This window comes from Eucalyptus grandis, chromosome 5 (genome assembly GCF_016545825.1).
Source record: "Eucalyptus grandis isolate ANBG69807.140 chromosome 5, ASM1654582v1, whole genome shotgun sequence".
NCBI lineage: Eukaryota > Viridiplantae > Streptophyta > Magnoliopsida > Myrtales > Myrtaceae > Eucalyptus > Eucalyptus grandis.
This window is the reverse complement of record NC_052616.1, coordinates 44,178,230-44,250,318: the sequence shown is the minus strand read 5'-3', so window position 1 is coordinate 44,250,318 and position 72,089 is coordinate 44,178,230. Positions and strand designations below refer to the sequence as shown.

Below are 72,089 nucleotides of genomic sequence, written 5' to 3'. Positions count from 1 at the left end.
TAAAAATTGATTTACTGAGTTAAAAATTTAGACTATTAAAGTCGTGAATTGGTGGACTTGGGAGAGTCCTAGGGCATAATTAATTTCAGCCGAGCCATTAGCCTCCTTAGGCGCTCGTACCCGATCGCGGGTGCCGAAAAAAAGAGGTCGCGACAATCATTGCAGTCATCCACTTTTCCTTGTGATCACTTTTCAAAGCTTCATGGTAGGAGCTTGGATCGCCAGGGCTTACGGTAAGAGCATAAGCCACCATATCCTCAAAATCGTACCTCTCCAGTGCTTTGGGGGTGCCCCTTCCTCGACCGGTTGCAATGGTACAAGGAATTTTTACCGTTTCTTTGATTTCCGAATCCTCATCGAATGACTCACCATTCTTTGCAGATTCTCTGGTTTCAAGCTCCACCTTAACGATAGATTTATCACTTTCCTCTTCAGCAGCCGCGTGTGGTATGCAACTTGACTTCAACATTGCAGATTCATCAAATATAACATCCTTGCTCATCAGAACTTTCTTCTCATTTGGATCCCATAATTTGTAGCCTTTCACTTATTTCTCATAACCAAGAAATATGTATTGTTTTGATTTTGGATCCAACTTCGAGCGCTTCAAGCTCTACACATGTACGAAAGCAAGACAATTGAATATTCTTAAATTAGAATAATCGACAATTTTACCAATCCATACCTCTTCGGGAATTTTGCATTTAATTGCAGTTGATGGAGACCGATTCACAAGATAACATGCCATGCAGACAGCTTCTACCCAAAACTCCTTGCTCAGTCCCGCATGTAGCCTCATGCTTCGAGCTCTCTTTAATAAGGTTTGGTTCATCCTTTCCGCAACGCCATTCTATTGGGGCATATCCAGAATTGTGAAGTGACGTTTAATCCCTTCATTCTTGCAAAGCTCCATGAATAGTGTCAATTTGTACTCTCCTCCAGTGTCCGATCTCAAAGCACTTAACCTTCTTCCCCGTTGAAGTCTCAACTTCAACTTTCCATTCTTTGAACTTTTCAAAGACTTTACTTTTGTGTCGCATGAAGTAGACCCAAACTTTGCGAGAGAAATCATCAATAAATGTCATGAAGTATTCCCTCCCTCCTTTTGACTTTACCGGTGAAGGACCCCATACATTCGTGTGTACATACTCGAGCACGCCCTTGCTTGTATGAGTTGCAGCTTTGAACCGAACTCTGCCTTGTTTTCCAAACACACAAAATTTGCAGATATCTAATTTGCATGTTTTTATACCTTGGAGTGCATTCCTCTTGTGAAGCTCCATCAATCCTCTTTCTCCCATATGCCCGAGACGCATATGCCATAGATAGGTGTTATCTATCTCTGTGCTAGCATCCGTGAACACAGATGCTCCACCTTGCACTATGGTTCCTATAAGTTGATATAGGTTCCCGTGCCTCTGTCCCTTAAGAACAACCAGAGCTCCCTTAATCATGTTCAAGACTCCACCTTGAGCTGTGTACTTGCATCCATTGGATTCAAGTGCTCCCAATGAGATCAAATTCTTCTTTAGACCTGGAACATGACACACGTCTGCCAAGGTTCTAATCATGCCATCAAACATCTTGATTCTCACGGTTCCAACACCCACAGTCTTGCGCGAAGTATCATTCCCCATGAGAACTGAATCACCATCATATGCCTTGTACTCATTTGAGGCTTCTCAATGAAGACATATGTGAAAAGTGCATCCAGAGTCCATGATCCACGAATCTTCAAAGATGTCCTTCCTTGATGATATGGACAAGACGTCCCCATCATTGGTCTCAACGCCGTTAGCTATACTTGCCTCATCCGAGCTCTTCTTCTTTTTCTCGTTCTTATTTGGACAGAATATCTTGGTATGCCCTTCCTGATTGCACCCGTAGCATATTCCTTTGAACTTTCCCTTGGATTTTGATCGACCCCTACTGCTCGATCCTCGATCCGTTGATTTTCCTCTTCCTTGATTGCTTTTCTCATTTTCAAAGAGTCCATCTCCCGAAGATTTTGAACTACTTGCCCTTTTTCGAGTGTCGTTTGAAATTAAGGCAACAGTCACCTCTTCGATCTCTAGGGTTTCCTTGCTATAAAGGAGCGTACTCACCAAGTGGTCAAACGAATCCGACAACGATGCCAGTAGTAGAAGCGCTATGTCTTCATCCTCAAACCTTACCTCCAAGCTTGTAAGTTCACTAATCATCTGATTGAACACGTTGAGGTGTTCCAATAGATTTCCTCCTTCACTCATCTGAAGTGAATACAATCTCTTCTTCAAGAAAAACTTGTTCGTAAGAGAATTTGTCATGTAAATGCTTTCGAGTTTTAGCCATACCTCCGGAGCAAATTTGATTTCTACTACATATTGAAGGGCCTCATCCGATAGGTTCAATTGGATTGCACTGCATGCCCTCTCCTCCATGTCAGCCTAATCATCATCAGTGATGGTGTTCGGCTTATTCGATCTTCCTAGAAGAACCTTTGATAAACCTTGTTGAATCAATAGATCCTTCATCATTCTCCGCCATAGTGTAAAACTATTCTTCCCAGTGAATCGTTCAATATCAAATTGAACGGTTGAACCTTTTCTAGCCATCTAGTTAGAAGTTGCAATACAGGAACGGAGAACCTGGATTGCTCTAATACCAATTGTTGTTCGGAAGAACACCTTAACTAAATGAGAAAAGTAAACAAGAATAATCAAGAACACGGAGATTTACATGGTTCGGCGAAAGATCCGCCTACGTCCACGGGAGAGAGAGACGATTTCTTTTGAGCGTATGTCATGAGTACAAGGTACAATACTGGAATAAATAGATCTTTAGATCCCCACTTTCCTAAACCTAGTAGGAAAGGAATTCCATCATAAAGATATTATCAAATTTGAAACCCAAATCTAGGAAATATATTAGGAAACAAATAGCCTGCAATCTTCAAGCCTTCCTAGATCAGCATATAATCCCTTCACAAGATATACATACTCAATAATGTGTTAATATAAGTTTAGTTGTAATGAATAATAAACATGTCAGGTATGATTTGACCTTTTTTACCAGTTTATATTGCACTCGGACTCGTTTAATTAATCAATTTAAATTGTTCATTGTGTCTACACAACATGCTTATTTACATTCACAAATACCTAAAACATGTAAACACAAGTAACAATTTCTAAATATAAGAAGTCACTCAAATGTTTTGTGTTGTGTAACCATTTAATTAGCGTGTCAAATTTGGGTTTTAATGTTGTAACATAATTGATAAACTTTTTGTGTTGAGATTAAATCTAAATTTCACATTACGCAATCGCAAGAGAATATAAAAAAACAGTTTATTGACCAAATTGAAAAATAAACAAAGTATGGGGACCAAACGAACAAAAATAATGACAAATCATACTTAACAGAATATCCACATCAGCATGTTCTGTACAAGGTCATTTTAGGATCGTGTCAACTTAAATGGAAACACAACGCAAAACATTAGCGATTTTGTAGAAGGTCATTTTAGGATCGTGACAACTCGCTACATACTTGATAAACGGTTGGCGTTTTCAATCAAATCTAAATATTAGAGATTGACCACTGCAATTGTTACGATAACATTACAAGATTAAATTTTAATATACACGTGTATAACAAGATAGCAATGTAAGCAGGTTTATATGGAAATGCCATCTCTTTGAAATCAGCTGTTAAGCTATTTCGTTCTCTCTCTTTTTTGGCAATTTGTGATTTATGCACAGTAAGCAGGTTCAATCCCTATAGTTAGCCAAATGTTGAAGCGGGAGAGATCTATTATCTACGGATTGAGTGGTTCCAAACTGAGAGAGAATTATCATGAAAGTTATAAACTTATTATAATTGTGTCAATTTAGTTTTAAACATTTTTTGTCAATTTAGTCCTAAATATTTTGTATTTGTGTTAGTTCAGTCTTGTCCAAACCAATTTAAAAAGTAAGAATATAAACATGAATATTTTCATGATCCCCCGTGAAAGGAATACATATCAATGTGAAGTTGAGTTAAGTCCAGAACAAGTATCTCAATTAACCATTTCAAATGGAGCTCAAACATAGAAACATATAGCTGATCAAGCAAGAGAAGGGTTGAGCTAGCGAGAGTCCAATTGAGCTCAAACCTGATAATTTCTTGATTTGGTTTGTCTTGATTACATCACTCAATTACTCGCATTTTTTTTAAAAAAAAGGAGTAACTTAAGTGAACTTTTTTAAGAGTCATGACACTTAAGTGAGCATTTGAAAAGTTATACTACTAAAATGAGTGCAATACGAATTATTACAATATTAGTATAATTTTTACAAAGATTTCTTTAACAAGAAGATGTGGTCTTCCTTACTCGAGATAGAAAATCTTTTTGACTGCCTCATGTAAATCCGCTCCTCCAACTCACTATAGAGAAATATTGTTTCCACATTTTGGTGCTCCAAATTGAGATCATTTGTCATAACTAAGACTAATAATACTCTAATGGAAGTATATCTTACCATTAAAAGAATACCTCATTATATTCAATGCCCTCTTGCTATCACGGCCTTAATATTAGGAATGTCCTCCTTTCATTTGTAGACCAATTTACACCAGAAAATCATCTAGCTCTTCTTGTGCCTAATGTTTGTATAAAATTTACATCTCTTAACTCATTGCCTCTAACCATTAAACACTAGATAAGCTTGCACTGCTAGTTGTGTCTATATTGTTGAAGTATAGTAGTCTCATGGGAAAAGTGTCAAAAAAGTCCTAAAACTTTTTGTATTTGTGCCAATTTAGTTATAAATCTTTTATTGATGCAAATTTAGTCCTAAACATTTTTATTTGATGACAATTTAGTCCTAAACATTTTCACTTGGTTCCAATTCAGTCCTTTTCGGTTAATTTCGGTCGGAGTTTATTGATTAGGCGCCGATCGGCTGAGGTGGCACGATCATGCTAACATGGACAACTTCTTATAATATTGTATTTTTATTTTTTTTTTTTTTCAAATTATATTTTATTTTATTTTATTATTTTTCATTTTACTTTTATTTTCTTCTCCTCTCCTTCCTCCAGTTGGTCGTTGGACCTCGAGCAACTGGCCAAAGGCCTTGAGCCCTTGCCATGGGTCAGGCCTCGTCGATCATGGGCGAGACTAGTCCAAGGCCACCCAGGCCACCTGGGTGGCCTTGTGCTAGGCGGGTGAGGCTCACCCTCATCGGCCATGGGTGAAGCCCAACCTCGCCAAATCCAAAGAGGTTGAGCCTTGCCCGGCCATTTGCGAGGGCTTGAGCCCTCGTAAGCGCAACCTCACGACCTCTTACGAGGGCTCAAGCTATGCCAGTGGCCGATGAGGCTCGCTAGAGACTAGCGAGGTCGACCTCAACCTAGCTAGCCCTTGGCCGACAATTTTTCTAGGTCGAACTATTGGAAGCAAATGGAAAAGGAACATCGGGTAGGATCAAAGAAAGTAGTGGACTAATCACTAAATAGATACAAATAGGTGTAAATTTTAACATCATCTTAGCCCACTTGCTTCTCTTGCTCCTTGCCAACCTAGTAATAGCATAGTGAAAGTAGGGTTGCTTTAGCCTTTTACATATCCATTCCAAATCGAATGTAGCCTTCCAAGGCGAGGCCACCCTATATCTATTTAGGTGTGAAGTGAAAGAGGAGAGAGGGGATGAGGCCTCCTTTCGCATTTTTCACAGGTTTACAAGTAGTGATTGAGATTGCATTGGATCGAACAACTTTTAGTTATTATTCTACCTACAAGCTCTCGACATATGTGAACTCCTTCGATTCTTTACGGTTTATTGTGAAAAGAATAGGTTGTTCTTAGGTGTAAAGGAAGAGCTACTAGTAAGAAGTGAAAGAACAAGCAAGGGATCGAGCGCGAAAAAGTGTTCTTGCTCGTTTACTTCTTTCTTGGGGTAAGTATACTATCAGTGCCAAAAGTTATGTACAATGCTCACTTTAGTGCCAAAAATTTATTTTGGAATCACTTAAGTGCCAACAAATTTGAAAAATGATCATTTCAATGCCAACGCCGATCAATTTGGCCGGAAATCCGACGTGGTACTTTTTTATTAATTTTTGAAATTGACATGGCTCGTCAGAGAGTTGAGTTAGCATCCAAACAACAAAACGATGCCGTTTGGTGTCTTTCTCCCAACTTAGAACCTTAAATCCTCAAATTGAGAGAGAGAGAGAGAGAGAGAGAGAGAGAGAGAGAGAGAGAGAGAGAGAGAGAGAGAGAGAGAGAGCATGTCGTTTTCTTCCTCGAAGAACAACACCAACAACGAACGGCACCAGCAGCGCACCAGTAGTGGCACCAGCAACGACGCCAGCAGCAGCAGTAGCAGCGCACCAACAATGACACCTTCGACCCCTCTTCTTCCTCCTCCACCTCCTATTATTCCCTGCCACTTTTTGCTTGAGCAACAATCTCAATCTCTTCTTGCTCACTTGGTCAAGCAACTACGATGGTGGCTGAGCAATGGCGGGCGAACGACGGTGGCCAAGCGGCGAAGACAAAGAAACCCTAACTTCAATCCACATATGAGCTATATGGCGTTGTTTTTGCGAGGATGTCCACATATGATGGCAAAATGACGTCGTTTCTTGAGGAGGATGGAAAACGACGTCATTTAAAAGCCATCGCAATTTTTTTTTTTTAAAAATATAAAAGCCACGTAATTAATCTAGTCGGAATCTCTCGCCGGTGGCACCAAAGTAATCGTTTTTTCTCCGATTTGGCACTTAAGTGATCCAATGGAAACTTTTGGCACCAAAGTGAGTGCCGTACACAACTTTTGGCACTGATAGTGTACTTACCCCATGTGACATCCCAAATTTCATTAACCGTCATTAGCATAATTAGATCATTAGGAACTTAGATTAATTAGATTGGGCCAGAAAGTGAACCCGATGGATCGTGAGAAATGTGTGGGCTTGAGAAATGAGTGGGCCACACGAATTGGACTTAAGAAACCTAATGAGTGATTATGGGCTTGGACTTGGCTTGAAGCGGGCCAAGGTTCGGAATTATTAGATTTATAGATTTAGTTTAGTGGGCCGGATTGTTGTAGATTGAGCCTGTTGGGCCGGGAATGAATATTTAGGTCCGAATGATTTTATGATAACTTGATTAATGTTTATAATGCTAATATCAATTTCTAACTTTAGCATTTTGTGATGAATTCTTTATAGATTAACATTGACTAGTCGACATGTTACGTCATTCGATATGATATGTTATGATTTTGTATGATTATAATAGAATTGAAATCTAATGGAATCGAAAGGGGATTAAGTGAAAAACATTAATAGCTAATGAACTAACTAATGATATCGATAAACTGTTAATTAGCGACAATCGACAGATGGAGAAAATCTTCATGCATGAAAGCCACGACATCATTCTCTCTCGTTTCTCCATGCACTTGACACCCACGGTTTTGATTCCCATGAACCGAGACATGTAAACTTCAAGGAACATAATCATTACAATATCTCATCATTACACTAGCCTAGGGATTAGTTTGTAGACCTATTTCCCCCTTAAACTTCGTACACTCTCTCTCTCTCTCTCTCCATATAAAACCGAACAACCCATCTTCTTCTTCTTCATCTTTTCTCTCGGCTGAGCAGCGAAAAACCAGAAGCAAACCAGCAACCTTCTTCTTCTTGCATGCTGATTTTGAGTGTTGATCTTGAAGCATCTCTGTGTTGTTTAGTAGCTGAAGCAAGGTAAGGAAAGATCTAACTCTAAATTGAAAGTTATCCATTGTTTCATCAAGGGAGCTTGAGGATCTAACCAAACAGTGATGGATATAGTTTGTAGTTGCTGTTTTGTGATTGATTTAAGCTGAGTAAGTGTTAGATTAGAGTTAGAAGTCATTGCATGTTGTTTTTTAGGATTGCATGTTTCGAAATCCTTGTGTGAGTATGCTGTTTTGTTGAGCGAAGTGATGAAATGGATGCCGAGTGGATGGATATGGTGTATGCTGTGATGAGTGAACTCACGGATGCGTTTATACTTCAAGCCGAGCTGTGGAACTGATCATTTGTTAGAGAAAGATATGCTGAAGTTGCTTTGAGTTGCTTTGAGTAAGCATTGGAGTATTTTAGAAGAGATTTGTGGATAGACAAGTTGTTTAGTCGAGTTAGAAGTGAGAAAACTTGTGTATCTATTCTGTTCTAAGTGAAAACAGTTATGGAGTCTTCTGTTCTGTGTTATTTTCTTTATGTATGTTAATAGAGATAAGAAAGAAACCTTTTACATTATAGAACATCTATAAGATCAAGTTATACACGTAGCTATAACCATATGACTATAAAAACATAGAGACAAAAGTGTACTTAGTAAAACCAGTAAACTGTTCTTGTAAGAAACGGTTTGACCTTTACTGATTATACGAATTTTCTGTATTTACCTAGTTAGATTTGGACTTCGAATCCCTAATGAAAATTTTAGAACACATCTTAAGGAATGACGTGTCAAAATTTGATATTAAATTGATAATATTTGGTTCGTGAAACAATTTTCTTTGTACATACGAAATCTGGACGTCGGTACAGGGTACTAGTAAAGATTATGGCAACTGTTACTCTTAATACAATGAGAATAAGACTTAAGTTTCTTCACAGTAATTGTTAGTCTATGTCTTAAATATAACATACTAAAATTTGGTAATATCTCGACAAGAATTAATATACCTTCTGTGTTTGAAACCGAAACTGTACATTTAGCTAGTATACTGTTTGTACCCGAGAACACATATTAGATGTAGTGTCTTGTATCTTAGACTTGTATGATGAACATAGAGTCTAATAAACCTTATACTAGATGTTAGTTGTGTATGAGTAAGTCTCATATATCATTTGAGATATAAGTGCATATAGCATCATGTGTGTGCAATGAGTGCGGTGCATAGTGCTTGATTATGGGATAAATATCTGTTCGCCATGGAATGGGACATGACGTAATGGGTTTTATCTTATAATCCGGACACGCACGTGTGCTAGGTTCATGAGAGTTAGATAGATACTTTAGAGTCTTTTTCTTTTGCATACGATAATTGCATTAATCAAAGGTGTGGTGGTGTGAACGTGTGCTTAAGATGAATGAACCCATCGGTACTGAGATAACGGTGATGCCCCCGGAAGTTTGGGATGCCCTTGTGTGTGATCAAGGATGCCTCGGTTGTGTGATACTGAGATGCCTCGAAGTGAGATGCCCCTTGCTGAGTGGTCTTGGGGGGGACCTCGGTTGTGTGATGCCGGTATGCCTCGGAGTGAGATGCCCACAATTAGAGGTATTGTGGAAGTCCGGATAACGTACTTTCCGGAAGTGACTCGATCAGGCCGTTAGAGTCCCGGTTGTGACTGATTTGAGGGTGGATTTTATGCACACTAAATATAATTATTTGGCGAGTGAGTTCATCTATTATTGTTGCATTATATTTTGATGTGAGATTGAGTTTGTGAAGGGTAAGTATAGAAATGGATACATATAAGGTGATTTCTTACATGATGCATTAGTATTGTTTATGCTTGTGTTATACTCTCTTAGTATCCTGAATTGTTTGATGATTCACTTGTAACTTTGATGGCTATGGATTGTTTAAGTTAGAGTTTTATCATTCTTTACTGGGCAAGGTTGTTTGCTCATACCTTACATTTTCAGATTGATAGCATGGATGTACCGCTGGTAGCTCGATATGGGGCGGTAGTGAGTCTTGATGTTTCTCTTCATGACGTGTATGATCCCGACATTGACATGGTTTTCTCCAAGTATGAGGCGACTTTATGGATGGATGACGGTAGAGCTGAGTTATTACCGATGACGTTCGTTGCATGGTTTGTCAACCATGAAGGAGAGATGTTCGGACCTTTACCCTTTGGAGCAGGAGGACCTGGAGTGGGGATGGACGGCGCCTAGACGCCTTGGATCGTGTAGAGGCTAACTAACTTTTGTTTTTTGTTAGACGTGGGCTTGTGTGGGAACTCGTGGAGTAGATAACCTCACCCATATCCCTGGCTTGTGTCACGCCTTACTTTTGTTTTGTATATGATGTAAATATATAGGCGAAGAACATGGAATGAGTCCAGGTCAATAATTTTGTATGCCCCGATGATGATAAAATGAAAGGAAGCCTTTTATGATCTTGTCTATGTGCATTGCAGGATAACCTTATAATATAAACTCGAGATTTTAAATAATCCATGTTATACATGCTAACCTTCAATGGTAAACACTATAGGTTATCTAAAGGAGATTACAAGCTAGACAAGAAGATAATAATAATTATAATTCCGCTTGCGCTTAGTATGTGACGCTCTGGGACGTCATAGCTCGTTACACCCCATTCTTTCTCTTAGCCTTCCTTGAAGCATTTGAATGATTGGCTAGAGGAAGGGGGAGGAGAAAGAAAGAAAAATGAAAAATGAAGGACAAATAAAATAAAATAAAAATTTGAAAAATTATTAAAATATTATTAATAGTTGTCCACGTCAGCACTAGCCGTGCCATGTCAGTCAACTAGCACCTAGTTAGCAAAATCTAGCCAAAATTAGCCGAAATGACAAAATTGACAACAAATCAAAATGTTTAGAACTAAATTAACACAAATACAAAAGATTTATGACTTTTCTGACATTCTTCCATAGTCTCATGGATGATCATGTCTTTTCCGATGTGCATAACTAGAGTAGTTCTCCATCATTGACTCAAGTTTACCATTAATTGGAGGTACGGACACCTGGAGTGTCAAAACTTGGCACGTAGAAACACTTAAGTGCTAAAAGTTTGGAAAATAACACTTAAGCGCCAAAATTGAAGCAAAATGGATCACTTAAATGCCACTTTAGCCAAAATATGGCCAAAATGTTGATGTGACGATTTTCCCGCGAAAGAAGTGCAAAACGATACCGTTTTGCATACTGATATGGCTAAACAATACAAAAATGACGTCGCTTTAGTACGATGTCATAAAAAAATTAATATAAAAATTAATTAAATTTAAATTTAAAACTAAAATTATTTAAAAAAATTTAAAATAAAATAAAAATATTTAAAAATCATTTTTAAAAAATAAAAATTTAAAAATAAAATAAAAAAATTTTAAAATAAAAATATTTTTTTTGAAAAAAAAAAAATTTAAAAAAAAAAACTTATTTAAAACATTTAAAAATAAAATAAAATATTTAAAAAAAAAACTAAAAATTAAAAAATATATATTAAAAAATACTAAAAATTTAAAAAATTTAAAAATAAACTTATTTAAAACATTTAAAAATAAAATAAAATATTTAAAAACTAATTTTAAAAAATTTTAAAAAAAAAAGGGTGGGGGGTCGAGCCTTTCTAGCAACGGCGAGGAGACTAGCATGGCGAGGGCTCAGCCCTCGGCCGCTTGCCCCTTTTTTAAAAAAATTTTAGTTTTTAATATTTTTATTTTTTTTTAAATGTTTTAAATAAATTTTTAAATGTTTTAAATTTTTAGTTTTTTAATATTTTTTTTTAAATTTTTTATTAATTTTTAGTTTTTAATTTTTTTTTAAATTTTTTATTAATTTTTAGTTTTTTTAATATTTTTTTTAAAATTTTTATTAATTTTTAGTTTTTTTAATATTTTTATTTTTATTTTTATTTTTAAATAAATTTAGTTTAAATTAAACTTACTTAATTTTTATATTAATTTTTTAACACGTCAACACCAAAATGACATTGTTTTGGTGTTGTCTAGCCATGTCAGCGTATAAAACGACGTCGTTTTGCACTTCATTCACTAGAAAATCACCACGTTAGCATTTTTGTCGGATTTTGACCGGATCAACACTTAAGGGATCCATTTTGTTCCGATTTTGGCACTTAAGTGTGCTTTCCAAACTTTTGGCACATTAGTGTGCTTAATTGCATGCCAAGTTTTGGCATTCAAACACTTGGGGTGACTTTTGAACACTTGAAATTGCATAAACATACAAGACATTTGAACACTTGAAGTCGGTGCAAGACATTTGAACACTTAAAGTCAATGTAGGAAATTTGAACACTTGAAGTTTGGAGTAGTGTCTCAATATTCTATGAGGCAAATCACCATGGGAAAATTAATGGATTACTAAGCAAACACTTAGTACGGACTCTCCCATACCCAAACTATTTCCAATTGAAATGTGTTAATTTAATCAATCAAACACGTAATTTTATTTATTTAGAAGTCATTACTAATCTATTATAGTTCAATTACGCTAGGTAAATTTAACACCCTTTCAATATCTTTTTCTCTTTATTTCAAAAATATTTTGCAAGCAGTCTTGCTTAATTTTAATTCTAATTCACTAACATGCTATGGGTGATTATATGAGTGTACAAACAAGAATTTAATAGTCAGTAATCAAAGTTGTAAATAACTTGCTAAAAAGGGCAAAAACCTTGATGCATTAAGCAAAGCAAAAGCGAGGCTTTGTTATCATCCAATGCACCAAGTGTTCTGCATAATGTTAACTAAAACTAAGCAATTTATGCATGATTTAGACATGATTTACGAATGCAATGTCAATTAACCTTTTTTGGGTTCTTTCTTTTCTAAAGTAAACATGCATTAGTGGACTATATGGAAATTCTATGTGACATGCAAGCTATAATAACAGTTTAAACATGACCTATATCAAATTTTAGTGACATGAATTAGAATCAATTAAACTCTATTGTTTAAACCACGCTATAGATTAATTATTTTTCTTGATTTTTCTTTTAATAAATAAGAAGGCTAAACTTTATGACACCTAATATGACTTAAATAACGTCATTGGAAGATAATGACCTAATGACGCAGTGCTAATATTTTTTGGTGTTTTTCTTATAAAAACTAAACGCGGTGGGTTTCATGTAATATATAACTTAAATTATGTGACTCTAAAGCATATGATCACTAATGACGTGCAATATATGACTAACTAATTCTATATAGGATATGTATGCAATATTTTTGATATTTTATTTAGAGTTAAAATAGGAAACTACCGAAATTTACATAATGACCTAAATTAAACTAGGAACTCATTTATGTTAAATTCTAAGATAAATTAGGTAATTTCCTAAATTACTACATATTTCGAGGAAATGAGGTTCTAAATTAGGAAAGTTATCTAGATGCAATATAATCTTAAATGCAATGCAATTTTTAAGGACACCTTGGCATTCGACCAAGCACGGTGTTTAAGGACACTGTGATGGTGATTGAATTCGATAAATTGGTTGGTGCTAAAATTTAGTTGTCAGCAATATGTAGTCAAGTAATTGCTTGGTAGAATGCACAGTTGTACTAAATTTTACCTCTTGCTGTTTCAGAAGAATTAGTGTGCATACAAGTCCATCTTTCTTGTCTTTTAACCCTTTAGCAACCCTCATATTATTCAACATCATCATACTAGCCTCATTCATGTGCCCCAACTACGTAGGCCATAACTAAGTCAAGTCCAATTTTGACTCACTTGATAATACTACATCTCTTGATGTGGTCTCTCTCAATAGATGATAGCGAGGATGCAACTTCTCTCCCTTCGTCACTATCACAGTACTCCAAGAGATTTCCTCCATCTTTGATGATGTACTTACATCTAATATGATCAAGTGTCTCTAGAGAAATTAGTTCCTATAAGGTGTCATATGATTATAAAATCACGAATCTAGTACTCACTCTTATTCTAATGTACAAATAGTCACACACAAAATAAGACACGCGGACACCAGGAGTGCCATAACTTGGCACAAAAAAACACATAAGTGCCAAAATCGGAGCAAAATGATACAGTTAAGTGTCAACGGCGAGAAAATCTTGCCAAAAAGGCTAATGTGGTAAATAATTAATATAAAAATTAATTTCATTAAATTTAAAACATAATAATAATAATAATAATAATAATAATAATAATAATAATAATAATAATAATAATAATTAATTTATAATTTATAATTAAAATTAAAAAAAAAGGTGGAGGAGGGGGAGGCGGCAACGGCGGCGAGGGCTCGTCGATGTCGCCTCCCCGATCGCTAGAAGGTGGGGGAGGGTCGGCTAGGGTCCCTAACCCAGGCTCAATGGCCTCGCCGACCCTCCCCACCTTTCGATGATGGGGGAGGCGGGAGGGGGTTGTCGCCTCCCCTATCGCTAGAAGGTGGGGGAGGGTCGATGGCAGGCTCAATGGGCTAAGCCCCACCACCGGCTGGAGGGGGAGGCCTTCCTCCTCCTCCTTCTCCACCTTTTTTTCTTTTAATTATAAATGATCATCATCATCATCATCATCATCATCATCATTATTGTTATTATTATTGTTATTTTTTAAATTTAATTTAATTAATTTTTATATTAAAATTCAAATTATACCAAAACAACGTCGTTTTTGGGTGTGTTTTGCTGAGTCAATCTTCCGGCAAGTCACGTAAGTGATAAAATTAATAAAAAAAACGTCACATAGGATTCCAGCAGGGTTCGCCAGATGTACATCAAATGTCCCATTTTTCGTAAAAAGTGGCAATTAAGTGTCACTTTTGTAAGTTTTGGCACTTAAGTATCCATTTGTGCCATTTTGGCATTTGAAGCATTCTTTTTCCCACAAAATAGTCCATGCATCATCAGGGCTTTGCTTTGTAAAGTTCACCGCATTGCATGTGTCCGCAACTTTGGGCAATTTGTTCTCATCTACCTATTGTTTTGACACTCAAAGCACTTCATGTGACCCTTAAACTTTCTATTTCGCGACTTTGACTTGCTTCCACTTCTACCCTTGGACTCATGATGGGTGCGTTTGGTTAGACTTTTGGGGAAAACCTTTAGGAAAATGCAAAGGACTTTCAATCAATGGAGTTTTTCAAAATGCAAATTGTGTTTGTTAAATTGTAATCTAAAAGCCCATAGTAAAGTACATTATCTTTATAAAAGACTTTTATAATTAACAAAAAAGAAAAAAATTCCATCAATAGAAAAATAATAAAGTTGACGAGGGCAGGCAGCCATTGACGATCGAAGTCTGTCGTCGGCAATCAACCTATGAGGTTGTAAGACCTCAGGTGGCCCCCAAAGACCATTGGCGAGGGTAGCCTAGGGTCGGGTGACCCCGGCCAAGGGGCGACCAGGCGATGCGAACCTCTATACAACCCAACATGACTTAGATTTGGGTCGCCGGAGGTCACTTGACCTCTAGCCAAGGTGTGACCAAGTAGCTGCAACCTCCGCATGACCTCGTGTGACCTAGATCTGGGTCACCGAAGGTCGCTAGAAGTTGCGCAACCCCAGCTAAAGTGTGACCAGGCAGCTGAAACCTCCATGACCCCATGTGACCCAAATTTGGGTTGTCAAGGTCGCACGACCTTGCCATGGGTCGCATGACTGATGACCCAACGACCCAAATATGGGTATCACTTGGCGAGGTCACGTGACCTATGATGACCCAGATCTAGGTTGTGGCGAGGTCGTGTTGGGTCGCCAGAGGTCTTGTGACCTCGAGCGGCCCTTCACGAGAGGTCGTGCGACAAATCTAGGTTGCCGCAACCATCGCTGAAGGTCGTCCGATTGCTTGCCCTTCACTGGATACCACTTGTAGCATGTTGATCTTGTTCAATGGAGAAGAAGAAGATGATGATGATGATGAATAGTAGCTTAATATACTTAAAAGGCAAAGCTCAAGGCACCCCCTCGGTTGCCTTGGGCTTTCAACCTTTGGAATGCTAGCATTTGGGAAATGGGGTTCAAAAAGAAATTTGCCAAACACACTTTATTTGGCCTAAAGGACTTTGGACACTCAAGGGGCATTGGGAAAGCCATTCCCAAATGCACTCAATGTTCCTCTCTACTCTAGCTCACTAGTCCCATATTACATACTAGCCGACAATCATCACACAACTTCTTTTGCCATTTGTTAGGGAACAAGATGAACTTCACCTCTTCTAGGGTAATCGCAACCCGCCCTTGTAACAATGAATTGATAAAAGTGTTCCCATGACTCTAATAGAGATGATGACAACATTGTGCCATATTTTTCATTGGTGGGGGCCTCATTGGCATTCTTCAAATCCCTAATTTTTCATCAGTTAGGGCCTTGTTGACACTCTTTGAATCCCCGAATTACATAATGCACCAAACTATCATTGCACAACTTCCTTTTCCATTTGTTAGAAAATGAGGTAAACTTCGCCTCTTCTGAGGCAATTATAGTATGCCATTGCAAAAGTGAACTGATAAAATGCTCCCATGACCCCGATAGTGATGCCAACTATATCATTGCCCTATTTTTCATTAATTAGGACCTCACCGACATTTTAAAATTAATTGTAAATCTTTTAATGTCACTCAAAAAACTACACAAATATTGCATTACAATATTAGAGTAATAAGTATATGAGGAAAATTCCCTTTCATTTAAGTAAAAAATGCAAGGAATGATAATTTCCTTTTACATGCAAGCGAGGACAATATTTGAGTGACCCCTATGTTGGCAATCCCTGATCTTTAGAATAGTTTCATACTAGCAATCTGACGAGGGAGAAGGAGATTAGAAGTATCAAAACTACGTATGGCTCTCACTTTAGTGATAAAAAGTTTTTTTTTGGATCATTTTAATACTAATTTTTTTGAAAACGATCGTTTTTAGTGTCAACTCCGATATGTTTTTGGCTGACTTTTTTTTTTTTAATATTAGTATCTTTAGCTAACGTGGCTTGCCAAAGTGTCCGGCCAGCGTCTAAAGCATAAACGGCGTTGTTGAATGCCTTTTCCCTAGAGGTGTTAAAATGGGTCATAAACCCATTTATGTCCCATTTAAATCTTAAATGGGTTATAAATGGGTCACTTGTTTATAACAAAAGATAGTTAAATGGGTTTCACAATTAAAGGTTTAAGATAGGTGGGTCTTAAGTGGGTTTTAAATGGGTTGGGTTGAAAACTCATCTTTAACAAAAACATTATAATCCCTCCTCCCTTCTCTCTTTAACTTTATAAAAATCGAAATTATAATTTTTTTTTTATTTTCTCTTTTCTTTTTCTTCCTTTTTATCTTTCTCCTTTTTTTCTATCTCCTTCCTCCTTCCGGTCGCTAGCACGGCGACGGCCAATGACCCGGCCGGGCAAGCCTCGAGCTCGGCGTCGTCGGGCGAGCTCGAGCTCGTTCGGCGTCGGGCGAGCTCGAGCTCGCCGAATCGGCAGGTGGAGGCCTCGGCGACGCTCGGCAAAGCTCGAGCCTCATCGATTTGGTGAGACTCGAGCCCACCGATGTCGAGCGAGGCTCGAGCCTCACCGATATGGCGAGCCTCGAGCTCGCCGGTGTCGGGCGGGCTCGAGCCTCACCGGTTCCGGCAAGCCTCGAGCTCGCCGGATCCGGCGAGGCGGAGGCCTCGCCGGCGTTCGTGAGCTCAAGGCTCGCCGGATCTAGCGAGACTCGAGCCCGCCGGCGTCGGGCGAGGCTCGAGCCTCGTCGATCGGCGAGGTGGAGGCCTCGGCGACGTTGGTGAGCTCGAGGCTCGCCCGTGGCGGTCGCCGGGCGACGTCATGGTTGGTGGCCGGCCAAAGAAGAAGAAGAAGGAGAAGAAAAAAGAAAAAGAAAAGAAAAAGAAAATTATATTTTAAAAAGTAAAATAAAAATAATTAAAAATTCAATTTTTGAAAAATAATTAAATTTCGATTTTTTAAATAATTATTTTAAAATTTATAAAAATTGTCCATTAAATTTATATTGTATAAAACTATTTTAGCAATATAATTTTAAAAAAAATAATATATATAAAAGCTTGTAAGTATTTTAATAATATAATCTTTAAAAAAAAATAGGAATAAGTTTTTCTAAATTTGTTAAATATGAAAGTATTTTATTAATATGAGTTGGGTCGGGTTGGGTATGGGTTGGGTATGGGTCGGGTCGGGTTTGGGTCGAAAAATTTACATTAAGTATAAATGGGTCATAAATAGGTTAATGGGTCGATTTGGGTGGACCATTAATGACCCGACAAACCCGACCCGACCCCGTTTAACGGCTCTACTTTTCCCCAAGAACCCTAAATCCAGAGAGAGAAAATAGGTAGGGAGAGATGGTGGTCCTTCCCCAATCCCCTGCAAACCCCAGCACCGCCTACGAAGATTGCTGACGTCTCTCTCCTTTCTCGCCAATTCTTGACAGGTTCGACTTTGTCTCTCTCTCTCTCTCTCTCTCTCTCTCTCTGCGTTAGTGTTTTTTTTTTTATCGTGCGAGTGCATTGCATGTCATATTGTTTGTAGATTCTGCCCTTCGACGGTCCATTGAGATTTGAATTGATATCGGTCTGATTGAGGTGTTGTGATTTGGTCATTGGTCGTGCGATGACATCTTCCAATTCGATGAGGAATATGTAAAGGAAGAGAGATCTTGTAAGAGCCTAAGAGGGGCTGGAGATAGCGAGAGTCACCTTAGTTTGACGCGAGTGTGATGGCAGGCGGTGACGACGGAGACCAACCAAGTTGGACAGCGAAAGTCGGCAAGGTGTGACGGCGAGGAGGGTGACTGAGGGTTGAACACGACAGAAGGAAGGGCGTCGTTTTCTGTTAAGCCGAGGAATGGCATCGTTTTGGGACTATTGGTGCAACATATTTTTTCGTTGACCCATGAGACCACATCATTTCGGGACCATGGTGCCCCATAGGATGAAGCGGCGTTGTTTTGCAAGTCCATATGAATGAGTTAGATATAATGCCAACTCATATAAAAAGTATAATTAAAAAAATCATGTATTAATTTTAATTAGAATTTCTCGTTGTTGTCTCTTTAGTGATCATTTTTTTTTTTTAAAAATTTGCACTTAAGTAATTCGACTAAAACTTTTGATCATTGTCGTTTTAGTGATTGTTTTTCTTATAATTTACCACTTAATAATTCGACTAAAACTTTTGGTACTTGAGGCAATTCTTTTTGGACTTCTATGTTCTCCCCGACGAGCAAGTCAGTCGTCATCTGACACTCGACGTGACTTGGAATGAAGTGGGCGATGGTACATGTGTCTCGCCCGAAAGTCGAATTCACATGGCAGAGCGACCGGGACTCTTGAGATTGAAAGAACGATTGGGGATTTTAAACCTACGAAGGAGCCCACCTTGGAGAAATATTCAGTTCCGAGTCTTTGTTTACATGACATCGCTCGAAGTGGACCGAGAAGCGGGAAAACGCAATCCTCCCAACAAAGCCCCACTAAATGGCGCAATTCTGGAAGCCGGGGACTGAGAAGCCTCGACTAACTGACGACGAAGAAGGCGGCGTCCTCTCCCTCTCGGCTTCTGCCTCCTCGTCCTCTTCCGGGTACATCCCTCCTCGCAATTTTCGTTTCGAATCACCCGCGTATTGGGCATTTGTTGATATGCGCAAGATGGTGGGGAAAAAAGAAGTGTTGTGCGGGTGCATTGCATATCGTATCATCCGTAGATTCTGCCCTTCGATGGCCAATTGAGATCTAAATTGATGTCAAGGTGTTGTGATTTGGTCATTCATCTTGCGATGCTAACCAAAAAGAGACATCTTTCAATTCAATGAGGAAATTGCAGAGGAAGAGAGATCTTGGAAGAGGGGCTGGAGATAGTCATCTCAGTCCGACACAGGTGCGATGGCAGGTGGTGACGACGGAGACCGGCGGAGTTCAACAGCGAAAGTGGGCGAGCTATGACGGTGAGGAGGAGGTGACCCAGGGTTGAACATGACAGAAGGAAGGGCGTCGGTTTTTGTTGAGCCATGGAATGGCGTTGTTTCAGGACTATTCGTGCGACGTCGTTTTTTGTCGACTCATAAACGACGTCAGTTGGGACTATGGTGCCGCTTTGGATGAAGTGGGCGTTGTTTTGCAAGTCCACATGAATGGGATTTTTTTAAATATAATGCCACCTATATAAAAAATTTAATTAAAAAAGTCGTGTGTTAATTTTGGTCGGAATTTTCTTGCCTTAGCACCTAAATAATCGTTTTATCTCTAATTTGACACCTTAATGATTTGGCAAAACTTTTGGCCTTATACACAACTTTTGATATTTTAAGAGTGTGTTTAGTAATTTTTTTTTTCCAGAAATAATATTTGTTCATAAATAATTGTTTCTATTTCTAATCCTTAGATGAGTTTCTTAGTAGAATAATGCATTTGGTAATTGTATAAATTTTGAAATAGAAAAATAACATAATTTTGTATGATCCTAAAAATTTCTATTCCCATTTTTTTTCATTTAATTATAAAAGTGTTAGTGGAGATTTAACATTTCATGTTTAGATAAATCTAGACATTTCTAAGGATTTAATTGATCAAGATATTATAAGATGGTCAAAGAAAATTCAACGTAATAGTTAGTTAAAAATGGATGACCAGAAATAATAAAAGAGAGTCCCAATAGTTTTTAAGTCATAATATGAGGAGTTTGATAATAAATTTTTGCATGTTTTAATAGACATGTGCATTTTAGCTACAAGAAGAAGAACAAATGTTGCTTGCAGGCGCCAAGTTTTCGCGATTTAACATTGTCTCTAAAAGAAAATGACATTAAAAAATCCATATAGATAAAGCCCTAAAAGCTTATTCAATTTTAAACACTATTTCCATCAAAAGATTTTCACTTTTTTTTGTGCTAAACTAATTTTAAACTAGAATTAAACTAAAATCTAGTAAAACTATTGCAACTCTAATTTCTAATTTTTTCCCTAAATTTCTGAATTTATTATTTTTATTCAAAAAAATGGGGACTTAGATTAGGTGAGGAGACTACTGGACTTTGTGTTGATTGTGTAAAGATGAGTATTAGGTTATGTTGAGCCTTTTTCTTTTTGTTTTTAAAATGACCATATTTCTCTTTTTGTTCTCGGGAATAAAGAAGTAAGTACTTTTTAGTTTTTATTTTTGTTCTCAATTTATTAACCGGCTACAAAGCTGTTCCAGAAAATAAAAAATTAGCCGATCTTACCAGACAGATTTATATCCTTTTTAGTTCTGAATAATAAAAAAAAAAATAGAAAAATAAAAACGTTGGCAGTCCTCCCCAGTGGGCAAGTCAGCCACCATCACGACACCGGATGTGTGACTCGGAGTGAAGTCGGCGACAGTACAAATGTCTCGTACGCAGGTCGAATCCACCGGGACTCCCGACATCGAAAGGGCGAGCGGGGATTTTAAACCTACGACAGTACAAATGTCTCGTCCATAAATTCAGTTCCGAGTCTTGTTTGCATGCTCGTGTCCGACCGACACCCCTCGAAGCGGGAAAACGCAATAAACCCAACTGAATGGCGCAATTCTGGAAGCCGGGGACCGAGAAGCCTCGGCTAATTGACGACGAAGAAGGCGGCGTCCTCTTCCTCTCGGCTTCTGCCTCCTCGTCCTCTTCTGGGTACGTCCCTTTTCGCAATTTTCGTTTCGAATCGCCCGCGTGTTGGGTGTTCGTTGATATGCGCAAGATGGTGGGGGAAAAAAAGGAGTGTTGACGATAATTTTTTTGTGGGTGTTGTGCTTTGCTTGTGCCAAGATATGGGTTTGCTAGTTTCGAGAAGCAGAGGCAAAGGCTTCCTGTGTACAAGTACAGAACCGCCTTTCTTTATTTGGTGGAGACCCATGCGACCACCATCGTAGTTGGGGAGACGGGTAGTGGGAAGACCACTCAGATTCCACAGGTTTGTGTTTTTCTTGAATTGGGTCGATTTGCTCGGTGTTCTTTATGCTTCTCTGGAGGTCAGAGATCCCAAATTGGAAGATGCAGAACGTGTTAAGATAAGATGGAGGTGTAGTTTTATTTGATGCAAGTCACAAGACACTCCTCGGAGATGGTACTGACCTGGTTTTATAAATGTCAGAGCCGAATTCACTCTGGGAAACACTAGGGAATGCAATTTCAATTTAGATTCTCTTCAGTCGTTTCCAAATCTTTTGTTCCTTTGTTCTTTATTTGACCCTTTTCTTTGTCTGCTCTGTCATCTTTTTGGCCTTTGTTTGCTGTCTATGAAACTGTAAGATTGGTCTTAAAAGGCAATGCAGAATGTAGCCCTATGTTCTTGATTTCGGTAGTAAGCACCCCATATAGCTGTGTAGCCTCCATATTGTTGTTTGTTGGGAGTAACATTGTTAAAATTTCTGGTCACTTTACAATTATTGTTTGGAATGCTTTCGCTTGGCATACTTGGAGAGTGAGAAATGATGTCTTATGAATACTTTTATATAAATATGTACAGATGGTGTCCTGCATGAAATCTGAATGTTGGGAAAAGAATAGAATATAGGGTGTACATATATGGAGAGGAGGGAAAACATTGAGATTGATAGCATTCTTTGCGAGAATTGAAACATTGTAAAATACAAGTTTGTTCATGGGGTTGGCAACAGGATTGACACTCCCGCTATTGGAGCAAATAAAGGATTTACTTTGCCTGTAATGTCAGGGTGGTGCTTTCGTGAAATTTTGTAGAAGAATCCTTTAATAAAAGTTGTCCGAGCTTTATGTTCTGTTGGCATCGGAGATATTTGTAGGTTGAATAGTTAAATACTTGAAGCATTGGTGATTACATTCACTGTCTATTAGAGTGAAGCTGGTTTTATGGTTTTCAGAACCAATAATTTATGGATTTTGTCTGTCATGCCTATGCTTGTAATACATATTCTCGAATGAGAACAAAACTCGAGACTTGTAGTTTGCTTTAATGTTGTTGGCCACCATGGTCCATGATGTATCATCTAACGATTAAAAGAGAATGTGTGTGGCCTCTCAACAATGATAGCCTTTATTTCATCTTTCCATTGCCTCTTGAATTTAGTTCCTAGTTATCTTATTTGGATACTTCTCATCCTTTGATTACGAAATGATTAAAATTTTGATGGTTGTGATTTACTTTGGTAAATGCAGTACCTCAAAGAAGCAGGTTGGGCTGATGGTGGCCGTGTAATAGCTTGTACACAGCCGAGACGACTGGCTGTCCAGGTCATAAATTAAGTTGCTCTATAATTACGCATCTGCTCACTATATTTCTTGTTCATTTGCCACTTCCAAGACTGCCTCTTACTGGTCTAGAAGAAAGCCTACTTTGTATTGGATTTGAGCTTTTTACTTGTCCACTTGATGTGCTAAGTTTATTATATTAAACTGTCTGCATTACGAATTCTAAATTGCAGGATCAATATTTAACCATCATGCTCTGTAGTAGATTCAGCATTTTTGGACTTGCCTGCCTACCGTATGAGATTGAATAATCCACAAGTTTAGGCTTTATTTTATGCTTGCTTGTCTATAGTCCGATCTCTATTAGCATTAGTCCTTTTATGCTGTTAAGCTTCAAATATTGGGTGACAGGCTGTTGCATCAAGAGTTGCCGAAGAAATGGGAGTCAAGCTTGGAGAGGAAGTTGGCTACACAATACGGTTTGAAGATGCTACCAGTACAGTCAGTTCTCCGCTTTCCCTGTGTCTGAGTTACCTTTTGAGTTGTTGTGCTTTGCCTGTTATAGGATCATGCAGAATTTAGAAAATTTGTTTCTTGAGCCTAAATTGACTTACCAAAGTTAATTTCTGCTTGAATACTCTTTTTTGGTGACATTATTTTTATTTTTATTTTTACTTTTCTTTTGGCACAGGGAACCCTGATCAAGTTTCTCACAGATGGGGTGCTACTCAGGGAAATGATGGGGGATCCACTTTTGACTAAGTATAGGTACTATCTTTGAATTGCCGTCTCATGTCTTCCCTTATCCTCTCTCACTTGTATTCGTGCATGCGACCACGCTCAAGAAGAAGCATCTGTCTATGCAGAAATCATAATGCACTCAGAAATCATTTTGAACTCTGTGCTTCCATCGACTGCTCCTTTTCTCTGTTCATGTGATGCCAGCTTAAGTTTTACTCTTTCCTTTACATGATTAATCACAGCATGCACAATGTCTATTGGTCTAGTTGAGATGGATGTGAGTTTCAAAGACTGAGTTTTCTACTTTGGTGGCTCAATGTGATTGTGTCAAACTATATGTTTCCAGGAGGTCAAATTTCTGGTCAAATTTTCATTGGTACTTTGCTTTATACATAGTTAAATTGTTAGGAGTTTCCTTTATTGACTGTTTTCTATCTTCCGTATTCTGCTGAAGTTTGTTGGACAAGATAAGATGAGATTGCATGCCATCCACCCAATAGTTAGAGCCTTAGCTTTAAATCTTTTACAACATCTTGGGAAAATTTTCCCCTTGCCCTTCCTCTCTAAAGCAAGTTGGCTTCTTCAGATTCCTTATAGAATTTCCTTTTCTGTTGGAGCATTGCTTGAATTAAGATTCTTACTACCAATATTGTCTGAAAGCATAATTATATAATGTGGCATTGTTGTTGTATGTGAAAAGGTGTGGGCAAATCTGCTGATCGTCTTTTTCTTCATGGAGACTTCACTTTGAAACTGTGTAATATTATCTTCAAATTTCTCTTGGGTCATGCATAGAAACGCTATACAATTTCCCTAATAAAAAGCCTTTGTGGTTGATTCAAGCTCAAAAGAAATCTTGTAGCAAGGCTCTGATGAGTGTTACATGGCACATTTGTAACAAAAGATTGTTTGAGGGATTTGAAACTTCTGGTTCTACTATTTTGTATCTTTTATTTGTCCCTTGTTCATCTTTCTCCAGTCATGTCTTATTTTGTTCAAAAGAAATCTTGTAGCAATGTCTTCTTATTTTGTTCTTCCTTTCCTCTTTATTAAGTTGTCTGTTCTGATGTACTAGGATTATATTTCTAGTATAGTCCTTTACAACCTATCAAAATAAAGGAGGATTGCTTATGGTGAGATGTGTCACCTTGAGTATCTGCAACAAACCCACGAGTCTACTTGCAGTGTAGCTTTTGGTTTTTGCATGTGCCTATGCACACACGAGCTTCCACAGAGTAGATTACTTCCTATTAAGAATGGTTGCTTAAATATTTTAAAGCAAAGTTCTGCATTGCCAAATAATTTCTGTTTTGGTAGATCTAGATTGTCTGACATCAGAAGTGAGATGGGTGCAATACTGCTATATTAGGGTGACTGTTATCATCAAAAGATGTTTACTTAGCTTAGCAGTGATTATTTTGAAAAATAGCAGCTCTTCTTGATGCAATCTTAGAGAGACCCCAATAGATGATCAATTAGGAGGGTTTCAGTGCATTGAAGGAAAAGAACATGAATACTAAACTTTTAAGAGGTGAAAAATTTAAATATATATGTCATGACTTTACTTACTCTCCGATATTTGTATATTCTGAAAAGTCGGGATTTTGAGTTTCAAAAATATTTTATATTGTCTGACCTTTTGCCTGTTTATACTTAGATTAACTTCTGTTGTTTATGAGGCAATTATAATATTATTCCATCATCATCTGTTGTGAAAACAGTGTCATAATGGTGGATGAGGCCCATGAAAGATCTATTTCAACTGATATCCTACTGGGTCTTCTGAAGAAGGTATTATTTTGTACAACCAGGACATTTTGTGTTGGTTGTAATACAGCTATCTTACAGCTGTATTTTACTTGCATTCAGTAAGCAATTTCAGAACTTTGGTTTTTCTACTATAGACTAATTTCTAGTTCTGAATTTAGATACAACGACGTCGACCTGAATTGCGGTTGATCATATCCTCGGCCACTATTGAAGCTAAATCTATGTCTGCTTTCTTCCAAACCAGGTTTTCTTCAACACATTTACCTGTCCTTGGATTAAGTTTTGTCTGATTTTGGTTGGTTGTGTTTCTGTTTTGAGGATTTTTTTTTGCCATGCAAGCTTGAATGAATATGAAAATTCATTTAATATTGCAATCAAGAAGAGATACTAATATATTTGGAAGTGCTTTTCATTTGATGTGCCCTGCATTCATAAGTCTTTTTAATGCTGCACTGATCTCGACTAATTGGCTCCTGTTTACCTCTAGTTGGACATGTTTATGAACTCTGATCATGATTAGGCCAAATCAGAGCTCTTGGATGCGTTGTCCAAACTGGGATATAGTTTGATTTTGAGTTGTGATTGAAGAATAAGCTGCAAAAGCAGACCCTTACTTATGCTTCGAGCATAAGATCTAGTCTGCAAAACCCTGCTCAAATTGAAGCTCAAAGGCTGCACATTTAGTGATATCCAGTTTTCTCATTATGTATTTGAATATTAGGGTTTTTTTTTTGGTAAGGTTGTTTCAATCCAAATAATTGTTAGTCACTTATTTTATTTTTTGCGAGTTTTGGATTTTAAGAGTAGTGTCACCCTTTAGCGGTCTGATGTTCATCTGGTGATTGGGAAGTAATTTTTGATTCTTTGTTAGTATCTATGCCAGTTCGGATAGATCATACCCACGGTCACTCATTTAATTTTAGTTTTTTTTCCAGAATATCACGCAAGGGTGTAATATTTGCAAATAAATCATGATTATCAGCATATTTTCCTTAAGAAAAAACCTCTACTTTCCAATCTCATAATTCCGCAGTATAGTGATGCTGCTTTGCAAATACGTAGATACTCTGCTTCTAAGTAAAAAATGGAGAAAAAATGTGCATCCACTACCATTCTTACGACAAAGAAGAAAACAAAAATGCAGTAATGGTCATAGAGATAAGGACAAGTTAACACCTTAAGAGGTGGTCCGTAACCTCCATAGCAAGTAGGTGGGGTTATGCATGCAAAAGGCTGTAGCTTAAAGCACGTTGTGCTGCTTAGTTAAGAGGAAAAGACAATATAACATGTGTTTGGTGAGATCAAATCAATCAGGTGTCACATACATCAAAGCATTCTGGTTGGTGAACTCGCGATAAAAAGTTATCTCAACTGTGTCTGGGCTGAGCTTAATGAGATTATGCTGAACATCATTATAAATTACAAATGAGATGCATATAAAAGCAATTTTAAAATAAGATGATATAAAACCAGAGTCAAAAGCAATTTTGATTATTTTGAATGCAATTAAAACTGATTCTTGGTCGTGACCGTGACTGAAAATTGGTTTTGTTCACAGTTGTATTTGCTTGGTCAGGACATCGCACTCTAATAATTTTACATGTGCATTCTGATCTTAACCAAATACTGTCTTGTAAATTCTACATGATGCAGAGGAAATGAGAGGGTCCATGTTAAGTCGAGTATTCTCTTAAACTTAGTTTTTTTATTGAAGTTTTTAATGTTGAATATGGCTATTGTCTTCTGTATGTTGTAATCTGGCAGAAGGCGTCGAGGACTACAAGGTGAGGAACCCGCATTGACTATGGAACCTGCAATCCTCTCGGTTGAGGTGCCTCTCTCTCTCTCTCTCCCTCTCCGCTGAAAGAGATGGTGTGCAAGTGGGCACACATCTACTATGCATGAACAACTTACAAATTGATCTGATCTTCAGGGTAGAGGTTTTAATGTGCAAATTCATTATGTTGAGGATCCGGTGTCAGACTATATACAGGCTGCTGTTTCAACAGTATTGTTGATTCATGACAAGGTAAATGCTTTCGCATATTTCTGCTTTATGATAACCTTGTGATCAAATCTTTACTTCTAGTCGTACTTGTTAATTTTCTATGTTCCCCTATGATATTAACAGTGAAATGCCACAGAAAAGGCACGAGACTTATACCCTTAGGACATAAATAACCCACTTTTTGAATGATCTGAAAAAAGCACAAACTTTTGCTTGAGGGAGAGGGAGAAAAATGTCCATGAGTTTATACTCTTGAGACAAAAATAACCTTACATTTCAAATGACTCAAATATTAACATGAACTTTTACTCCAAGACAAAAATATCCACCATAGACTTTTCTGTCTAGAAAAGTTTGTTCTTTTTTTTTTTTTTTTTTTTGGTGCATCTGATGTGGCTAATGGTTGTCACATGACATGTTAGTTGAGCCCAAACAATGATGTTTCACTTTGATTATAATGGATTATTTGCTTGATTCAACATTGAAGAAATTGATATAGAACAAAATAGGAGAGCGTATAAATTGATTAGGGTTTGCCACTCCTTGTACTTTTATTATTAATTTAATAACATTTAATGGTCATGGGAACCCTCTCACATTTTAATACTCCCATCTGGGACCGTAATAACCCTCTCACACTTTAATACTCCTCCTCAAGCTAAAGCATAGATATCAAGTATGCTCAGCTTGTTACAAATATACTCAACCCTACTAGTCCCTAAAGACTTGGTGAAAATATCAGCTAGCTGTTCACCGCTCCCAACATGACTAATAGAAATAACTCCATCGTGAAACTTCTCATAGACAAAGCGACAACCAACTTCATAATGCTTGGTATGCTCGTGGAATATTGGATTTGAAGCAATATGGATAATTGCTTGATTATCACACAACTCCATTGTCGCAAGATCTTTGAATCAACTAATAGCTGATGCATCCAGACAAACTCACAAGTAGCTTGAGCCATAGCTTTGTATTTCAATTCTGCATTGGATCGAGCTACAACACTTTGCTTCTTACTCATCCAAGATATTAGGTTTCCTCCCACAAAGGTGCAGTAACCCGATATAGACCTCCATTTTGTAGGAGACCTGGACCAATTGGCATCTGAAAATGCTTCCATCCTTATGTGACCATGATCACTATAGGAGAGACCACAACCTAGAGCTTTTTTCAAGTATCTCAAAACTTTGACTACAACATCCTAATGAGAGGTACGGGGGAAGACATAAACTGACTCAACACTCGAAAGGAATTCAGGTAAGTGGCCGTAAGAAAATTTAGTTTTCCAACAAGTCTTTGATACCTTCTGAATCATCTAATAGCTCACCATCCTCTACCATCAATTTTGAGCCAACATTCCAATGGCAAATCTAGTGGTTTAGCTCTTGGCATATTTGTCTCTATAAGCAATTCCAAAACATACGACATATTTGTGAGATGAATACCTTTCTTTGCCTATGCCATTTTGATACCTAAAAATATTTAAGCCATCCTAAATCCTCTGTTAGAAACTGCTGTTACAAATATAGTTTCAACTCATCAATGCTCTTAGAATCATCTTCAGTTATGACAATCTCATTCACACAAACTACAAGAAATATCCGATTAGCTCTAGAAACATAGGAAAACATAGAACAATCTCCACTTCATTTGAGCAGTCCTTATTGGAGCACCTCCTTAGTAAACCTCCCAAACCAAGTTTTGGGAGATTGCTTCAACCACATAAAGATTTCTTCAAACGGCGGACATGACCGGACTCCCCTTGATTAATGAACTTGGGTGATTGCTCCATATACCTCTTTAGTTAAATCACCATGGAGGAAGGCATACATCAAGCAAAAAAGGAGGCCAACAAGCAGAAGCAGCCAAAGAAACGAAAAGGTAAATGGAGGTTAATCTTAGCCACTAGAGAGGAAGTATCATCATAATTGACCCCATAAATCTATGCATAACCTTTAGCAACCAATTTTCCTTGCGGTGAATAAGAGAACCATTAGGATTAAACTTGACAGTGAACATCCATTTACATCCAATGGTAGTCTTCCCTGCATGTAGTTGAACAAGATCCCAAGTCTAGTTTTGATCCAATGCTAATGGTTCCTCTTCCATAGCTATCCTCTAGCTTGGACTAGATAATGCTTTAGCAATAGTTTTAGGAATATGATGTGTATTAATGGTGACCAAACTAGCTCAAAAAGAGGTAGACAAATCAAAATTACGGACAAATTGCGCAATAAGGTGCTGGGTACAACTATGAATTCCTTTGCAATGTGCAATAAGGATATCAAGGTTAGTGTGTGATAGGCTTACCTTAAACTCAGAGGATGAAGAAGATGAAATAGGCGAAGGTACATCTACAGGGGGCTCCACATACTAACGACGACATCTACTGTATGTGTGTTGGGTAGGTAGAGGAATTGGTGGAGAATCCGAAGTGGATTTCACAATAACATATGTAAATGTAAAGGAATCATCATCCACTGTAAGAGGCTCCATTGGTTCATCAGAATAAACAGTAGACACAAAGAAGGAACTGCAGTGGTAAAATACTTATGCAAAAGACAGTAACAACGGTAACCCTTTTGTGTATGAGAATACCCCACAAAAAAGCATTTAAGAGACTGCGGGTCTAGTTTGGAAAGCTCTGGACAATGGTCACGAATATAGCAGACAACTAGTATACAAGGTGGTAAATGAAACAAGGATGTAGAATGAAAAAGAAGAGGGTATGGAGTTGCACCCTTAAGAATAGAGGATGGCATGCAGTTGATAAGATAACCTACAATCATAAGAGCGTCAACCCAAAAGGGGTTGTTTTCCTTTATTTCACACATTAATAATCGAGCAACTTCTAGCAAGTGATTGTTCTTCATTTCAGCGACACCATTTTGTTGTGGTGTATTGAATAGAAAGATTGATGAAGAATGCCTTGTTGGGTCACGAATTCAGAAAGAGGATTAGAAAATATTTTTTTTGCATTATCACTTCGAAGAATACACACAGGAATTGAAAATTAAGTACGTACTTTGTGCATTGGACAAAACATGGAAAATAACTCAAAACAACTTTTCATTAGATATAACCAAGAGGCTCTTGAGTAATCATCTATAAAAGTAACGAAGTACTTGAGATCCAACTTAGTAAAAGTGGGACGCGGACCCTATACATCACAATGAACTAACACAAATGGCTGGGAACCCAATTTATTGATTCTTGGATGATAATTTATATGGTGCAATTTCTCAAATTGACATGATTCACACTCAAGACTAGATAAAGAATGAAACTGGGGATCTAACTTCTTTAAACTTTCCAAGGAGGGGTGGCTCTAACGACAATGGATCTAATGTGGGGAAGCCACAGAATGAGCAACATTGGTAGTATCAGCAAACGAGTATAGCCCCCCTGACACATGTCCTTTATCAATCATCTTCCTGGTCTTCAAAACCTTAAAAACATAGGAATCGGGATGGAAAGTTATAGAACTATTATATCTTTTGTAAGATGACTTACAGACATAAGGTTAAAATAGACAACTTGGGAGATATATGGCTGAAGATAAAGATATGGAGAATGTCAGAAGAACCATGCCTATCCCCTTTGCTATGGATAGAGAATCATTAGCTAATGTAACATTGGATAGAGACTCGTGAATGTTAGAAAAGATACTTGAAACTCCATTCATATGATCAATAGCACTTGAATCAATGACCTAGGGGCGAGAGGCAAAAGAAAGACACGTTGTTGCATTACTTGTCTAGACGAAAGTAGTTGTGGATGAGGACTGTGAAATTGACTGAGAAATCTAGAACTAATTGTACCTGGCCAATCCCTTCTCCGCCATTCTGATTACCTTTCCTCCTTTAGAGAATTGCGAAGAGGTAGCAGACTTTAATGCAATGGCTACATTAGCTACAGTTTGCTGAGGGGGCTTTTCATGAAGCTTATAACAGAATCTTTGAATGTGTCCAGGTAAATCATTGAATGACAAGTCCGGTATTAACCCTTGTGTCACTAGAAGTGTTACTAGATGAGGGTGGTTGGCCTCTACCAAAACCACAGCCACCACCACCACTTTGGCCACCACTACGACCTCAACCATCATTGTGATTACCAAGGCTGAGAGGTGGTTCACATCAGACCCTCAAGACTCAGCAAACGTCTCAATAAGTGAAGTTATCTTATCTTCTCCTAGTATTTGGGGACAGACTGCATCATACATTGATCCTAGTTGTCCTAAAGAATCCCTTAACAGCCAATTGCTCTCGTTGCTCCTGCGTTTTCTTAACATGAGGTAATGGATAGTAGAGAATTAAACTCCTTATACATCCATTTAAAATCAGCAAAATACTGGGTAAGTGGCCAACCCTTTCTACTAGCCTTAGAAAATTCGTGGGATACTTCATAAATCCTTGAAAGATTATTTTGTCCAGAATAAAGGATATTCAAGTAGTCCCACAACTCTTTCATTGTATCTATATGTGTAACCAAATTCACACCTTGGGATTCCATGGAGGTCAACATTTGACCAAGAATTCTGGCATCCACAGTTTCTCAATTTATATTAGAGGTAGATCTGTTACCTTTTAGATGATTTAGTTGCTCTCTCCCAGTCAATACTAACAACACGATTTTCCTCCATTGCTATAAATTGGTGATACCTTCTAACTTCTTCTCTGTCAAATGACTAGAGGATGTAAACACAACCTCGGCCACTAAACCTTTATTCTCTGCCATAACTCAATGTGTACCAATATAACACAAGAATTTTCAGCCAATAATCAGAATCAAGTCCCACAAACTAGAATTCAATTAAAAAAACTGCCTCGATTGCTTCAAACAGTCCATATCTCCGTGACACTTCAATCAAATTCATCTCATCAAAACATACACCAAAACTGTAGATTATGCCCAAATAGAAACCACCTTATCCAATATCAATTTCGAGGTGAATGAGTCAGCAGCTTTATCAAGCAAGCTATTGCAATTTTTATATTTTATTTAGAACATAGAGAATAGCAAACACATGAACCAACTCTAGAGGACCAAGTAGCTCAGATCAGTTCGCAGGGAGGGATGCGAGCTCTACCGGCGTCGGATCTTGGCTGGTCGACGTTGGGTCTGGGATGAATGAGACCACGCGACGCCGCATGACACTAGATTTGAGCGAGATGGGACTAGATGATGCTGGACGATGCCTGATCTGAGCTGACTATGCTTGCGGGTGTCAGATCTGGACTTAAGAGGACTGGGTGACGCCAAATTGGGCTGAATGACTCTTGCCAATGTCAAATCTGAGCTCACAATGACTAGATTTATTTTTATTGCTTTGATATCATGTAGAACTTGATATAGAACAAAAGAGGAGAGCATACAAACTGATTAGGGTTGGCCACTCCTCCCACTTTTATTATTAATTTAATAACATTTAATTACCATAATAACCATCTTAGTATTGATGACCATAATAACCCTCTCACAATTTAACAAATATCAATTATTTGAAACCCTGATTTGCAAATTTGAAATGCTAATTAAAGCTAATTAAACATCAGGATTTGAATTTCAGGATTTGCTTATTCTCCACAAATTAGCTTAAAATCAATGATCTATGGTCCTACATGCATACTCAGTTTGAGGCACAATCCTACCCATCCAATTTGCAAACTTGATTTGGGGCTAAACTCTCTCTCTTCTTTGGAAGAAAGAAGCCAAAATCCTGTTCAATTGATATTGTTTTTGTTAGAACTACATGGCATTGGTTAGGTTCAGCTGATGTGTTCATTGTAAATGTCGCTGGCATTAGTTGTGCCTAATTCTGCATAATCATTTTTACTGGAAAAGGTAATGGTGGAAATTTTTGTCCCTTTAGTAAAAGTTTGTGTATATTTTTCTTATTGCTTGAAAAGTGAGGTTATTACAAGTTTGTGCATGCATTATTCTCTCAATCAAAAGTTAGTGATTTTTTGGGTCATTTGATAAGTGAGGTTATTTTCGTCCTTTGGGTATGAGTTCGTGGATAATTTTTGGGCATTTGGCCACTTATTAACTGCCTTTGAATGGAAGCTATTGGTAGTACTAGACATTTATAGCTCAGAGCCCTGCAAGGATACTGAGAAAAGTAGACCTAGCATGCATGTTCTTAATGAAAAAAAAAAAGTTGATATCTTAAATGACCAGAAAAAGAAGCAAACTAGTCACGGGGATACCTTTTCTTTTTGGGGTTTATTTGAGTCATCCTTTTGACAACCTTGCATGGTGGTACTTCATTGGCAAATAAATCCTAATAACCACTTTAATTGTTTTTAGGAGCCATTTGGTGACATTTTGGTGTTTCTCACTGGTCAAGATGATATTGAAACTGCTGTTAAGTTGCTGACAGAAGAAGCTCGAGACAACAGAAAAAGTTCTTCAGGTATGCTCATCTGATCTTAGCATGTAGCTAGGGTTCTCTTTTCATCCAGATAATATGGATACATAAAATTATAAGAATATTGCATCTCTTTCAGTACTTAACGGGAGGTGCATATAGGGTAATGATTTCAACTTTTGTGGTTTGTCTTTGACACTGGGACAATATAGCATCACTCTGTCATGGGGGCCATATGTTGATCACTGCCTGAATTTGCATGACCATTGCATAAATGACCATTTATTGATGCTCTTCTTGTGACATGCAGCATTTGGCATATATCCTCACTTGTAGACCTAATTCAGATATCTATTTCTAACTGATCTGTTCCTTTTGCTTCTTTTAGGATTAATTGTTTTGCCTTTGTACTCGGGACTTTCACGTGCAGAACAGGTGTAGTAATAGGGTGCTGGGAATCATTATTCTTTTTGTGATGCATGGAGAGATTTTAATTGCTCTTGTATTTATTTCCAGGAGTTGATATTTTCTCCCACTCCTCGGGGGAAGAGAAAAGTGGTGATATCAACAAATATAGCGGAGACATCATTGACTTTGGAGGTTATACTCCCTAATTTTGAAGCAGGAACTGTACCTAAGCCTTAATCTCAATATTCTTGGCATTCATTTATAACATGCTTTGTATTTCTGACTGGTGCAGGGTATTGTTTATGTCATTGACAGTGGGTTCTCTAAACAAAAGTTTTATAATCCGGTACTTCACTCATATTCCCTAAGGGCCTGTTTGTTTATGTTTTTTTAAAAGCAAAGAGCCACTTTTTTGCTTTCCAGGCAAAATATTCAATTTTAAAAAACTAAAATGTGGTATTTGAATTTTATGCCAACATTTGGGTATTGTAAAAGTTTCTGGTGTTTCAAGTTAATAAAAAGTCAAAGTGGGCTGGCCACAAGATTTAGATGAAGGAAAAGCAAAAGTCTATCGAGACAAGCTTTTAGATCTTATAAACAGATTAGGTCAATTAGGTCTCATCTTCTTTAGAATTTTGACATGTTAGTGTTGCTGCATAGCAGTCTTGGACAACCATTTTGTTTCTGTCATATCTTACGAATCTTTCAGGAATGCTCCTAGTTTTGTTTTGAGAGCCCAGAAAGTTTTACTGTGTTTGAGTACCTAGAATAGTGCGGACTGGTAGAAGCTCTTGAGCACCCCTATGAGTTAAAATAAGTCAGATTATCAAAACATCTATAATGTTATGCACCTGTTGAAGATGATTATTTGGTTTCTTTCTCATTTAAACAATGTCCTCATACAGTTATTTGTCAATTCGTTTTGTTTTTCCAGTGTTGTGTGTCATTTGCCTGGATGTAATAAGGAATTATCATTCTAGGATATGCATACATGTTAGTACCAAATAATGTTGACTTAGTTTGTCGGGCATGATGCAGATCTCAGACATTGAAAACCTTGTAGTGGCGCCAATATCTAAGGCATCTGCCAGACAAAGGGCTGGCAGGGCTGGAAGAGTTAGACCTGGGAAGTGTTACAGGTGAGTATTAATGACATATGTATAAAGTACCCATCTTTTTTCTGGAGGTTATGCCCCTAGTTATTATATTTATTTCCAAGTCATGACTGCAACTATTAGCTATTTGATAATTCATTGCTTCAGTTATGATAGGATGTTGTGTAATCATACAGTCAAATTCTCCATGAATTGCTTCTCAGCTAAAACTCTCAGTTAGCTGATGATGTTCAAATTTGCCTCTTCTTTTCTAGTTGATAAGTTAAACACACAAGGAGTATTGAACCACAGAGTACTGGAGAATGTCCTAGGAAGTGATCACTTGGTGCTTCTATGTGCTGTAGCCTGTTCTTCTGACAGCCTCATTAACCTCTGGAAGTCCCCCCTTTCGAGAAAAGTTGATTCACTTGACACGTATTGTGTGAGAGTTATGACAACCACTTATTGGTTACTACGTTGTCTATTGGTTCTTTGTCCACTTTATGCACTCCAAAGAGTTACTTGGAAGCTGACTTAACTTTCAATATATGAATTACCTGAGACAAAGTCCCTGTGCATTTTGTTGAGGAGATGATGAAAGAAGCATGTTTAAACTGGTTTGAGCACATGACACAAATCACAACAACCTCAAGATGCTTGAATAAGAATGGAGACAAAACCTTCAAATTTGGGAGATTTCCCTTTTTGAGTGTTGTGGTGTTCCTGTTAGACTAGAACATTTGAGGAGTTGATGCTTGTGTTTTCAATCACTCAAGGACATGTTTTTAGATCAATAAGTTTATTTTAACAGACAGAAATAATCATACAATCTGAAATTTCATTGTATCTAAATATAAAAATCATGTCTTTATTCAAGAGCTTAAGTTTTAAATTATTTGCTAGTTGTCTTACATAATTTTCAATTGAATTAGACTAGGAGTCCAGATGTTCAATTTTATTTTGGCCACACATAGCCTACGTGTGAGGTTAAAAATTTGCAGCATTTAGATATGGAACTGCACATTTATCTAATAACGTAATTTTTTAGATGATTTGGCACTGGTTGCATAAATTTTGCACTAACATTAGGAAAGCACTAAATATGACTTCTGCAATTCATGATGGAAATAGCAACAAAAGCCTAATGATATGGAAAACCACCCCTCCACCCTTTTCTCCTGGTTCCCCTCCTCAAAGAAGAAAAGAAAAGTAGAATTCCGTTACCTCTATTACTAGCGTCGGATGGTAACTTCACAGGGGTTGACTTTCCAATCATAATCAGTAGATGAGGTCACCTGGTGAACAAGCTTAAACTTGTTTGGACAAATATCATTCAAAGAGTTGGAAACACATTGCTTGATTTGCAGCTTTGCAGAATAAATCTGTAGTCTCTTTCTAGAGCAATGTATAAATTTTGTGTACTTAATCATTTGAAGTCTGCTCAGACAAGTGTTTGAAGACTCTTTGGCCAAACCTAAGAGAAGAGTGATGTATGAAGACACCTTCTGTCTTTCTTGAGCCCCATGATCCATTGTATTCCTTTTTGCATGTTGCCATGCCTTATCATCTAGCTATGCTCAGGCTAATGAACTTGCCTTTTTGGCTTTCCACATGTGCAACCAGGCTATATACAGAAGAGTATTTTGTCAATGAAATGGCTGCTGAGGGGATCCCAGAGATACAGAGATCAAATCTTGTTTCTTGTGTTATTCAGGTGTGTGGTTTCTTGCCCTGATTTTGTCACACAAAGTTTCCTTGAATACATGCATAACTCATGATATTATTACATTTATAACAAACTACCTCTGAACTTGGGAGGATTGGTACAGGAGTGACAGGAGTGACAATGTAGTTTTAATATGAGTTTCAAAAATTTAGTATGAAGTTGTGTCTATTTGTCAATGGCAATGTAGTTTTAATTACCACGCTTATGCAGTAGTTGAAAATTCCTTTTTTTTTGTTGAGGAATCTGGGAAGAAAGAAGAGTTTTCTTCTGGCATAATTGTAGCTGAATCAAAAATTTAATATGAAGTTGTGTCTATTTGTCAATGGCATAATTGTAGCTAAATAAAAAATGCCTTACACTTTTCTCTCCTGTGTGAGCCTTACCACGCTTATGCAGTAGTTGAAAATTCTTTGTCCAATTTTTGTTGAGGAATCTGGGAAGAAAGAAGAGTTTTCTTCTGTTGTACTTCATTTGAATTTTACTTGCTTAAGCAACTTCTCTTGTTCCTCTGTTTTACTTTACTGTTCCATTGAAGGACAAGCATGTTATCTTTCATTTGTAAGTTTTAGTGGCCAAAAGAAAGGTAGGGACCTTTCAGCAACATGCTGAAAGGAGAGTCCACTCTGCTTGACAAATAACTTAATGTTGGTGTCGCATGAAAAATAGTGTCCTCGGTGCAATTAACAGTTCTTGGACTTATTTTCACTGACTATAAGCATTTTATGTTTTTATAATGAATGTTTACTCTTCTTCAAATTTCTCAAGCTAATCATATTTTACCGATTTTTCAGTTGAAAGCCCTGGGGATAGATAATATCTTGGGTTTTGATTGGCCGGCATCTCCATCCCCTGAGTCAATGATTCGTGCTCTTGAAGTGCTATATTCTCTTGGAGTACTTGATGATGATGCCAAACTTACAGCACCTCTTGGTTTTCAAGTAGCTGAGATTCCACTTGTATGTAGCACTGGTCTCTTTCATCACCGCTATTATTTTTTTAAGCAAATTTTGCTTTGGATGCCTGAATTTTATTAGATACTTTTATGTATACTGCCATGCTTTTATTTAGCTACTATTCCTTCCACCAGTCCCAATCCTATATTCCAATTCTTTGGCATCTCTGTCTCTGGTAAATATGTTGTTAATCTGGTGTTATTTGAACACACTTATTCTAGATAGAATGAGAGGCAAAATTGGAGAGAAGAAATCAGCGATTTCTTCACTTATTTTTTATCATATTGGGACACATCTGTCCTCTACTACTCTCCACCCCACTTTGATTTTCCACTTGGGTTGTAGATGTCTATTTCTGGGAGCAAACTTTTTCCCTCTTGGTAGTGCTGATTATTCATTCCGTGTTGAAGTTGCTTATGCACCAGCATTTTCTACCCTTCTCTGAAAGCTCCGTGGGACCACCTATTGCTGGGCTTTCCTTTTCCTCAACCAATTCGGTTATCCATGCTCAAGAAAGTTCTCAAACAAGCTGGGATTGGCAAGAGCCCACGGCTGCGGCCTGTTTTCCCTTGAATTGGTTTTTGTTCGTTCTTCTATATTTGTAAAATGATGAAAATGCTTTTCAGCTATGATTTCCAACTGGTTAAGCACCTGAGGTTTTTTGTTTATTTTTTAGTTCTCCTAGCCCTCATGATATATATACTTTTTGAAAAATTTTGTGTAAAGTTTTCATGATTAACTTAACTTAGTTCATGAAGATCTCTGCACTTTGTTATCTCAATTGAGCCTCTTTGTTAGATCAGTTGAGCTTTGTGTAGGACCCAATGATCTCAAAGATGATCTTGTCTTCAGACCAGCTGGGTTGTTCTGAGGAGGTCCTCACTATTGCTGCTGTTCTTTCTATCCAGGTAATAGTTTCTGCCTGTGCCATCGTTAGCTAATCTTATTTGATGGTAATGGAAGTTCTTGAGTTTAAATTACCTTTGGAAATTGCTTTTTCAGTCTATTTGGGTTTCCAGTAGGGGAATACAAAAGGAACTGGATGAAGCAAAGTTGAGATTTGCTGCTGCTGAGGTTAGCATCTTGGTTTTTGATCTACTAGTCAGCTATATATGCTTGGGAGACTTCTTTATTAGTATTTTGCTAGGACATTCTCCAAAAAATTGTTCATTTTGTTGAAGCATCTCATTTGTATTATGGGTTTAGCCTTAAGATATTTAGGATTTTTTGAAGCTGTTGATGCAAACATTTCCACCATCAATTATTTTATTGGGTTTACCTTCTTAATTTGATGCAGGGTGATCATGTAACATTCTTAAATGTGTACAAAGGATTTCTTCAGTCTGGCAAATCATCACAATGGTGTCATAGGAACTACATTAATTATCATGCAATGGTATGCACCTTTGCAGTATGGAAGACTGGTGTTACTTGTTTTTGTATGCCCGTCTGCTTTACATTTGATCCATTTTACCGAGATGTTCTTTTTCCCACAGAAAAAGGTGGTTGATATCAGAGAACAATTAAGGAGAATTGCTCAGAGATTGGGAGTAACTCTAAAATCTTGCGACAATGATATTCTGGTAATGCTTTTACTCACACTCTGGTTTCTTATTTTCTCATCTTTGTTATCAGTCTGAAACTTCACTTGCTGCCTACTGAGAGAGCTTTTCATAACTGCTGAGTGATTCTGGACCCACAAGCTCTTCTTCCAAAATTTTTGGGCCATAAAATCAATAACTTGCACTTAACATCAACACTTTATTCAGGTCTAAATTTGTTGGCTGTTGAGGTAGAGCTCCACTGACATAAGTGCTCAAGTGAATCTTGATCATCTTCTTAAGAAAGCTTTTCTCAAGGAGAAAGCAATTTTCTTGGGAATGTCTCCAAAAGCAACAGCATGATAGGTGAACTGAGTTTTAAGAACATTAATGGCGTCGAAAGCTTTGTCTTTACTGACAAAGTGGCATCTATAACTTGGATCTTCTTATGCCATCTTACCCTAGCCTGTAATTTTCTCCATAGCATACAACTACACAGGATTTCTTCAAAGTGTCTGTTCGTGTCATTCAGCCTTTCCTTTCCTCTTTTAGCTTCCATCTCCGTCATAACTTCGCATCTCACTGTTGGAGCCTCTGGATTTCGTTTTCATCTCATGTATAAACTATTTTAAATGAGTACCTCTCATCTTATCCTCAGCCGACACCAACCTTTCCTCTGATGCACTTGTTTCTAGCAATCTCTTCTTAAGTGTCTGCACATCCAATGGCACATCTCCTATCCATAAACTCATTATAATACCATGCTAAAGTTGACCACCTAACATCCTAGAAGCCATGAAGCATTGCTGGTCTAATTGCTCTCACTGAAATTTGCGCTTAAGCTTTAAGTAATATTTTGTCAAAGCAATGATATCATAGAAAAATAAATGTTGGTGACATCAAAATGCTGTTTTTGTTATTATGTTTCAAGAGAATTATAATTGGACCAAAATATATCTGGGGAAAATTTAGTCAACCAATGCTCTGCTTTCGCTCTTAAAACCAAGCAAAATTTCCTCATGTTTTATGAGAAGTTTTAGGTAACACTTCCTAACTTTGACCTATTGTCGAGATTTACTGTATTTGGCTCTTCCTGTCATGCCATTGGTTTATTGTGCAATTAGCTTTTAAACATTAATCTGCTGCTGTTGCATTTTAGTTCAGTGCCAAGATGAGACTTCTATGCTCCCCTTAGTAATTCTCTTGTTTTATTGTATTTTTCATTGGTATGAAAACCAAAGAGAATCAGTGATGTAAGCAATTGGGATTGTTTCCCTTTCCCCCCTTCTTTTGGGATCAATCACTTTCATGGTTCAAATTTTATGGGTAAATATTGATTATTTCATCAGGCGGTTTGGTTAAAATATAGAATCACAGGAGTATGGCCCGATCATAAGGGCATACATGGCATGGTGAATCATCAGAGATTGGATGATTGAGTCATGCACGGCCATCTCAAATGACATGCTCATGAAAACTGCACATCAGAATAAAAAATAACAGAGAGCCTCCTCAATTTGCCACAATTTTCTTGTTTGCTCCTTTGACAAGATACCATTATTTTCACGGCGAAAGTTCTTGAGGAAAGCTCTTATTCTCACAACCTCTCGCAGGTTGTTAGAAAGGCAGTCGCTATGGGGTTCTTCGCAAATGCTTGTCGTCTTGAGGTGAGTTTTTCTCCTTCCCCTACTGGGCTAGTTGCTGCTCTTTACGTTTGCAATCTTAATTGTCTTTGGTGTCTAGTTACACTAAAGTAATTTGTCAAAGTCAGGTCAGCTGATCTTTGATTTTTCTTGTGGCCTTTAATAAAAAGCCATTTAGTCATGAGGGGATGTACAAGACTGTGAGAACGTCCCAGGAAGTTTACATTCATCCGTCCTCAGTTTTATTTCGGTGAGTAAGCAATGCTATATATTTTGATTTTGTGTGCGCTGAGAGTTGATCTTCCTTATTGATTCTTTCTCAAACTACATCACTTTGCAGAGTAAATCCGAAGTGGGTTGTCTACCACTCGATTGTCTCGACCGACCGACAATACATGCGCAATGTTGCGACCATCGAACCGTCGTGGTTGAGAGAAATCGCGCCACATTTCTACAGGCAGGATGGACCTGATGCTATGTTGCATTGATTCTTTTGACTAGGTTAGAAGTGTTCAGGGCAATCTTTGGTCTTCTATGAACTCACAAGGCATCCTTATCGGATGCGTGTGGAGATTGGAATTAAGCAGATCGTCTCATCCTGAGGACCAATTCAATATCCTGCAATTTCTCCATAGCTGCAATTCTAGGCAATTGTACTTCCAAGGCCACTTTTTAGCTGCTCGTCCACACCAAAGCGAAAAAACCAAAAAGTTCTGGAATATTGTGATGTGATTATAAATTTATAAGCATAGTGGGCTTTTTAAAACTTATCCACTAGCGAGAAAAATTGCTGGCCTAGCGCAAAGCTCAATGGGATTCATACATTTTTTTTTTTTTTTTTAACTTCTTATTGCCAACAAGTGGCTCAATTTCGGAATTCTCGTCACGTACTGAATTCCAACCGTTGACTTTTTGGTTCTGACAAGAACTTGGATCTCATACGATCAATTGAGATGCACTTGATTTATTGGATTTGTATAAGGACAAGTATTTTTTTTTCCGCCATTTGATGTGAGGATTTTCTTTACATTATGCTAACCAGCCGTTTGGCCCGCAGATTTGACGATTAGGGTTTTAGGGACCTGCTGGTTTAAGTGCCAGTAAATGCCAGCCAACGGAAGAAAATGTAAAAAAATAAAAATTAAAAAATTAAAAAAAAAAGGAAAGAAAAAAGAACAGAAAAAGGAAAAGGAAAGTGCATTTTGAAAAGTTATTTTTACTCTATTGTATCTCCTTGATTTCTAGAAGAAAAGTCGAAGGTAACCTTATTATGGCTATATCGTCTTTCCACCTGTTGGGTTTTGCAATTTGGGTACCAATCATTTGGCATAAGCTCGGCATTAGATCAACAAAATTACACCAGGGAGGCATACCAAAAATTGCGAGATTGATGGTCAAAATGACTTTATTATGGAGATAATAAAAGTTATAAATCTATTATATTTACATCAATTCAATCATAAGCCTCAAGTCAAATGCATTATGAATTGCTGTCATTCTTTTTTAAGCTGCGAAGTGAGTGAAATGCATCTTGAATTACAGTTAGTTTTCTCTTTGGCTAATAATATAACTTGAACAAAATAATAACCATAGTAGTCCTAAACTTATTATACCAATGTTAACTCGATCCTTAATTTTTCAGGCTTGCCAAGGTGGTCCTCAAATTCTCAATTAGCTGCAATTCTAAGCAACTGTACTTCAAGGCCACGTTTTAACTGCCATAGTAGTGGGCTTTTTTTAAATTTATCCACTAGCGAGAAAAATTGATGCCCTGGTGCAAAGCTCAATGGGATGCGTACACTTTTTTTTTTTTTCAACTTCTTAATGCTAACAAGTGGCTCCATTTTAGAATTTTTGTCCAGTACTGAATTACAACCATTAATTTTTCGGTTCTCACATGCACATTACTTGAGGATCTCACAAGCTCAATGGTTGTAATGCACTCCGTTCACTAAATTCGGATTCTGGCAAGTGTTTTTCCGCCATTTGGTGTGAGGATTTTCTTAACATTATGCAAACGAGGCATTTGGCCTGGTGATTTGACGATTGGGATTTTAGGGACATGCTGGTTTAAATACCAACTAACGGGATAAAAAGTACAAAAAAATGGGGGAAAAAAAGAAAGAAGAAGAAGAAGAAAAGGAAAGTGCATTTTTTGGAAAATTATTTTCACTCCACTTAATTTCGAGTAGGAAAGTCTTTGTAACCTTATTCTGGCTATATCCTTGTTTTCCTACAGCTGGGTTTGACACAGTTTTGCAACTTGGAGAACAATTATTTGGAAGAAACTCGGCACTAATCGGCCAAGTTACCCTAAAAAACACAAACCTTTTACAAAATTTCAAATAAGTTTTACGCACGACAAAAATCGTGAAATCAACTGTCAAAAGAACTACATTATGATACCACCATAGATTTGGAACCACATTATATTCATAACCTAAATTTGAATCACCAATGGAGTTCGAACTCTATTGTCATCCTTACAATCATGTGGAAGAAAGATTGTGATTTGAAGAACAACAATTAGTGGGGAGATAGTGTTTCTCTTCACCAATTCGAAATCCCTCTGTTCATTTCTGATGTCAAAATGGAAATCTTCCTTGACCAACTCAATATTGGTATTTTAATTTGTTCAATGCAATAAAGATCACATTTTTTTTTCACTTCATTCAAATAAGAGTTGTGCGCGTACAGATATTTTGATGAAACTAATATGTGATTACAATAAATATTCAGTTGATATTATTTTCATCGAACAATATTTGTCCAGTCTAAATGTACATTATATTGTTGCATATTTTATCGATCCATACCATTTCACTCGTAAGCTTTATTGTCAAAATTGTTGTCGACGAGTTAGAACTAGCTAAAGTAGCCAATTTATTCCTTGATAACGTAAAAAATATATATTTCTTAATTAGAAACAATATCAATATCATTTTCTAGACGTACGCAAATTCTAATTACTAAAAGCCGAAGAAAAGTTTCGGGGGTTCTAATAACTTTGGCATATGATAAATATGAGAGTGATCACTATAAATGGTAATGATATGCAGCTATCGAGAATTTGTATATATCATCCCTCAAAAGAATTCAAAAAATGTAACTTCATAAATTGAAGAATCTTTCAGTGTAAAGTTGTTGTTGTTGTTTTTTTTTAAAGAGAATTATTTATGCAAATGTAACCCAATTTTAGTTAACCAGTGCCCTTGGTCATTCTACATCTAACTCATCTGACTAATCTGTCTTAATATCTTGCAAAAACATAAGATTAGTGGACCATTTCCTTCCTTCAAATTAGGGAAAATTACCAATTTACTCTTAAATCTATCGTATAGATATCAACTCAGTTGTAAATTTTTTAATATCGTCAAGTTCTAAACTTTTGTGTGAAATTCCAATCAATTCTTCTAACCAATTGCACTAGAAGTGTTGATGTAGCAATCAACTTGTTGTCCATGCCAACGTGCCACATAGGACTGCCAACGGTAAGCAGACACCACATTAGCGATTTCTGGCGTGAATTAGTCAAAAGAACTAAATTGGAATTTTGCATGAGGGTTTAGGATTACATTAACAAACTTGAAAAATTCGATAACCGAATTGACATTTGTACAGTAGGTGTAGAACTAATTTGATAATAATTTCCTTTAATTTATACTCTCAGCCAAAGAGGAAATTAACTCTAGTTCAAGATGGATTTGATTGGAGGATTTTATCCTAGCTTAAATAAGAACAACTGCAATTCAAGATGCATTTGACTCAAGGCCTTCACTGTAACTCAAGGCCATTGTTAAATTAAAGGATAACAAAAGAACATAGTGGGTCTTTTTAACTCTCTTCTAGCACCGCAGCTCGAAACAACTGCAATTCAAGTTGCATTTGACTCGAGGCTTTCGCTCCAACTCGAGGCCATTATTAAACTATGGAAGGTCAGTCCTATCGAAAGGAGAACAACAGAGCATGGTGTGCTTTTTTAACTCTCTTCTTGGACTGCAGCTCAAAGAAGAACTACTGCAGTTCAAGATGCATTTGACTCAAAGCTTTCATTGCAACTCAAGACCGTTGTTGAACTAGGGAAGGTCAGTCCCACCGAAAGGAGAACAAAAGAGCATGGTGGGCATTTTTAACTCTCTTCTTGCTGCTTTCAAGGAGGAGCAACGTGAAAGGGCCTGTAACCCTACCTTGTCTCTTTCTTATTACGCAGTTCAGTAAATACAATAATTAGGGAATTCATTATCTTTTTCCGAAGGGAATCTAGGCCTCGACTTCGGAATGCGAGTGACCTATGTGGAGAGACTAGGAAACATGTACGAGGATAGGGAATAAATCCCAAAAATAATACGACCAACATTAGTCCAATCATGGTCCTCGTGACTTAGGATGCTTTTGCAAATTCGTCCTCCATTTTCATGTAAATAAAATTTCGGTCTTTCTTGCAATCGAGTCCTACTGGCGTTGGTAGATATTGCTCAAATTGGTGAGAAGACATCAAATCACACTGATGTAGTTTCGAGATCATTAGCGTGACAAGAGTGCTCTTCATTTATGTAAATATAACATAACAAGTTCTTCCTTAAAGATTGCCTCTAATTCACAAGAAATTGATGATTCTTCTTGTGAGGAGTATTTTTCTTGCATTCTCCACTCATTTTGCTTCCAAATGAGACTTGTGCTTGCCTTATTCAGTACCATGAGTGTTGTTCAACCAAAAAAAACTAATAATAATTTTGATGAACTTTAATACAATTGCGATTAAAAATTATTCATAGTTTTAACATGGGCGGCCTTTTTTCCATTCCTAATTTGACTAGAACACTTCCTTACAAAGTGCCATCACCATTTCACCCATTGTGAGACCCGCCTTTCAACATTTTAAACATTCTCCTCAGTTTCAAGGAAAATATATTGTTTCTGAAAAATATTTTCCATGAAACCATTTTCTAGGAAAATATTATTATTTTCTGGTGTTCGATAAGAAATTTTTTCTTTCATTCTTTCTTTTTCAATATTTTTTATTATTTTATTTTTTAAATATAATTTTAATTATTTAAAATGTTAATTTTTTTATTATTTTATAGTTATAGTTATATTTTTCTTTTCTTTGTTTTTGTCTTCTTCTTCTTCGGTCAATCACCGGCCACATGATGGCAAACAACGGCCGAGCAAAGAGCTAGGGCTCGTGCTCGTCGTCGTCGATTGGGTGAGCGACGAGCTAGGGCTCGAGTTGGCCGCTTGCTTGGCTCATCGTCAATCTGCGAGCGGTAAGCTTTGAGCTCACCTAAGGCCAGCAAGCTCAAGGCTTGTTTGTGGTCGAGTGCAACTCACCTGTGGCTAGTGACCAGTTAAGACAAGACTTAAAAAAAAAAAAAAAGGAGAAAAAAGAAAAAGAATTAAAAATTCAATTTAAAAAAAAAAAAAGATAAAAAGGTTAACTTGGATGTGAGATAAGAGAAAGAGAAAACATTTTCCCCTATCTTAGAAGGATTTTTTCCCTTCACGAAAATATTTCCCAACTAAGGAAAATTCGGAAAACATTTTCTTGAAAGTCATTTTTAGTGAAATGAATAGAGATGTCTGTTTTCTTTTCCTTCTTTGTGGATCCCACTTTCCTTCCTCTTCATCCAACCTTTCAGCATCATTATCCCTTTCTCTTTCTCTCTCTAGCTGCAAAAATTCCACCATAGTCACCTCCGTAAAAGCACAAAATTTAGGGTGCATTTGTTTTGCAGAAGACTTAATGATAGAGGAAAATACTTTCCCAAATAACATTTTCCATGAATATGCTTTGTTTCCTTTTATTTGGTGATGTATAATCAAAAAAAAAATTTCATTGTTTGGATTCCATTAGAAAATGATTTCACACTTTATCTCAACAAAAAAAAAAAAAAAAGAATTTCTTTTTTTATTTTAGAAAAACTTCAATTTTTAATTAATTTTATTTTTTATTTACTTTTAATTTCTGTTTTTCCTTTTTTTCCTTTCTATTTCATTTTTTTCTTTTCTTTTTCTCTTTTTCTTCTTCTTCTCCTTTGCTTCTCTGCTTCCTCGTGCCATCCCTTTTGCTTCCTTTGGTAGTTCGTCCTCGGCTAGCTTATGAGGGGCGAGCTTGAGCGATCGCCGGAGGCCGTCAGCTCGCCGATCTAACAAGGCTCGAGGCTCGTTGCCAAAGGCCGTGAACTTGCTTGATCTATCGAGGCTCATGGCTCACCACTTGAGCCTTGCTACAAGCTTGCCGGCCTCGGGCGAGCTCGAGCCTCGCCAGCTCGCCATAGAGGCTACGAGCTTACCCAATCTTCCAAGGCTGGAGGCTCGAGGCTCACTATCGAAGGCTAGGAGCTTGCTCGATTTGGCAAGGCTTGAGGCTTGTTAGCCTCAAGTGAGCTCAAGCCTTATCGCTGGAGGCCGTGAGCTCACTTGATTTGGCAAGGCCGAAGCTCGACAGCTGTCCCTGTGGTTAGCAATGTGTGAAGGAGAAGAAAAAGAAAAAGGAAGGAAAGAAAAAAGAAGAAAAAGAAGAAAAAACAAAAAATACAAAATACAAAATAAAAATATTTAAAAATTTTAAAAATTAAAATTTGAATTAATATAATTTTATAAAAACAATTGTTTGTAAACCAAGCACCAAATCTAAGCTTTGATAGGTTCGGAAAATGTTTTCCAGTTCTTTTAAGGGGAAATCATTTTCCTCAATTTAAGCTTTGGTATTGAAACTTTTTCTATTGACTAGGAAAATGTTTTCCATTGACTCATTTTCCTGAGCAAGCCAAACGCCGAAAAATGAGGAAAATGTTTTTCCTGAAAATATATTCCGCAAAACAAACACAGTCAAATAATGTTTTCTCAGTCTAATTGATGGCTGTGCAACTTATGGAAGTCATTCTCTATTCAAAACCAACCCAATATAATACAGAGGGATACTTTGCACCCCCACCAATAGACTTTATCAGTTGATAAGCGAAAATGCATTTGGTTGCCCACTTGTTTCCCACTTTCTCAAGAACCATAAACAAAATGGTAAAAGGTTTCAATTAATCTACTAAAATGAGAAGAAAACTGAAATTTCTTGGAAAAAACCCCTTCATCCTTTACTAAGTCCAAACCATAATTAGACCAATATTGTGGGGAGATATCAAAATGTGCATCTTGAAATCATTCTGCCAAACAAATTGCAAAAAGAAAGAGTCAACGAAAACTAGTCCGGAGAAATTTTCAATGAAAAGAAAATCCACTCAAAAAATCAAATCATGCTCCATGCCAATGGGGTCACAGAAATCAATAAGTTTAATAGTTAAAAGATAATGGGATGATAAAAAAAAAATATCACTTGGTGAAAGCAAAACTCTTTAGGATCGGATCAACCACAAGAATCCCCAAAAGGAGAGAATCTCAGCTATGCCAAAAGTCCTCAACAAAGATTCTCAAAAGCATCAACTTTAATTAGATTCAATAGTACACAAGAATAAATCAATACCCACTTTTTTCCAAATGTAAAAGAATTTAGATGAAAGAATAAAAAGCAACTTCAGACTTCGTTGACCTGAATCCATCACAAGGAAAATTACCACATTACTCAACATTAACCAACACTCTGAGTTTAATCAATATATCAAGCACCCGCCATGAAAAACAACGCAAAAATCATCTTAAACATCGAAGAAAAGAAAGTAAAAGGACAGAGAAAGAGAGAAGGATAAAGATGAAGGAAAGTGGGGCTTGCAAAAGAAGAAACCGAAAAAAGGAATTTAAGAGTGCGAATGATAACCATTCTATTCCAAAAATAAATTTTTGGTTTGAAATTGATTTTTCTATTTCTATTCCTCAGATGATTTTTTGAGCAAAAATACCGGTTTGATAACCTTACAAAATTATTGTTCTTGTAATAGATATTCGTTTGATAACGACATAAAATTTCTCCCTTTCAATTGGGTGGTGGGAGGTGGCCGATAGGAGGGGAGGCTGCTAGTGGGCGATGGGCATTTGGTGACCAGCATCCAGCGATTAGCTTCCGATGGCCGGCGACAAGTGGTAACGAAAGTGAATGAAAAGAAGAGTTTTTATTTATCACTTTTGTTCCAAAAATAGAAAAGTTAAAAATTTTAAATTTTGATTTCTATAAATAGAAAAATGATATTACATTATCAAATGAATTTATGTTCCAAACTTATTCCTGGAAACCAAAAAAGAAAAAAGAAATAAAGAAATAAAGAAATAAAATTATTATCATGCGCGCCCTAAGAGAATGCAAAGAATGCTAAAACTCGCATCCCACAATGTGCAATAAGGTCACAACACTTTGTTGGAAGTGTATTAATCAAAATAAGAGTGGACAAAGCGTGGCCAGTTTAATATTTTTATAAAATTTTCATTATTAGTATTTCCTCGTAAGAATATTATTATTTTCTTTCAATATTACAATAACTGCTGCGAAAATAAACGACCAAACAATAAACTATTAGTTTTTAGTATAGAAACAGAGGATAACCACCTATAATCGACTATGGATGAACTGGATCTATACACCAAAGCAGCATCATCCAAGCTTCAACTTAAAACTTCAAAGCACTTTGTATCCAAAATGGTGGGCTTAGGTCCAAATGAGAGCCACTACTCTATGATGTTTTACCTTTATAGAGGACTATTAAGTATTAAGCGCCTTTGGTCGACCAAACCTTTTCTTAAATCTTGTGAATTGCATGATGAATGACCAAAAATAGGTATATACTAAGCAATACAATGTTTGGTATGAATAGGATAGCCCTATATTATATATAAAGTAATAATAGCATGTTTATCATGCTTAACATAATTAAGGCCTGAGAAGGTGATCTTGGTTGCCATACAGCTTTGGCAAGCTCTCAACGGGGGCAAACGATTGTTGTAGATCGAATGAAGATCATTGGATGTTGACTCACGCCTATCTCTTACATACTTCACCGAGGAAAATTACCAAAATTGTCAAAAACCTATTACAATTTTTTCAATTTAGTCTTTTTTTTTTTACCAATTTAGTCATAAAAATTTTGTAATTGTGCCAATTTAGTCCATTCAGCCAAATTTAGCTAGCTGATGTCAATATAGACAACGGCCAGCGCTGGCCATCTAATCGATACTAACGTGTCAATTTTTAAATTTTTTTTTCAATTTTTTTTTTATTTTTATTTTTTACTCTCCCTCCCCCTCCCTCCCTCCCTTAGCCAACAACTAGCCAAATGCTTTGGTTGGTAGGGCTCAACCTCGCTGGCCAATGGCGTGGCTCACCTTCGCTAGCCATTAGTGAAGGCAAACTTTGCCAAATCGATGACAAGGTCCCATCGTTGTGCAAGGTATCACCAAATTTGGTAAGGCTTGATCTTGCCCAACCATGGCGAGGGCAAGGCCTCACCCACCTAGGGGGAGGCCGACCTCACCATGGATCTAGTGAGGGCCTTGCCCAGTGGTAGCAATGCTCGACGTCACCGATCTAGGGAGAGGCTACCCTCACCATGGATCTGGCGAGGGCCTCGCCCAATGATGGTGATGCTCGGCCTAGCTAAATTTGGCGAGGCCTCACCCAGTGATGGGACCTTGCCGTCGATTTGGCAAGGCTTGCCCTTGCTAGTGGTTAGTGGGGATGAGCCTCATTGGCAAGTGAGGTCAAGCCTCACTGGCCAATGCCTTTGGCTGATCACCAAGGTTCGGCAATCGGCTTAGGGAGAAGGAAGGGGGAGAGAGAGAGAGAGGAAAAAAAAAAAGAAAGAGAAAAAAAAATAATAAATCAAAATTATAAAAATTATAAAACTTATCTATATTAACACCAGTTGTGCTATGTAAGATTATTGGCGCTAATTAGACTTCATATTAGTGATTTCGAGATAAAATTAGCCAAAATGAATAAATTGGAAAATTGTCAAAATGTTTAGGATTAATAGTATAATTAAAAAGTTTAGGAATTAATTGGCTAATGAGTGGGCATTAATGCAATAAATTTAAGATTTCTTTGGTAATTTTTCTAAAATTTTATGGAAATTTGTGTTTTATAGTGAAATCTGACGTGAGTTTGACATAATCTCAAAACCTAACTAATTTGGATGTAACCGAGGCAACTAGTACTATACTTCGCTCGCTACCGATCGGTCTGATGGTTTGTCACTTTCTGAGGAGATCGGTTGACCGTTAGCTCGAATGCAACAATTCATTTCAGCACGTGTAATATTCTGCGTAGTAAACTATAACGTCAGAAGAGAACAAGATGAATGGAAGAACCCTAATAAAATCAGGAAGAGGATGCCTATAAATACGTAGTTGCCCAGCCAGTGACTCCCACGTCATTTTTGGCTCGCTCACCGCTCGGTCCGATGGTTTGTCACTTTCTGAGGAGATCGGTTGACTGTTAGCTCGAATGCAACAATTGATTTCAGCACGTGTAATATTCTGCCTAGTAAACTATAACGTCTTCATCCAAAAAAAAAAAAAAAACTATAACGTCAGAGGAGGAAATCTCCAGATCTGTCCGCGTCACTTCACCCCTGCAAGTGGAGGCACAAGCTTTAATAGAAACCCCAAAGCACCTTTTGCAGAGGAGGAGAGAGAAAGAGGATCTAATAATTGAGTCAGACCGCTTACCGTTCGGTTCGATTTTGGGGAAATATCTTTAGAAAAATGTAAATACTTTTGAGGTAAAGGGATTTTCCGAAATGTTAGATTGTTTGGTAAACTATAATTAAAAAGTGTTTTAGGGAAATATAAGATCTGTTTGGTAAACATATATTTGAAAAGTTCTTTTAGTGTGACTCAAATTAAGTTTTTTAGTTTTAGTATATTTAAAATTGCAAAAAAAAAAAAAAAAAAAAAAAACAACTATATAACATTTTACATTTTCATGTTGAGAGTAATGTAAAAGATATATATTAGTAAATTTATTTAAAAATTATATTAAAATAAATTGATTATAAATTAGATGCAAAGCTCAACTTTTGGCCTAAGTTCTTTTAGGTTTGTTTTTAACTTTGAATAATTTTTTAAAATTATTGTAGTATTAATCATCTTCGTTAATTAATGATCATTATAGTGTATTAATAAAAAGCTAGGCTATTGATTGTCAAAAGATAAAACGACAAAAAAAAAGGTGAACCCAACATTTGCAAAGGGTTTTTATTATTTAAAAAAAATAAAAATAAAATCCGATGAAACTCCATCGCCGATTAACGACGATTGGGGTGTGGAGAAGATGATCGGTTTAAAAAAGAAGAAGAAAGAAGTCAACGGATGAATAGTAAATGTGGATTTGCATTTCTGAAATGCTGAAAGCTCAAAGCAGATCCTCACCTGCATTGGGCTTTCAGCATTTTAAAGGCCAGCATTTAGCCAATGACACCTCCAAATGTTGAACTAAACACCTAAATTTTTTCCCAAGAGGCTTTCGGGGCTGAAAGCCCCTTGAGAATGTTGAACCAAACGTGGCCAAGTTTGACTCTGTGGGAGATACGTGTGTGGTTGGCTAAGTGTGCTGAACTGCTCCCTTTATTCTCGAAGCTCCACATCTAGCACTAAGGGTGTGCAACCGGACTGGGTATACCTGAGAATCAGACCGGCCCACCTAGAAAATAGAATTGGAAACCGGTTCCCATTGAAACCGGTCTAGGAACTAGTTCCCAAAATTCGAAACTGGTTTAAATCGGTCCAGGAACCGGGTCCGATTGATTACCCACCTAGGAATCGGTTCCTGGACTAGTTTCAGAATCGGTTTCGAAACCGATTTTGTAAGTATTAAGTCCAAAACCTTATTTTTTCCCCTTATTTTTTATTTTTATTCCCGCAATTACACGACGTTTTTCCTCTTGGCTCTCTTAAACACACATGACGCTCCTTCTTCGTCGTTCCTCTTCATCACTTGCTTTCCTCCCTCATCGGCTCCCTCTCAATTCAGATTTTTATGTACCACGTGGATTGGCTTGTCTAATTTCTCTTTTGTAGGAGAAGTTGTGCTTGCATAAATGAGTAGCTTCATGTAGTAGTTATGGGAATAAAACCAATATTAGACCCATGTTTATTGCTAATTCTTTACCTTATGATTTTATTTATTATAATTAGCCATGTGTATCTTTAATTTTTCGTTTAGTCAAAATGTTCATGTATTTATTTATTACAAGTATTTAATGTTTCGATACAAGTTATGAGGATCACGTTATTTTCTCGTGTATTAATATAAAATTCGAAGCCGTATAAGATATCGAGAGATTGTAAAATAGGTTCTAGTGGAAACAGTGTTGATCGTGGAACTGAACCAGAAAAACAGGGTAGGTCAGCTACATGGTCCAATACAAATATGGTCGGGTATATGGTCCAAAAAAGAAGAACCGATTATAATAAGGTCGGGTACAAGGTCTAGGTCTAGACCGTACCCACCCTAAAACAAATCACCCCTATCTAGCACTGCAGAAGAGAGGCTAATTTTATCACGAACTGGTCGCCAAAGCCCATGGACGCAACTCTTTATCTTCAAATTGGGTTGTTTCACCTCCTCAATATCTTTTAGACCTTTTATGTACTGAAGCCCATTTTATGGGTCCACTTAACATTCCTACTTGAATGAATTTTCTATATTTCAAACCAAAAAAAAAAAAAAAAAAAAAAAAAAATCCTATAACGTCATAAGAGGACAAGATGAATAGGAAGAACCCTAATAAAATCAGGAAGAGGATGCCTATAAATACGTAGTTGCCCAGCCGGTGACTCCACGTCATTTTTGGCTGACCCTAGTCATATTATCAAAGTTTCTCTCTCTCTCTCTCTCTCTCTCTCTCTCTATCTCATGCATGCTGATGAAATGCATGTTCTAGTGTGCATGTCTCAGGAAATAGACTCGTCCAGTTAGTAAGATGGTGCATGCTTCTAAACTGAATCTAAATCTTTGTTTTCAATATCTTTGCTCATGTTCAGCTTCCTCCTCCTTACCAAGAAACAATTAACATCAGTCGGAAAACAATGAGGATCGCATTCTTCATTCTTCTGGTGTTCCTGACGAGCCGTTCGGCAGAATGCCGTTCCATCAAGCCGATCTTCAGCCTGATACCTGATGGCATGGCAAATCGAATCAACAGTAATTATTCAGCTCATCAGGAACTCAAGACAACGACCATCACATGCGACCTTACTTACTCATTCTTGCCGTGCACCACGGAGCTGTTGGGCGAGATCTTTCTCATCGTGGTGTATGAGTTCTTGCTTGGTTATGCAGCCAACTGTGTCAACTCGGGGTCGGAGCTGTTCCTCCGGATGTTCGGGACTGGAATCTTCAGCTCCAGTTTGTTCCAAATTCTTGGATCCCTTCCCTCAGTGATCATAATGCTTGGTGAGAAAAAAGATCCATTTCAATGCACTTATTATCTCAACATGTTTCCCCGACTATATTTTGCATCGAGTAAAACTGGGTACGAAGACCAATTTACGGCTTTGCTGTCACCCTTATTGAACTAGATGTTCCTTGTTTCTATTAAAGTACATCAAACTCTTTTTATCAAGCACTTACCTTGGTTCACAGTCAGTAGTATTTCATCAAGCGTGGAAACGGTCGAGACAACAGCTGCAATGGGGATGGCCATGCTCACAGGATCGGCAGTTTATAGCCTCACAATAGTGTGGGGCTCCGTTGTTGCATTCGGAAGCCATAGTATCTCAAAAACTTCATCTTCTTCAATCACGTGGTCCAGTCAACCAACTAGGAAGTTGGTCACTCTACTAACAGGTTTCCCTTCAATACTTTGGTCCGAAAGAATTATTAATCTTTACTATATAAAAAGTAATCTCGGGTTTAACATGTTCAATGAACTAATTTAAGTATGACAAGAGGGGGTATTGAAATATGCCACGTCCTTTGACTGTAAGGTTTCTAAGCTCTTGTATACATGCACCTATCACTTCAAGTTTCGTATAGATGTTGCATAAGAAGAGATTCTACATATATTCTGGTCATTCTCTTCCTTCTGGTATTGTAGGTTCTGGCATAGAAACTGACACGGAGACCAAGAAAATTGCCAGTATCATGTTCGTTTCCATGATTCCATTTCTTATCCTCCAATTGGCAAAGATCATCAATTCGACTACTGGGACAAAAGTAGTGGTCTCGATCACTCTCGGAGTTACTGTCATCTTGCTCATTGCAGACTACACACTCCTGGTAAAATGATATTCCATGTCATTACAAGATCCCTCTAACAACCTCGATTAATTTCTCATTATTTTTTCTTTTCTCCATTCAAGAAAATTATACGGAGACACTTTCGTAATTTGTATAACAAAATGCGCAATAGGTATTGTATGGCGTATGATTTCAGTTAACCCTTATTCTTCGCCATCTTACGTTGAAAAAGAAATTTTGTGCAGGTGTTTAGACCATGGATTCAGGAGAAGTCATTTGCATACATAACAAGCAAGTACTCAGGAAACAGCAAATTTCTGAGTCTTTGCATAGTTGATGGGAAGACCAGTGAATCTCGTATAAAAGAGTAAAAGAAAATTTCTCGACTTTTTCAATAAAATTTACAAATTCAATGTATAAGCATTGTGCTTCTTCTTCTTCCACGTTTTTTATATTTTATTTTTTAAAATTTTCGGGCTTGACCTTCACCATTTCATGCACCTTCAGGGTGTTTCGAAAGATCAATCAGAATAATGATTCACAAGTATCGAAGGCGGAGCTATATTCATTCCTGCTAGGATTACAGGAGGGAGCAGATGTGAGCACCGATGATTATGCAGTTGCTATGATGACAAAATTGGACGATTCACATGATGCATCCCTCAGTGAAATGGAATTTGTTCAAGGAATAACCAAATGGTTGAATCAGGGAACATTAGCTTCAAATAGTCATGCTCAAGATTTGGCAAAGTCGAGATCTCGAAGCAACAATTCCACGGTAGACACCTTAAACCTAAACACATCTCGATATCATATTCTCGATGCTGATAGACTCTAGCCCCTTATTCAAGAGGTCGTTGTGATCCTGTTGCAAAATATCACCATGTTATATTCGTAATACATTGCCATGGGTACGCAGGGAGCAACAGAAGAGCAAGAAAGGTTACTGTCACAACAAGATACGACTAGCAAACCCAGAAGTGCACTTGCAATCTCATGGAACTACGCAAAAGCCAGTTTCTTGATCGTTCTGGGGACAACGATGATGGTCATTCTTGGCTCACCACTCATGCAAAGCTTTCAAGATGTCGCAAGCGACTTGAACATGCCCTCATTCTTGGTCTCCTACGTGATGCTTCCCTTGGCCATGAGCTACAAGCAAGCATTAGGAGCCATTACTTCTGCCAGAAAGAAGACATTGAAGGACATTTCTGGGCCGATGAGTGAGGTATATAGACACATCCTTCTGTCCTCATGTGCTAAATTTAGTACTTCTTAGTGTATGAAACGAGTCTTGAAATCTCATCGATCCTATTAGATCTGGATCTACCGTAGACTTAACATGTACGAATAGTAAAAAATTCATAACCTAATTGTGGGGCTTAACGTATTTCAATGACTTACCATGCACGTGCGCTTGCACGCACAGAGTCTCTACCTAGAACAAGGGATGAGCAAGTCGCTAATCTTACAATCGATAGGTACAAGAAGTTTTCTTAAGGCGTTCCTCATTCTACCATTACGGATTATGAATAACTTGCCCATTTTCCTGCCACGAAAGAAAGCACAAACGAAATTATCTTTGGTAAAAGTGGCATGTCTATTACAGATCTCTACCAATGAACAAAACATATCTTCTTTAATATTGAACGTGCCCACTACATGTGAGCATGGTGGCTTACATGGATTCTCGGGGACCGATCAGTCGAACCAGAGGTCCCGATACCCCGTTGTTGTAAAAAGAGCCCTTTGTACATATCACATCACTATTTACAGAGCGAACATTTGCTGGACGGATTTATTTTTCAACTTTTCTTCCAGAAATGGAAATGCTTATAGATTTCGAATCACGCATTTTAAGTATACATGAACAGGGAAAGCATAAGCTCCCACATTTCCATCGCACATCCACTTGCGAACGTTGAGGCATGATATGTTGTTCAATTTCTCCTCCTAATAACAGGAAGTACATACTTCAATTTTCTGCAATGCAGGTCTATCGCGGGGTGTTCCTGAACAACTTAATGGGGCTAGTCACCTTTTTATTGCTCCTTCTCATCAAGGACATATCCTGGAATGTCTCGGCCGAAGTTCTGGTCGTGCTCTTGATATGCAGTTTCATGGGCGTCCTCACGAGCTTACGCACCCAGTTCCCCCTCTGGACCGCCGTTCTTGCATATTCTCTCTACCCATTTTCGATCCTGCTTCTCTACGTTCTCACCAGTGTTCTGGGCTGGTCTTAGGGCTTTCCTTTTACCGCTATTTCCGAGAATTCAACGATGAAGGAGATCAGTGTTTTTAATTTCAGAAGTTGCAGTGGCGCATTACCGAAGGCCTTGAATTGAATCGCTTTATTCTAAAAGCTATATTTTCTTGTCATCTAGAGATTTTAGGTCTAATATCGGGCGACCATTGGGGGTCAAGTGAACATTGTGATGTATTTTCAGATAATTTCCTTACTTGAAATGGCGCTTAATTGTCCATGGGTGTCTATGCTGGTCCTATGCATTCCGTTTCCAATCGAAAATTGATTAGCATTCTATTAGCGACACAAGTTGGTTTTGGGACTTTTTGACACGGTGTGACCCAGCTCTACTCCTACTAGCACCATGGAGAGGCGGCGGTGAAGGAATTGCTTAAAACGAGTGGCACTTAAACTTCAACTCGATGCTATATTGCAGTGGCAGAAGCTCTTTAATAATGTCCATAAGGGTCGCCAATTAGGATTGCCCCTTACTAATCTGTTCACTTATTAAAAATAGCGAAAAAGGATGTTCAACTCTTGCTCACACTTGATAGCAATCCTCTCCCTCTTTATGATCTACCATTGGGACAAAATATCATACAAGGGTAGTAACTGATCATCAAAATTTGCGGGTGTCGTGTGAGCCCCATACGGGTCTCACTCGATGTGACGGTCTTAGTTCATATTAGGAGATTAGTTTCACTAAATAATATTCTTGCACATCTGGCATTTTCCTTTTTTCTCTTGTACGGTAAAAACTAACAATGAAACAGTGTCGTTTAACACAAATATAAGGAGAAAGACAGTTTCGAAAGCCGCATGGATGGCATGTACAAGCAGAGCTCACTGACCAACAAGACGATTGGCCTAATGGTAAATTGGTCGCAAGTCTTTCATGAGTTCGATTCACATTTGAACAAACTTTTGAATGGCTTATGCCGCATTGTTAGCACACACCTAATGTGAAAAGACATCCCCGCTATTAAAATTTTGGTATGTTTGCAGCATGAGGCTCGTCAATCTAGAACTTTGGTTTGCATGTGGTGTGGAGTCTCAATCACTCAAACCGTACATTTCGTAGTGGGTATAGGACATTTATAATAAAGCCCAGAGGGGTAACAGCCCACCATTCTATTTATTAAGAAGAATTGCAGAGAATGTTAACTCGGGGTCTAACGGATAATTGGGTACATGCATTTTAAAGCATGGCGGATCAAAGTTCAAGTCTTTGTGGAATTATCCCTGAATTTATTAAATTTTTTGTAGGCATTATCTCCACTTGTCCGACAACTCTCAATTATCACACACGTTTCTGTTCGAAATTCCTGATTTAACAATTTTACCGAACCACTTAATCAATAAGTTAGGAACGGATTGAGATCAAATCTAAACTTTGAATGCTCGGACACTGTAAATTCAAAATATAGCAACTTTATAAAGTAATGGATTGAGGAAAATTCAAAATTTGGCGAGCATGTACAAAACTCATCAAGAGATTCAAATGATATAAATGATATAGGAAATTTACACATAGATAAGTTAGAATTTATAATCAGTGACTGTGATTTTCTCGAAGGGAACCCAAGATTGGCACAGTTGATTAGGGCGTTATGGATTTCCATTCAAAAATTGAAGATCACCTATTGAAATCTCACCAATTACGTGTAAACTACTTTGGATGTCACTAACATAGACCAAAGTTATGTGAAGTTAATCAATTCATGGAGCTCACAGAGTATTTCATGATCCTCCAGATAGCTAGAAATCCAAAATTTGGCAAGCATATACAAAACTCATCAAGAGATTCAAACGATACATATGATATAGGAAATTTACACAGGATAAGTCAAAATTTGTAATCAATGGCTGTGATTTTCTTGAAGGGAACCCAAGATTGGCATGGTTGACTAGGGCGTTATGGATTTCCATTCAAAAATTGAAGATCACCTATTGAAATCCCACCAATTACGTGCAAACTACTTTGGGTGTCACTAACATTGACCAAAGATATGTGAACTTAATTGATTCATGGCCTTGCAGAGTGTTTCAACCATCCAAATAGTTAGAAATTCAAAATTTGTTGAGCATGTACAAAAACAAGAGATTCAAAAGATACACATGATAGGGAAAATTAACATAGGGATATTGTAATTAGTGACTATGATTTTCTCGAATGGAACCCCTTATAGGATTTATGGGGCTTGCAAAGTGTTTCATAAGCTTTTAGATATTTTGGGTCTTAACGTTTGTGCCCATGGATTATTATTATTATTATTATTATTATTATTATTATTATTATTATTATTATTATTATTATTATTGCTGCTGCTGCTGCTGCTGCTTCTTCTGCTGCTGCTGCTGTTGCTGCTTCTGCTGCTGCTGCTGCTGTTGCTGCTTCTGCTGCTGCTGCTGCTGCTGCTGCTTCTGTTGCTGCTGCTGCTGCTGCTTCTGTTGCTGCTGCTGCTGCTGCTGCTGCTGCTGCTTCTATTGCTGCTGCTGCTGATGCTGCTGCTGCTGCTGCTGTTACTGTTGCTGTTGCTGTTGCTGTTGTTGTTGTTGTTATTAAAAAGATTCTCTCAAATGTTATTATCCCAGTAGGACGTCTATCTTATATATTAAAATTAACAAACTGAATTTTTTTTTTTCCGTAAACTTTTGAACAAAACAAAAGGAATACTTACTGCCACCTAATATTTTTAACGTTCAGTGAAATGTGGAGTTTTGTTATTACATTATTGTCAGAAAACCATGCGTCAGACAGGACTTGGCAACGGTATAAGGACCAACACAAGCAAATACTTTCTTATTAGGCCTAGGAACTTACAACAGAAAAACTAACGACTCTATTGGATCAAAGGTCTATAAACAGAACAAAAGGAATACTTACTGCCACCTAATATTTTTAAGGTTCAGTGAAATGTGGAGTTTTGTTATTACATTATTGTCAGAAAACCACGCGGCAGACAGGACTCGGCAACGGTATAAGGACCAACACAAGCAAATACTTTCTTATTAGGCCTAGGAACTTACAACAGAAAAACTAACGACTCTATTGGATCAGAGCTCTATAGAAGGAAAGAATTAATCTGTAGTTTGGCCTCAGCTCTGTGAGTTTTAAGAATTAATCTGTAGTTTGGCCTCCGCTTTGCTAGTTTTTTTTTTGGTCAAAATAAGTAGCTTTCATTACTTGCCAAAAAGCGGATAACAAGCATATTCAACATCTAAGCATAGGATTAAGCAAAGGGGGTGGGGAGGATTATCAATCCAACTCGGTGGGAGGGAGCCAATTCGATGGGCCCTTGTGACCCAATTGGCCGCTTGGTTGGCATCTCTAGGCTGAAAGATATGCCGGGCTTGAGGATGAAGACCCAACAGAAAAGTACAATCGCTTATAAGGGACTTGGCAGCCCACAGTGCGTCCCTCTGTCCCATAATGCTTTCAACAGCCACTAAATTATCTGAAGCAAAGAGATGGTACAGTTCAGAAACTGAACTGAACTCAGTTCGTGGGGCTCATGTGTCCAACATCTTCTTCAACCAGAGCAGCCCCTCTCTCACGGTTAGGGTTTCCGCCACCAGAGCCGAAGTAGCATGGATTGGCTTTGCAAGACCATCAACATGTCAAATTATCAAGTTTATGTCACTGCGACCGTGAGCCCCATGATCGGACAGGATCGATCCCTTCAACACGGTCGTCCCGTGACGGTAGCTTACGATATTACATCATATTTTCAACCTGACGCTGGATTCCCGTTTACTTAGACGATAAGTCAGTGCTTTGGTACCACTATCCCCACGATCCGTGGATAATTCGCCGTCATCACTTGCTCAGAGGATTATATCTTCCTCGCTGACCAACATGGGCTTGCCATCTGCGTTAGAACGGTTGAGATGAATCGAACATTCCGCGGCAGACGTTGACTGTGAAGTGGGTCAATCCCTGGAAGAAATAGTCTTGAGGATCTTGGATGTGGCAAGCCGAGTAGCAAATTTATCCCAGATTTTCCTTAATAAGAACTGAACTTGGACGAGAGACGCCGACAATAACACTATGCGTAGAAGCACTGACGTCATGGTCTCATCCAGATCTAGGCAAGGCGGCCTTGCTCATAGCCGTGATGATCTTGCATAGATCTGGGGGGGCCCCAGCCCTTGCTAGTGCTGGCAAGGGCTTTGCGGCCACAGTGAAAGAAAAAAATAAGAAAAGAAGGAAAAGAGAAGAAAATGAAAAAGGAAATAAATAAATAATTCAATTTTAAAAAATGAAATAATTTGTCCACATCGACTTTAGTCATGCCATGTAGGTTGACATCCATATCAAAGATGGAATAAATTGGTAAAACATTAAAATGTTTAAAACTTAATTAGCCAAATTGAAAGGTTTATGACTGATTTAACACGAGTACAATAGGTTAGGACTTTGGTAATTATTTCCCATCTAAAGCATGGAAACTAGGAATGTTTCAAGTGTGATGATAGGAGGAATGCTAGTCCTCTTCATTTTTTATTGGGAAAATTATTCAAAAAGTCATAAATCTTTTATATGGAGGCCAACTTAGTCCTAAAATTTTCAATTGTGCCAATTTAATCCTAAATCTTTTGATGATTTGCCAATTTAGTCTTAAATTTTTCAATTGTGCCACTTAGTCCTAAACTTTTGATGATTTGTCAATTCAATTATAAACTTTTGATGATTTGTCAATTCAATTATAAACTTTTAACGATTTGCCAATGTATTCCTTAGGCAAATATCCGAATAATAGGTTTAGGACTAAGTGGTACAATTGAAATGTGTAGGACTAAATTGATGCAATTGAAAGGTTTAGAATTAAATTGGCCATCATACAATAGATTTAACTTTTTGGACAATTATCCATTTTTAACTTGTTAATTATGGTTGATGAGAGTTGATTTCATATTGGTATAGATATAAATTTCATAAATGACGTGGCGACTTATTTCTTGTTTTCAATTTGACAATCTGAAAAGATCCATTAGGGAAAAAGTTAGTGATCTATCAATGTGGCATCAAATGATCTCACTAACTAGAACCCATAGTCTGGCAAACCCAACCATGGTGGTTGGGAATTAGCATGGATCATATCGCCATGACCTGTCAAAGACGAGGCACTTGTAACACCCCACCACTTTAATACCCCACTTAGTTATAAACTCACGTTGCTTAGCAATTCACATGATCATGTTTAATCCTCTGTTTTCAAGATGTTGCGCCAAATTCAAAATGTTCCCCTGTAAATAAGAGTACAGAAACATGCACTATACTGCATTTGGATGAAGCGCAAAGATCTGGCGGCAAGACTCTTCAAGGTATCTTTCCTAATAATTACACATTGCATTTGGATGAAATGCAATTATAGACGATTTCAAAAAAATCAACTAACATCCATATTATTTTGACCAAGGTGTGTAAAAATATAAGGGATAGAGCTTCACCTTAACAAAAAATTAATTCCTTATCAAACGTTGTGTTGGCTATTATTTGGAGACATCCTACCTCCATCTTTTTAAATTATTCTCTCTATTTAAAATGCTGGGGAATGCCCCTAAGCTGTTGTATTTCATATGCTCTACAAATACTTACATTTTCAACCAAAAAAATATATATATGCACTATACGATGTCTCTCCTTTTCTTTTTTTCTTTTGTATTTTTCATTTTTTTAGTTTGTTCAACTTCATATTTATATGGGATGTAAGAAACATAATTTTCTCATGAGTTTAAGGGTTCTAAGATGTAGAGCTCCCTATTTCGTTAATTGATTTATGGATTAGTCCAATAAAAGAAACTATAGTTCAATCCGATCAAACCTTCAAAGGGAGGAAACGAGGGCAAAAGGACACAGAACAAGAAGCAAAATGTCAGTGTTCTTAATAGATTTGCAAGGTGGATTAAACCCAATGATTTCTAACTACTCTTCACATTTACATAAATGTGTACAAAACATATCTCTGCTCTTTGGCAATATTTATGTGTGAAGGGTTCTACGCATCATTCTTCACATGTAAACCCTAGCCAAAGACCCTGTACAAGTCATTTTCATTCTTTTGCATCGACACTCATCTAACAGTGTCAAATACGATAGTGGTGACGATGGAATTTTCTAGGAAACTAAAATTAAAGGAGTGTTTATTATAAAAGAACTATGTTTGAAAGATAATGATGGATGCTCGCTCGTTTTGGAAGAGAGTTTTGGTGACTACTTGTTTGAATAAAGTAGTCATGGTTCCAAACTAATATGGGAAAAGTGTTAAAAACAAAGTCTTAAACCTATTGAATTAATGTCAATTTTGTCCTAAACCTTTTGATTTAGTGTCAATTCAATCATTCCAATTATTTTTAACAAGATTTTGCTAACGTGGATGCTAGCTAGCTTATGTGGCATCGCCGGTACTAACATGAATAATTTTTAATAATGCTTCAATATTTTTGATATTTTGAATTATTTTTTCTGATTTGTCTCTTTCATTTTTTATTTATTTACATTTCTTCTTCCTTTGGCCGATGACTGGCTATCGACCATGACAACGCGAGCTTGCCTTGCTTGGGCAAAGGTCACCGTCGCTCGCCATAGGAGAGGCTTGGTTGGGTAAGGGTCAACCTCACCACTAGCTTGGGCGAGGGCTCCCCTCGCCAGATCTAGTGAGGCTGCCTTAGTCTTGGCAATGGGAGCCCTCACCGAGGCTCACCCTCGCCCAACCAAGCCTTGTTTGTAGCAGGTGATGATGACCCTCGCCTATGTGAGGCCAACTCGATTTGCCATGGCCAATGGCTGATCACTGACCAAAGAAATGAAAAAAAAAATGAAAAAATCTGAAAATTAATTAAAAATATTAAAATATTATTGAAAATTATCCACGTTAACATTTGTTGTGCCATGTAGGACGATAGGCACCCATGTTAGCAAAATCTGGCTAAAATTAATTGAAAGAACTAAATTGACACTAGATTAAAATATTTAGGACTACATTAGCATAAATGCAATAAGTTTGTGAATTTTTTTAATATTTCTCTTATTTTGATACCAATTCTTGTTCTCTTGTCTCAATGAGGAATTAATAGCCTTCAAATGACATAATATTCTTTTTTTTTTTTGGTAGGAAATGGCGTAATATGCAAAAAAAAAAAAAAAAAAAATCAGCATTAAGTCTAGCCCTAATCTATCCTAAATCTTTTTTGTCCATAAAAATCCTCCAACTTTAGGTCTTGTCTCAAGTCTACTATGAAATTTTTTGTCTCATAAAAAAAATCCTCAACTTTATGTTCAATTCCAATCTACCCTAAACTTCTTTTTATCTAATAAAAAACCATCAACTTTTACTTCAGTCCCAAATCTGCCTGTATTAATCCTCTATCCAAAATTTCTCTTGATAACCAAGAAATGAAAAAACTCCTGAGCGTGAGTTGTTCAAATATCCTAAGCACAAACTCTCCAACCATGAGAGATGGAAGGCTCACGAGCACGGGAGATTGAATGATGAGCACGAAATAGAAGATCCTCAAGTGAGATAAAAGGAAAACTCTCATAAGAGTAAGAGCAATTGAAGAAAGCGAGATTGGGACACCTGGAGTGCCATAACTTGGCATGGAGGGACACTTAAGTGCCATAACTTTAAAATGGTACACTTAAGTGCCAATATCGGAGTAAAATGGGACATTTAAATGCCACTCCGGCGAAAATCCGGCCAAATGGCTGACGTGGCAATTTTCCGGCGAGTTTGGTCCAAACGGCGTCGTTTTGCAGGCGACGTGGCGGAGAAAACGCAAAACGACGCCGTTTCGTGTCTACGTGTAAATAATAATATATAAATTAATTAAATTAGATTTAAAATATTCAAAAATTTTAAAAAAAAAATTAAAAATTAAGAAATTAAGAAAATTTTAAAAATTTTAAAAATTTAAAAATTAAGAAAAATTAAAAAAAAATAAAAATTAAGAAAAATTAAAAATTAAAAAAATTTAAAAAAATTTAAAAAAAAGGGAGGGGGAGGTCGAACGGGCGACTCCTCGCCGCCGCCGCCTCCCCCGCCGTCGTCGGGGAAGGGCCGGCGACGGAGGGGGAGGGTCGGCCGGTCGCCCCCGCCCCCGACCGACCGACGGCGAGGGCTGCGAGCCCTCGCCGGATCGCGGCAAGGGCCACGACCCTCACCCTGCATCCGGGCGAGGGCTCGCCGGCCCTCGCCGACCTCGGCCGGGCCCGGCGACCCAGCCGACCCTCCCCACTCCGTCCGACCCTTCCCGGCGGGCGGGAGGAGGCAACGAGGGCCCGCGAGCCCTCACCGGATCCGGGCGAGGGCCGTGACCCTCGCCCTAGATCTAGGCGTGGGCCGCGACCCTCACCCAGATCCGACGAGGGCTCGCGGGCCCTCGCCGCCCTCCGCCGCCGGGAAGGGCCGGCGACGGAGTGGGAGGGTCGGCCGGCGAGGCCGGCCAATCGGGCGGCGAGGGCCCGCGAGCCCTCGCCCAGATCTAGGGCGAGGTCGCAGCCCTCACCGCGATCCGGCGAGGGCTCGCAGCCCTCACCGTCCGTCGGCCGGGGGCCGCGACCTCGGCACCCTCCCCCTCGCCGGCCCTTCCCGGCGACGGCGGGGAGGTGGCGATGGCGAGGGAGCCGCCCGTTCTACCTCCCCCTTTTTTAATTTTTTTTCTTAATTTTTTAAAATTTTCTTAATTTTTTAAAATTTTTCTTAATTTTTTAAAATTTTTAAAATTTGCTTATTTTTTAAAATTTTTGAATATTTTAAATTTAATTTAATTAATTTTTATATTATTATTTACACGTAGACACGAAACGACGTCGTTTTGCATTTTCTCCGCCACGTCGGCGCAAAACGACGCCGTTTTGGACCAAAGTCGCCACGTAAGCCATTTGGCCGGATCTTCGCTTCGAGTGGCACTTAAGTGTCCCATTTAATTTCAAAACTGGTACTCAAGTGTACCATTTTAAAGTTATGGCACTTAAGTGTCCTCGGTGCCAAGTTATGGCACTTGGGCTGTACTTTTGCCGAAGAAAGCCAACCTAATTGCTTCAGTTTTTACACAAATTTCACATTCAAGATGACATCCTTTGGGTTCATGTGGAAATTCATCTCTAAAAGACGTCCTTTTGGATTTGAAATTTAGAGAAAAACTATAGCAATGGTGTGGAAATGCCACATTACCAAGTACAATTTTAGATGGAGTGTTAATGGAGGTAGATACGAGACTCAAGTAAAAGTTGATGATTTTTATATACAAAAAGAAGAAGAAAAGTTTAGTGTAAAATTGGAAACTAGTGGTTTTTTGTAAGACAAAAAAAAAAAAAACGATTGGGGTGGAATTGGGACAAAACCAAAGGCTAAGAATATTTTATGAGACGAAAAAAAAATTATGATAAAATTGGAACTAGATCTAAAGTTAATGGTTTTTTTTTTAGAGTATTAGGCCGCTTTCAAATTTGTCTCTATGTGTTTTGCGAGAAATGAAAAATTGAAATTTTTTTTTCCTAAAAATGATTATTTGTATTGCTTAAAATAACTAGTCAATCAAAAATATTTTCATTATTAAGAACAATTTATATCTAAATATTTTTATACATGATAAAAATATTTTTTGTCCTTTTATTTTTGCAAGCGATATGAACAATCAATTTTTTTATAAATATTTTCTAAATCATTTATTATATGTGAAACAAAAAAAGCCTTAAGGTTGAAATGCATGTGTGAGTTAAGTTAGAGAAGTCCAACATTAAAGAATTGATGTGGTGGTAACTAGTTGATATATCCTAGTTAGCCCAAAACTCATCACTTTAAACTTTTAGTGAAAGTTGGTATAATTGGATATGTTGATAGGTTCACATCTTCTAGGGTGAAGGTATTAAGCTTTTGCCACGCACTCCCAATAATTTATATCAAAGGCAGGTAAGTTGTTGGGCTCCCAAATCTATTTTCAGTGTTTGGTGAATATTATAAAAAAAGAAATATTAAGGCGGTGAGCGTTGTGGTATGGTAACACAGTCCCAATGGTATCCTCCATTTTTTGGTCTAGAGAAAGAGACCACGGATGAAAGTAGGCATTGGAGAATAGTTGGATTAAGGGGGAGCAATCCAACTAGATAAGCTAATAGACTCCCTCTTGGCTATCTTCTAAGATGAAGATATCAGATTTCTACTGCACTCTACCAATAATACTAAAAAATTATCAGACTCCGATACTAGAATATAAACAATGGGGAGATTTGTTGGTTGGGTTTGCCTCTATGGGGCCCAGCTAACATTAAAAAGAAAAGGTCAAAAGTCAAAAAGAAAAGACGTGAAGAGATAAAACTCTCTAGCATCCTAGAGAGGAGAGTGGGAGTGTTCTTGCAAAGGCTAGAAGGCACGTACATAGAGGGGGAAAGAAGGAGGGTTGGCAGTCCAGTTTTAATGCCCAAGTGTTGTTGAAATAGATAAAATTTCAATTTATTATTCGTGAGACTAAGGTCTACAAGATAATTGATTTAGTTTGCTAAAATCCTTCTCTAAGTTGTCTCTCATATTCTTCAACCATGGTTAGGGTTTCTTACTACATTTGTGTAAATTCACCTTCATGGTAATGAAATATTGTTGTATCGTTAATGTTGAGCCTCTATCTTTGGTGATTAGTGGAAGTTTTTGAGTAGCGTTTGATTTTTCCCGCATTGGGTTTTTCACGTAAAAATCTTGGTATTATTGTTACTTTGTTTCTTAATTAGCACTATATTTACTGTTTTGAGGTCATATTTGTAGAATGCACTATTGGCTGTCCCCTGGTTCTCCCCAACACTTAAATTCATCTTCTTCATAGGGGTATTCACTAGCCAGCTTTTTCTTTTTCTTTTTTTTTTTCTTTTTTTGGTCGGTCAATGGCCAGCTTTATTTGGTGTCAAATGTTGGCAAAATTTGGCAACGAAAGGATAGGTGGACTTTTCAAAACTAATTTTTACGTTACTCAACTCTCCATTTAAGTTATTCAAATGTTTGTAAGGGATATATAAATGGCGAAGGAGGCCCATAATGGTTTCTCGAGTTGAGTTAAAATGTTCATGAACGAGATGGCCGTGGGTAACTCAGAAACGCAATTACCCGGTGGCTTAACTCAAGATTGTTGGCATTTGGTCGCATAGTTTGAATCCCGTAATTTCGTCAGGCTTCCAAAAGATAAAAGTGATTCTGAAGTAAGCCTTTCTCTCATTAGATTGAACGCTAAGGCAAATGCAACCGAAAAGAGTTTGCTTCCACGAATTCACCGGTTAATCAATTAGTTGGAGAGCTTTGTTTCCAAACATATTTATAGAAAAGGCAACATATGTGCGATTAGTAGTGAGTTTAGTCTTACATAATAAATGTGTTAACGGGATCTATTTCTCGACCACCTTTGGCTTTAGTTCCTTCCTTTCTAAGAGATCAAGTAAGTTCTTTGATATTACGTTCGATTAACTTGTAATTTTTTAATGGGCTTCCGCCTAGCTATTACAAAAAAAGTACTTTAAGTAAAAAAAAAAATCTCTTAATTTACTAATTAATAGCAGTTCCAATTCTCTCTTAAACATTTCAATTTGGCAACATTAACACCTGAATTTTTACCGGCAATTTGAATGTGATGTTTTTTAATATAAACAAATAAATAACAAACAAACAAATAAACAAGTAAAGAAAAGACAAAGCCCAACTCGACCACATATGCAAGAACCCAGATCGGCCCATCTGGTCGCAGCCCATTTTGAATATACTCAATTCACGGGGCTCAGAACAGTCAAGCTCAACTTAAAAGCATGCCAGACAGCGTTTCAATTCACTAATTTGCCCAAGCCCAATTCGCTCACTGGTACAGCCCGCAATTTGGGTCCACCTAGCCTGCTAAAAATCAAACCCGTCACCACCGGTCTCTGTTTCCAGGTCGCGCTGGTGTTGCTCTGTTTACCATGCCTTTCGGCCGATAGCTCGAATCGGTTCGTTCCCGATGGAAGCTCCTTCGCCGGCGACAATACTCTGGAGGAATTTCCAGAATCTTTGATCCCTGGTTCGTTAACTGTCCGCTACCGGCAACTGCGTCTTCAGGGTGAGATCCAAATACTCCATCTCGGTTTGCTTTTTATTAAGAACAGAGGTTTTGGGATCTCATCTGCTCTAGTCAAACACATGGAGCTTCATTATTCTTGGGTGATTCCTTGGCACATTGTATTTTTTGACGATAAACTGGATGTTGATCTCTTGCTTTCTTTGAACATAAACATCTCGATGGAATTTGCTCACCACCTGTTTGACGAAATGCCAAAACCATATCTGTGCTAATTTTCCTTGGTTTTTTTTATCATTCTGAATGTGTTTTAGCTTGATTTATACAAAAATTTCAGATTTTTTGGTCATTAGTTGCAGCTTTTGATGTACTTCTAGCTTGCGGAAAGCCCTACTAAGTCCCTTTTTTCCCTTTATTTTCTGTGTTGTTCGTCTCTATGATGATTCTGTGGTGGCCACCGGCAAGAGAACGCCTTGGACTCGATGTCCGATGATGTTCATCCAGACTTCCATTTCTCTAGGGTATCTCTTGTTCCTTGTCCGTGTATTGTACATGTCTACGAAGCTACGTTTGTGAAGGTAAGACGGCCAGCGGCTAATGGTGGTGATCCAGGGGTAGTCAGAGACAGTTGCCAGAGGAATATATGATGCCCTGGGGAAGTCATGGTTGTTCTGGTGATTTACATAAAGAATCTGTGTAGAATGTGCATTCCGTGAGCTAGAACTAAGCAAAGATCGACGGAGAAAAGAGTTAGAATAGAATTAGGCGCGTTTGGTAACGATTCTGCTCCTGAGCCGATTCGATAAGAACCGATTCTTTTGATTCTGTTCCCGGGACCGATTCCGAGTAAAAACACGTGTTTGGTAACCGTTCGAAATTTTTTATTCGGAATAGAATTGCGTTTGGTACCGTATTAATTGATTATGTTCCAAATTAATTTCTTTTGATTTTTAAATAAATTTTAAATAATTTCTTTTGATTTTTAAATAAATTTTAAATAATTTCTTTACTTTTTTACTTTTTTTTTTTTTTTCCTTTTCTTTTCTTTTTTTCTTTTTCTTTTTTTTTTTTTTTCCCATTTTTCCTATTCTTCTTCTTCTTCATTTGGCCGGTCGCCGGACCGGCGACGGCCAGACGAGGGCCGGCGACGCTCACCGGAGCGCCGCCCGCCCTCGGCGAGGTCGGCCTTCGTCGGCCGAGCCTCGCCGGGCAACCGGGCGAGGCTCGCCCGCCCCGCCGCCGGTGGCCGCCGGGCCTCGCCCGGCCTCGGCGAGGCCCGGCCTTGGCCACCGGCGGGCCGAGCGAGCCTCGCCGATGGCCAGCGAGCCTCACCGGCAGCCGGGCGAGGCTCACCGGTGGCTGGGCTTGCCTCCGGCGAGCTCGCCGGACCTCGCCCGGCTCGGCGAGCCTCCGCGATCTCGCCGGACCGCGGCCGGCGGCGGACCGGCGGCGGGCGGCGGCGGCGGGCGGTGGCAGCGGCGGCGGACGGCGGCGGGCGATGGCGAATGGCAACCGAGATGATGAAAGAGAAGAACAAGGTTTTACCGTTTTGATTCTTTTTTTCGATTCTCGGACGAGAATCAAATTTTTTTTATTCTCAAATCTTGTCCAAAATTGTTCCCGGAACAAATTTGTTCCCTGAACAAAAAATTTACCAAACGCGATTCTCGTCCCAAACTGATTCTCGGGAACAAAAAATCGAATCTGACTGTTTGGCAAGTTGCCAAACAGCCCTTAGTGTTCGGAAAACGTAGGACCGGAAAAAATATATTAAAAATAGAACTAAAAAATAATAAAAGATAGGAAAAGGCGAGCCTCAATTAGATTATTAGATCTCCGGATTACATTTAGTTCAGTTTCATTTTAGTTGGTGTGCATAACGTTTAGGGAATTCCATTTCTTGATTTTTAGGGCAACTTGAATTTTTAGATAGTTTTCCCTCGATGAAATATATAGCAGGATGTAAAAAAATGGATAAAGAATAAAAATTAAATAATAAAATTAAATTGAAAATAATGAAGAGTAGTAAAATATCTAATAAAAAAAAAGTTGTTAGCGTTTAGGTTAGAGCTACTTTTAAGGTAAGCTAGTTCATTTTCGTTTCAGGCTTTGTTTGTTTCACGGAAAATGTAGTGTTTTCGAAAATTGCATTCCAAAAAGCAATTTTTCAAGAAAATAACAATATTTTCTAGTGTTAGTTGAAATTTAAAAATAAAATAGAAAGTATTTTCCGCCATTTAGTAAAAAATATTTTCCTCCATTGATTCCTTTTCAATAATGATTTTCATTATTCTTTTTAAATCATTTTTAATTTTTAATTCTTTTTCTTTTTTTTTCTTCTTCTTCTTCCTTGGCCTTGGTTGGTCGCTAGCTATGGTGATGGTGGGAGAGCTAGGTCGGGCTCGAGCCTCACCCGAGGTCACTAGAGATTGATAAGGCTCTAGTGATCGAGCCTTGCCGAGTTCGCTAGCCTTCGCCTCACCACAGGCCGACAAGGCTCGAGCTAGCCTGTTGCTAATCATCGG

General features: G+C 37.8%; 2 protein-coding genes across 3 annotated transcripts; both read left to right on the top strand.

Moving 5' to 3' along the window:
- The first annotated feature begins 21,108 nt into the window (after positions 1–21,108).
- Positions 21,109–42,169, top strand: LOC104444981 (probable pre-mRNA-splicing factor ATP-dependent RNA helicase DEAH9). 2 transcript variants are annotated; one of them, XM_010058757.3, is made up of 23 exons: positions 21,109–21,371; positions 21,507–21,651; positions 22,875–22,949; positions 23,319–23,408; positions 23,599–23,675; positions 25,370–25,439; positions 25,577–25,662; positions 27,183–27,249; positions 27,352–27,447; positions 33,739–33,844; positions 34,188–34,234; positions 34,316–34,399; positions 34,500–34,553; positions 35,246–35,346; positions 36,925–37,015; positions 37,819–37,983; positions 38,799–38,888; positions 38,983–39,054; positions 39,278–39,376; positions 39,477–39,563; positions 41,135–41,188; positions 41,335–41,414; positions 41,505–42,169. In XM_010058757.3, the coding sequence occupies exons 1-23, from the start codon at positions 21,268–21,270 to the stop codon at positions 41,650–41,652; spliced, it is 2,088 nt and encodes a 695-aa protein (XP_010057059.2). In that variant the 5' UTR covers positions 21,109–21,267; the 3' UTR covers positions 41,653–42,169. The 2 variants fall into 2 exon arrangements, with proteins under 2 accessions (XP_010057059.2, XP_039169032.1); XM_039313098.1 differs by lacking the exons at positions 21,109–21,371; positions 21,507–21,651 and having other exon boundaries at positions 22,886–22,949; positions 23,319–23,403.
- Positions 42,170–54,112: 11,943 nt separating this feature from the next.
- Positions 54,113–57,615, top strand: LOC104446871 (sodium/calcium exchanger NCL1). Its single transcript, XM_018873826.2, has 7 exons — positions 54,113–54,500; positions 54,690–54,893; positions 55,144–55,325; positions 55,532–55,653; positions 55,794–56,064; positions 56,206–56,514; positions 57,281–57,615. The coding sequence occupies exons 1-7, from the start codon at positions 54,134–54,136 to the stop codon at positions 57,527–57,529; spliced, it is 1,704 nt and encodes a 567-aa protein (XP_018729371.2). The 5' UTR covers positions 54,113–54,133; the 3' UTR covers positions 57,530–57,615.
- Positions 57,616–72,089: the final 14,474 nt, after the last annotated feature.

Excerpts from the sequence above, each read along its gene's own strand:
- LOC104444981 (XM_010058757.3), top strand. The coding sequence starts at position 21,268 with ATGGCGCAATTCTGGAAGCCGGGGACCGAGAAGCCTCGGCTAATTGAC. Across the intron at positions 27,250-27,351 it reads CTGCAATCCTCTCGGTTGAG|GGTAGAGGTTTTAATGTGCA; the intron begins GTGCCTCTCTCT and ends TCTGATCTTCAG. Across the intron at positions 38,889-38,982 it reads CTGCTGTTCTTTCTATCCAG|TCTATTTGGGTTTCCAGTAG; the intron begins GTAATAGTTTCT and ends TTGCTTTTTCAG.
- LOC104446871 (XM_018873826.2), top strand. The coding sequence starts at position 54,134 with ATGAGGATCGCATTCTTCATTCTTCTGGTGTTCCTGACGAGCCGTTCG. Across the intron at positions 54,894-55,143 it reads GTTGGTCACTCTACTAACAG|GTTCTGGCATAGAAACTGAC; the intron begins GTTTCCCTTCAA and ends CTGGTATTGTAG. Across the intron at positions 55,326-55,531 it reads TTGCAGACTACACACTCCTG|GTGTTTAGACCATGGATTCA; the intron begins GTAAAATGATAT and ends AATTTTGTGCAG.